General features: G+C 37.4%; 2 protein-coding genes and 1 long non-coding RNA gene across 3 annotated transcripts; all 3 read right to left on the bottom strand.

Moving 5' to 3' along the window:
• Positions 1 to 12,697: 12,697 nt before the first annotated feature.
• LOC125833496 (phosphatidylinositol:ceramide inositolphosphotransferase 2-like) lies at positions 12,698 to 13,641 on the bottom strand. The gene is made up of 5 exons (XM_049512657.1): positions 13,629 to 13,641; positions 13,385 to 13,476; positions 13,082 to 13,155; positions 12,949 to 12,995; positions 12,698 to 12,813 (listed from the first exon to the last, which is right to left on the bottom strand). The coding sequence occupies exons 1-5, from the start codon at positions 13,639 to 13,641 to the stop codon at positions 12,698 to 12,700; spliced, it is 342 nt and encodes a 113-aa protein (XP_049368614.1).
• A 792-nt stretch (positions 13,642 to 14,433) lies between these two features.
• On the bottom strand, positions 14,434 to 14,829 carry LOC125833502 (uncharacterized). Its single transcript, XR_007443304.1, has 3 exons — positions 14,751 to 14,829; positions 14,565 to 14,622; positions 14,434 to 14,469 (listed from the first exon to the last, which is right to left on the bottom strand). It is a non-coding gene; the product is annotated as an uncharacterized LOC125833502 (long non-coding RNA).
• Positions 14,830 to 35,964: 21,135 nt separating this feature from the next.
• Positions 35,965 to 37,574, bottom strand: LOC125833495 (uncharacterized). The gene is made up of 3 exons (XM_049512656.1): positions 36,938 to 37,574; positions 36,502 to 36,814; positions 35,965 to 36,418 (listed from the first exon to the last, which is right to left on the bottom strand). Exons 1-3 carry the CDS (start codon positions 37,572 to 37,574, stop codon positions 35,965 to 35,967), a joined length of 1,404 nt encoding a protein of 467 aa, XP_049368613.1.
• Between the last annotated feature and the right edge of the window lie 27,312 nt (positions 37,575 to 64,886).

Here is a 64,886-nt window from a genome sequence, read left to right as displayed (position 1 = left end):
TTGGAAAACACTCCATGACCAGCTTTAGGGCATCTTTCTAATAAATTTTCTAGGTAACATGTCAATGGGAAGCTTCTTTGGATTGGCATCAACTAGTTTTTTTGTAATTTCAATGTGCGCAAGATCATTTCTTTTGATGTAGCAAACGAGACACGGAGTAGTGAGCTTCCCATTTGTGGAGAAGTCATTTCTAATTTCAAATTGGGAGTTGTGGGAAGTGACCTTTCCCTGATTAATACTTGTCATCTAGGTGATGCAACTTCTGATGTCTGTGATTTTGGCAATCTTTCAAAAATCTAGATATAGTAGTATCACCTAGACAACAAGTATAAATCACAGGAAGGCCACTTTCGACAACTCCACATTTCGAAATTAGATTAGAATTGACTCTCCACAAAATGGGCAACTCCAAGCTTCCCCATGTTTCATTTGCTACATAAAAGAATGATGATGCACACATTGTGATTATGAGACTAGTATGCAATCTAATAAATCTTCTCGTGACAAATTTGCCCTAAATTTACTAGATAGAATGCCCTGAAGTTGGTCATGATTCGTTGTCCACGAATTGTCCTCAACTCTAAAATGTTGACCACAAATCTTCAGTTGGATACATTATCATGGTAAGAATTACCACAATAATCGATAGATAGAGCTTATAACTGTCATCTGAGTTTCGTATCCCAAAACCATAATTGGAATAGAAAGAAGTACCCCAAGTGGAATAAGTAGTTCCTTTGACTTCCTAATGGTGAGTTCCATATATATGTCTCCCCTGAGTCGATGCACAGGCAAAAATCATTGCAAACCTACATCGAAATTGATAATGTTGGAGATGTAATAGTAACATCGTTGTTTGTTAAACACAGAGGAGGGAGTGAACAAACTTGAAATTTTATTGGTGCTGGAAATAAACTCTATGATGAGTATTTAATTTGAGATGTGTGTTCACCAAATGAGGATAGAGATTTTTGATTCATGAATTTTGAAACGAGCGACATTTCAAGTGAGACTTTGGGAAATAAGTGAATATCTCTATTATCATTTCTTTTGGGATTATGGGAATCAATTTGTAAATTGGAGTGAAGAAGAAACCATTCCCCGAGAGAATTTTAGTAGAATGACTTGAATCCAATTCTGAAAGCAAAAAAATATCACTGACTTTTTTGTCAAGTGGGAAAGTAACAGAGCAGATAGTGAATTGACAAAGCAGAAGGAGCGGTGGAGTAGGTTGAAATACAGGGACATAATGAAGAGGAATGCTACGTCATCCATCCGATTATACCCAAAAAATTAGTCAAAAGAGAAGGGAAAAGAGAAGGGGAGAAAAGGGAGAAATAAGGAGAGGGAGTAGACACATCAATCCCAAGATAGTGGAACAACAAAAGAATAATAAATATCAGGAAATTCAAAAAGAAGAAGAACAAGAAGAGAGGGGGAGTCGCAAGGAGAGCAACAAAAAAGGGAGGGAACCAATACAAAAAAATGGATAGAGAACATTTTTAAAAACAACTTGACAAGGGGGAGTAGGTCGAAAAATAAAAAGGGAAGCAGTAAGAAAGAGAGAACATTGCTACCGAGTGAATTGAATTCTATAGAAAAGAACAAGGTAATGGGGGAGAAAATAACATGAAGGGGAAGAAATCAGTTTCCAAATATGGGAAAGAGATGGTTACCGGATCAATAACATCTAATTTAGAGGATATCATAGCCGAAGAGAAACAAAGGAGGAGAGAGAGGGAGGAGGAAGAAATTGAAAAATATAGACAAAGCGGCAAGGTATGAAGATTATTGCCAAAGTGGATCGGGCTTTAGGAGAGTGGAGCCAAGTCAATTGTCACTTCCTTTGCAATGAATACAAGATTAGATAGTGGCATAATTTTAGCAGCTATCAGTGGAGTGCAAAAGTATTTTGAACGCAGATAAGTCAAATATTACAAATAATAACTATCAAGGCAAGAAAGATCAAATTTCAAGAGCTATAGACATGAGCATACATTACTTCAGAATCATTTTCAACAACAGACCTCACGATTATGATATTTACAGAAAATGATTTGTCATTATAGGGCTTACATAGTGTGGCCATTAAGCTACCTAGTTTAGACTACAACAACTACATAAATTTCATCAGCAAAAAGTGATGTCTTGGATCGGATGGGGAGTTAGAGATCCGAGTTGGAAGGAACTCCACAATGAAAAGAGTCAAGAGCAAGTTGATGTCTCCACTTATACTTCAACTAGATAAAGGAAATCAAAGAGGAAAAATGGGGAAAAAAAGGTAGAAAGAAGAAGCCACAGAGTTGCGAGCTCAACCACAAGACTATACGCCCTATCAAAAGTCAAAAATCACTTCTGGATCCAATGTTCACAGATTATATATCTCCAAGAGAAAAAGAGGAAGTTAGAAAACAGATAAGAGAAAGAGCAAGCTAAAAAAATCATACCTCTGCGAGCTGAGAAGGAGGGTTAACATGGCAAACAAGAGGAACGTGTTGATGATCTACGACAAAAGAAGAGGAAGGTTGGATACCATATAGCTCCTAACGGCAACAAGGGGAGAAAGAAAAGGAACTCAAATTTGAAAACCCTATCTTCTAGGGTTTTGATATAGAAGTGTAGTCCCATTTCATGGACTAGGCTAAAAAAATCATTTTTTGGGCTGATCTAATTTTTGAATTGGTCTTGTTTTGTACAAATTTATTTGAAATGAATAAAAGGAACTACAAACTCCAATATTTAATTAAAAAAATAAATATTTAACAATATACATGTTTCAAAGAATTTTTTGAATTATTAATTGCTCAAAAATGTACAAAGATGAGTTTTCATCGGAGATAGATCCAAATTTTGAAATAAGTCGATATAGTCTACTACACCTTTCACCAATTTTGTGTGAGTGTGTGTATATAGCAAACCACCAAAATTCTGGTTTTTAAGAGTTAATGACATACTTAACACGGAAGCAAGCATTTCACAAACAACGAATACGTTGGAAATGCTTCTTCAAAAAGAGGGAGAAAATACTTACCCAAAAAAGTATTTTCCTGGAGAAAAGGCCCAAAATAGTCCCTCATCTTTGGGTTAAGACTCAAAGTCATCCTTGAGTTTTCACATGGGGCATTAATAGTTCCTCATGTTTGCAATATTAGTGCACTTCTGGTCCTCCTTCAAAATTTTGCCTATTTTTAACATTGATTTTATTCATAATTTATGTATGGAATGTTTAATCGTCATTTTATATATTTAGTAGAAATAATGTGAGAGATTGTGAGAAGAAAAAACACCTTTTTTGTTTAGTAGAAATTGTATGCTGGTAAAATCGAGAGGTTCATCACGACGATTTCGTGCAATAGTACAATTTTTCTTTCCTTGCAATGTCATATGTTTAAATGTTCTTAGTTTAGCTGCAGTAATTTTTATACCGAACAGAACAATGTGTTCTTCTTCTCACCTTCTCTCACATAGAGTTATTATTTCTACTAAATATATAAAAAAATAGAGGATGGGACATTTTTATGAACAAAATTAATGTTAAAAAATAGGCAAAAGTTTAGGAGAGGACCAAAAAGTACACCAATATTGCAAACATGAGGAACTATTAGTGCTGCATGTGAAAAACTCAAGTATGACTTTAAATCTTAATCCAAAGATAAGGGACTATTTGGGGCCTTCTCTCTATTTTGCTTCTGACCTTCCTTCAGGTAATCTTCTCCTCGTACGTTTAGGGTCTATTTTGCTTCTGACCCAAAGATCTTTGATAGAATTAAGAAGGGTCACAGCAAATCCTGTTGGCACAAACATGAATGTCTCCCTAGTATTTTAACTATTGAAGTTCAATATTTGCAAATAACTCGAGTATTTATATATGCTGAAATATTATTTATGACTAGGGATAACAAAGGGACGGGGACAAGTTAAAACAAATTGCTGAAATTTCACCATTGATGTCGTTGCTGCCATCTGAGCTAGCAAAATTATTAGACTAACTTTGTGATTCATCAGTCAAAATTTACTAACACAGGAACTACTGCTCAGTGCTAAAAAGCATAATATGAACTATGCTGAGAAGAGAGATAAAACTCAAATCACATACATATTAGTACTTAGCTGTACAGATGTTTCTAAGAGTACTGCATATATGTTACAGGTTCATGCAGTTTTGAATACAAAAGGTTGTTAACAACGCATAGCATTTTCTTATGATCACACCCTATTACATTTATATATATATATATATATCAGCTTAACGCTTGACTGAAATCTCATTTCAACACTAATTTGGACTCAGCTGAGCCCTGAGAGATGACAAATTGAGAAGCCTGTTACGTGCTTTCTCCTTCTTAATCTGGATTAGCTGGTCATAAACACCAGGGAAAGCTAATGAAATGATCTCTTTTCAACCCCTGATTGTAGCAACCCCAATATGTAGGATGATATGTAACGTGGTACCAAGCCGAAGCCTTTGGTAACATATCATCTATATCATTACGCCTCTTGAACCAGGTCCTTGCTTCCTTCCTCAAGGCCCTCACAGCAACACTAATGGCCTCAGCATCTTTTCTGCGGTCAAAAGTTTTTGATGCCTTCATGATGCCACCACTAAGTATTTCAGCCTCCGTTTTTATGCCATAGTAGTCCATTAAATTACCCAGCTTGTTGTCATATTCAGTTTTGTAGTCAAAAGCTTCGTCAATGTAATCTTCAAATCCATCAACTTCCAAATCAGCATCATATGATCTCCTTGCAACATCCCTTGTGAAGATCGCAATAGAGCTAGCCTGAGGTGCTTTGTCCTTCACTTTCCTGAAAAGCTTTCCAATAACTCTTTCTGAGATATAGGTTGTCTTGTCTGGCTTATCCATGAAGTCTGGGTATTCTTTAGGGCGCAACTGAGATGGTATTTCAGCAGGAACACCAGTCTTTGGAAAGTCCACTGCAATTAAAAGAGCTCAGCAAGTTTTTTGCATGGATCACTCATGGCCATATCAGGTTCTCTGTCTGCAAATACGACATGGGCATTTGCTATGATTCCCAAACTGTCATTCACAATATAGTTGGTGAAGTACTCTTCAACTTCCTGCAGTAGGCAGACAGGTGAAAAGGAGTTCCTCAGTACTTGCACTGTTGTTGCACATACTGGCCAATCCCCCTCCCCCACAACAAACAAAAATAATAAAGAGTTCCTCAGTACTTGTATTGCATTACACATCTTATAAGTATGATTTCAAGAGTTCATTCCCTACTACAAATTCAAGAGTGTAAGTGCTCTTTCATCAGAGATGTAACTCCTATGGCACATATTGATATGCAAATCGGCGATTTGAAGTAAAAAAACCAAGAATGAGCACACTTCCACTAACTTTAGGGACTCTCAGGATTGATCCCCCTCATGAACGAGACAATAATAAACTTAGAAGATGAATCTCACATGTACAGTTGATAAGGTAAATAAGAAAGTGGAAAGAAGAAACTATTTCAGGTTTGACACAACAGAAATTTTTATTTATGGCTTTGGTCACTTACAAGTTGTTTATCTTCAGGGTTTATTTTCCTTCATTAATTTTTTTATGGGTAGAGAATTTTATTGATGTAAAAAACAAAGAAAACAGCATAAAGGCAATGCTGTTAGCTGTACATCCAAAATAAGGAAATTGGACAATAATGAAATATAGTGAAAATAAACAATTAAGGCATTCAGCTCTTACTGCAATACTCGTGTTGATCTCTTCCTTTTTTGTCTCATTAATAGAAAGATCTTAGAGAAGGAGAAGAAGGGGGTGAAAGAATGAAGTCTGGTCAGCAGTTCTGGTTTTATGTGCCTATCCAGTCACGAAGCTGTGCAGAAGGAGATCTCAGCAATAGAAAAGTACAGTAACCAGTTGTAGTTGATGCACCTAACACTCATACACTAAACTAGATTCGACTGAATCAAAGTCTTGGAGAAGGTAATCTCAGCAATAGAATAAGGACTAATATGAAGCGTTGATAAAAAAAAAAAGATTAAAAGGAAAAAAAAATATCAAGACCATGCCAATTCTCCGTAAGAAAGGTTGAACATAGTGATGCATCAGAAGCATGATAATTTTGGAAGTAAAACTAGTTGTTCGAAACTAAGGGTACACTACAAAAGGAACCCCAATTACCAACAAAAAAATTTGTTGGTAAATTGATCAAATTGGTTGGCAAATTGAGTTACCAACCAAATCCCAACTTATATTAATCCGTTGCTAAAAGGCTCGTCGGTAAATATTACCAACCGATTTTAATTTGTTGGTAAACTTACCAACCAAAAATCAGTTGGTAAACACCCAAAGATGTTGTTACAAAACTTTGAAACATGGCCCTAAAATTTTCGTTGGTAAATTCACCAACTAATTTTTGGTTAGTATATCGTTAGTACCTTTATTAACGAATTGAAAAGGAGTTAGTAAATTTTTTTCTTTATTATTCGATTCCGTTGGTAATACAATTTTTTTCTTTACTATTCGATTCCGTTTTATAGTAACAAATGTTGATAGTAAACTTTTCAAGATACATTGGTAATTGGTTTTCAATTTTAGTAACAGAAAATTTATGTTGGTAATTTACCAATAAATTTTAAATACTTTTTTCTTTTTTTTTTGGTTTCCCATCTGGTGTCCGGTACCCACATTGGAGCCTGACTAAATCCGGATTCACGCTGGGAAAGTCCCCTGGTTTCCCATCCGGTGTCCGGTACCCACATTGGAGCTCGACTAAATCCGGATTCACTCCGAAAAGTCCCACATTGGGGGATAAAACGCTCCCTAACAAAGGCGACTCTGTACCCAAGGGGAATCGAACCCGAGACCTCTTGGTTAAGGATGAATGAGTACTTACCACTCCACCACAACCCTTGTTGGTAATAAATTTTAAATACGTTCGTATGATTATTTGTTTTTCTAATAAATTTACTAATTGATTGTTAGTTTGTTGGTAATATATCATTCAAGTTCAATGTTACGTTACTAATTGATTGACAATATGTTCAAAATATTATTAACTGAATGATTATTCAATAGCAAAATATTTATTAATTTATTGCATTTAAAAATCTAAGAGCACGAATATAAATCCAAAAATATTAATATCAATTTTATAAATCATATTTGAATGAAACAATGCAAAATCTATGATAACAAGTTAAATTAATCTAAATATGACACATATCATTATATCATGATGTGTTTCTAAATGTAGGTAGTGTACAAGTTGACAGTGTTAAGCAAAGTCAAATTTTGGCCAAAAGTTAAAAGTTAAAACGCCTAACGGTACAAACTGAATCTGAAAACCTCAAAATCCAAACCAACCATCCTATTAGACGAAAAATGACCTTCCAGAGCTAACCGCGCTGATGAAATTCAAATTTGAGCATGTTTCCCAAAAAAATTGACCTAATTCAAATTTTAGCCAAACGTTAAAATTTAAAACGCTTAACGACACAAACTGAAAATAAGTCTCAAAACCCGAACCAACCATCCTATGAGACCAAAACTGAACTTATATGGCTAATCGCGGTGACAAAATTTCAATTCGAGCACGATTACCAAAAATATTGACTAAAGTGAAATTTTGGCCAAAACGTAAAAGTTAAAATGCCTAATGGCACAAACTAAAAACGGAAGCCTCAAAATCCGAACCCTCCATCTTATTACATAAAAAATGACCTTCCGCATCTAACTGCACTGACGAAATTCTTATTTGAGCATGCTTATCAAATATATTGACCGAAGTTAAATTTTGGCCAAAATTTTTAAGTTAAAACACCTAACGGCACACACTAAAAATGAATGCCTCAAAACCCGAACCAACCATCATAATAGATAAAAAATGACCTTTGGAGTTAATTACGCTGATGGAATTCTCATCTGAGCATGTTCACAAAAATATTGACCAAAGTCAAATTTTGGCCAAAAACATAAGATTTAAAACACCTAACGGCACAAACAAAAAACGGAAGCCTCAAAACTTGAACCAACCTTCCTGTTAGATCAAAAATGACCTTTCGAAGCTAATGACACTGACAGAGTTCTAATCTGAGCATGTTTACATAAAATATTGACCAAAGTCAAGTTTTGGCTAAAATTTAAAAGTTAAAACGTCTAACAACACAAACTGAATATGAAAGCCTCAAACATTAGACGTTGATTTACCAAAAAATTTAACTTCAATTGGTAAATTTACCAACTATTCAAATATAAGTTAGTAATTAATAATTTATCTATAAATTTTATCACAATTGGTAATAGTTACTATTCAACTAAACATCCATATGTAATATTACCAACTAATAATTAATATGCTGGTAAATTTTACCAATGGATTAATGATCGGTTGGTATATTACCAACTATTATAATGATGTTAGTAATTTACTAACTACAATCTTTATTCGTCGGCAAAATTTCCAACTAATTGGATATTGGTTGGCAAGTTTACCAACAAATTACATTGCGTTACTAATTTACCAATACATTTATATTTGGTTGGTAAATTTAGCAACACAATCTTGCCGTTGGTAAATGTTTGGTTAGTAATTCATTGGTAATATGTTAATAAATTATATAAACAATTTTTTTGTCATAATTACCAACCGATATATGCTTCGTTGGTAATATTACCAACAAAAGGTGTGCGTTAGTAATATTTCAGTTGGTAATCCATTGATAGAATGTTGCTAAATTTGGCGCCATTTTTTCCCGCCGTATTTACCAACTAAAATACTTAGTTAGTAAGATTTTGGTTGGTAATCTGTTAGAATTTCATTGTTAAGTTTTAAAATATAATTCGGTTAGAAATATGTTGGTAATTTGTTAGTAGAATACTAACCAACTTAAGTTGTTAGTAAAATTTGTTGGCAATTTGGGGTTTTTTTGTAGTGATATTTGTTTTGTAGGATATTAGGTTTAGCCAAAAAAAAACACCATGTGAGCAATAACATAGAATCTGGTGTATCCTTATATCAAAAGAATGGGAATCAACTTGCCGAGGTAGAATCCGTACAGTTCATGTTTTTCTAAAGTGGATCAACTAGTTAGGTTATTTAAGACAATTCTATCGGGGAACATAATTAGGGACTAGAGGTTGCTATTAAAGACTAACCTATTTGGGTCTTCTCGCTGCTAAGTCTAAATCCAAATGGAATAGATAAAAGTCAAATATCATTATAACATAGGAAAGACAACGATTAATACCAATCCACATCTTTAAAATCAAAACATAGAATAGCTCCTTAAAACACAATAGAAGCATAGGTGTGAAAACCTTTCACCAACGTGAATCCATATGTGAGAAATACCATTCACAATCATGATCATATTCGTATGTGAGAAAAACTTTCAAAATAACATTGATACTTTCATAGAAAATCACCCTATCATCATAAACATCATTCTCATCGGACATGCATCACTTTTCTCAAAGCCCAAGATGAACCTTAAAAATTTGTAACATAGTCCTGAAATGATAGACATTCTCATCCTCACTACGAGAGTAAATCAAGATATCATCGGTAAACACTATCACAACATATCAAGATATTGTTTAAACACTTTATTCATCAAATTCATGAATACGACCAGAGTATTAGTAGAACCAAAAGACAATATAATGATTAATAATGACCGTACTGAGTTCAAAAACCCATCTTTAGAATGTCACTCTCTTTCATCCTGAATTGATGAAAACCCGACCGGAGGTCAATCTAAGAGAAATAACTTGTTCCTTAGAATTGATCATATAAATCATCAATCCTTGGAAGAGGATACTTACAAAAAAAAAAAAACTAGAGCACCCCATGTAGACATACTCGATCGAATGAAACCCTTATCCAACAAATCCTTTAATTGATCCTTTAACTCCTTGGAGCCATACAGTAAGGAGGGATAAAGATAGGTTGCATATCTATGAGAAGGTCAATACCGATGTGTATTTCCCTTTCGGGAGGAATACAGGGTAGACCATCGAGAAATACTTCTAGAAATTAATTTATAATGGGGAACGGCTCAAGAGTAGGAGTTTCAGAATGTGTATCCCTAACCCAAATAAGATGGTATATGCTACTCTTACAAATCATTTTCCTAGCTTTTAGACAAGAAACAAACTGACCCTTTAGCATAGAATTTTCCCTTTTCCACCTAAGGACATGCTCATTAGGAAATTGAAATTTAACCGCTCGGGTTCTACAATCATAGGAGCATAACAATAATTAATCTAGTCCATACGAAGAATAAAATCAAAATCAAACATATCAAGCTCTACAATATCAACATGAATGACTCTATGGGTTATGGAGATGGGAAAAAAATCTATAGACTTTCTTTGCCACAATAGATTCACCAATAGGAGTAGAGACAAAAAAAGGTTCTAAGAACACATCCAGAGAAATATCAAATCTTGTAGCCACATATGACATCATTAAAGACAATGTAGAACCAGGATCAATAAACACATACAAATCAAGATGAAAAGAACTTTAACATACCAGTAACAATATCAGGAGAAACTTTTGATCATGTCGAGCTTGAAGTGCATAAAATGAGTTTTTCTTTAGAGCACTGGAACCTAAACCACTAGGCGGAGCTTACCTACCATATTTTCCCTTATCAATTGTAGATGGGTAATCTCCCAAGTGGTGACCACTTGTACCACAACTAAAATATTTATCCATACCCATCAAGCATTTTCTCGAATGACTTTCGCCACACTTTTGGCATGTAAGAACAAAAGACCCTTTCCACCACCATTTCCTCCTTGAGGCTTAGAGTTAGACACCATTTCTTTTTTGAACTTAGGAGCTGAATCATGAGAGAACCTTGACTGAAAACCTTTGTCGGAACCTAGAACAACCATCTCTATCGGACTGCAAATGGAAAAGTCACCATCACTTGTCTTTGCCCTCTTTACCTCCCCAGACCTTTCCTTATGTTTTTCCTCTTCAATTTGTTGGGCATGTTTCGTCAAATGAGAAATAACTATTTTTCTAATGAGCATGGCAATATGACCTTCCTTAACAACAATTTTGGATGCACCAGAAATAAACTTACTCATCCTTGCCCTAGATTCAGCGCCCATAGTTGGCGCATACCTAGCCAATTGAGTGAACTTCAACGCATACTCCTTCACACTCATATTTCCTTGACAAAGGTTGATGAATTCAAGTGATTTTGCCTACCTCATCTCAAGGGAAAATAACCTATCAAGAAAGCACACTTAGAGTTCTCCCAATCAAGAGGACCCGCATCAACCGCCCTTTCTTGATTCCATTAGTAGAACCAAACTTGAGCAACTCCTTAAGTTGATAAAGGGCCAATTCTACCATTTCCACCAGCGTCACTCCTATGATTATCAAGAACTTATACACCTCATCAATGAACTCTTAAGGATCATCCTAAAATTTAGAACCATAAAACTATAGTGGATTCATTATAGTGAAGTTCCTCACTATAGTTCTCATCATACCTCCCATTTGGGTTCACGGGAGAATTAGCCTCTCTTTTGTCTTGAGTCATCATAGCTTGAGCCAACACTTGAAATTTAGCTTGGAACTCCACATTAGTCACTTGTTCAGCCAAAGGATCATCCGTAAATTGAGGAGCTTCTTGTTTCACATTCTCATTCGCATTCCTTCTAATGTATGCTCTTCGAGGGGCCATATCCTGAAAAACATCGATTAAGGATTAGGAGATAGACATATAGAGTTAGACTCTATTGCATGAATTTAGAATGATGAAAGAAGTGGGATTTTCTAAACATCTTATAGCCTTTTATTCATAAGTGTGATGCATTTCACACTCATGAACAAAATTCTACTCGACGTGGCTTGTGAGACCTCCTAGGATCTTTCTAAACCTTGTGTTCTGAAAAACCAAGTTTGTCATGACAAAAAGTATACCCTAGGTGTAACATGGCATATAGAACCCCGAAATATCCTACACAAGCCACTTTGTATACATCATACAAGATAATAGAAATAAGATTATAAAAGTGACAATCTCATATAAAAAAAGTGTTTGACATAGAGGAAGTCTCACATAATCTTAACAAGCCATCTATATATCAAAAGGAGTGGTTGAGATATAACCCGTACACCACATACATCATCTAAAAAAATAAAAGACATAAAATAAGTAAGTGTGTCACTACAAATTTTTATGTCTACAACCACCCTATAAAAGTGTGGCCTAAACTATGAAAAAGTGTGGCCTTTGCTTCCTTATTGCCCACACTTTTAAAGTGTTGCCTTTTCTATCTTATGTATGACAACACTTTGAAGTGTAGTCCTTGCCCATGTGCATACAAAAATTTACAATCCTTTGGCTACACTTTTAAGCGTGGTAATATTATTTTGGCTATAAAATATTTATATGCCACAATTTCTAATTAAAAAACACCAATATTGTTTTGCAATAAATAATCTCAAGCATTAAATTAACTAATAAGTAATTCAAATATATATATTTAGAATAAACTTCAAAAGATAGTATGTTTTATGTACATACACATACTTATAAAGCAATATTCTAAATATGTGTACACAATAGTTCAAAAAGTACTCTTACAATAGTTCAATATATTCTAGCAATGAATATATTTCACAAAATCAAATATAATGTATAAATTTTTTTACAATAGTGACAGAAAAGCTATAATCCCTAGGATGGAAAATGCATAAATCTCTATATCCATTCGGCAGGATCTCCCGAATTTCCATTCAGCAGTTTGTGATTCTCTTCTTTGGACTTTCTATCCTTAGTCACTGGAAGCAACAAGGCACTAGTGCGATCAGGCAGTTCTGCAAGGAAGACCTCAGTGCTTCAGCTATTTAACATTCCTCTTGCGTGATAACCAAATTTTGAAGGAGAGAGTGGAGGGACTAAAAATAGATGAAATGATTCTTCTGAAGATAAATTTAGAATTGATAACTAACCTGGTAATGTTTTATCAATGAAGAAGACTACAAGATTGACGGTGTACCTGTACCAAAGTAACATGGCTCAATCAAGTGGTCACAATAACAATAATCTGCTGAGGAGTGCATCAAGCAAAAAAACATCACTCACCATGCTACAACAACGTCAACAATGTAATGCTTGCGTGATGCAATAATCAAAAAGCTTTGTGCAATAACAGATAACTAAGCAAACTTTTTCATAAACCTGCAGAATAAAATCAAGCAATCAGTGACAAATACAAGTTGTGCCACTTGATAAAATATATATATATGCAACCTAAGTGAAGGAATCAGAAAGTTCTAATCACTCAACTAACACATAAGATATAGGTACCCCACAAAGCAGCTTTTTGTCGTGGTACCATGAAATTATGAAAAAGTTGAAAAGAAACCCTTCCCAACGATAACTCACAGAACCCAAGGAAGACATATCTTCCAGGTAAATGATTGAAAGAAGAGGAGAAAATGCAGCAAAAGGAAGGATGAAAGTGTTGGTGTGCCATCCTGCTTAATTAGGCTAAGCACTTTCAGTACAATTCACACTGAACTCCTCTCCCCACCAAGTAATGCATGATTTGCGTAGTTCCATTACCATCCTAAGATTCAAATGATTATGAGATGTCAAAAGTCAATTCAAATCATTATTACTGTAGTACCTTCGTGTTCCATATTTCTGGTATGTCCGCACAAAGACATATATTATGAGTTAATTTTGTCATAATATATTTTTTCTAAAGGTATTAATCTTATGAGTTCTTTTATATTTTCTAATATATATTCTATGTATTGTATGTCGTGAGTTTGTTGGAATGCTTCTATGTTTTCTTTGATTAAATTACTCAATAAAGTAATATCTATTATAGTTTGTTGCCAATATTGTAAGTATTCTTGTTTTATCATTAATCTGAATATTGAATTTCTAAATCACTTAAGTTAAATTCTGGAATTTCATCTTCATACCATAGTTGGTTCATTAATTCTTCTTCTTCTTCTTCAAAAATCAGCTGCCATATCATTTGTTTTAGTTCCGTAATTTCTATGTTTCTTAATACATACAAGATTAGTATTTTGTAATTTAATATCATTTCATCATGTAAAAAGATATTCATGATTATTTAATCATAATTCCCTTATACCATATGCATAACAAATGATCTATGGTATGAAGATGAAATTCCAGAATTTAACTTAAGTGATTTAGAAATTTAATATTCAGATTAATGATAAAACAAAAATACTTACAATATTGGCAACAAACTATAATAGATATTACTTTATTAAGTAATTTAATCAAAGAAAACATAGAAGCATTCCAACAAACTCACGACATACAGTACATAGAATATATATTAGAAAATATAAAAGAACTCATAAGATTAATACCTTTAGAAAAAATATATTATGACAAAATTAACTCATAATATATATATGAATCGGAGCCCCCCCCCCCCCCAATTTGGTATAGATCACCACAACCATAAAGCACACCACGAGGAACTGCAGAGTCATAAAACTCACATGAGTTTCTAAATTGAAGAATGTGATGCTTTAGATGTTAGGAGGAGCAATCAGTGAAGGAAAATGCAACTTACCAATCAATAGTGATTGTAAAATGTTGTCAGGAGGAGGAAGCGTGGCAAGCTTTGAACCCTGGTAATTTGCAGGGGAAAAAAGTTAGTTCAGGTTTTTCCAAAAGAGATATTAAGTAAGCTGAGGCACAACTAACAGATAGCAGAACAAAAAAGTTAAAAAAAACTATTAATGAGCATAGCTTTTACCTCACGACAGTGATAGTTTGGACCAGGAAGCTGTGTAGAATAGAACGTTATGATCCAAAGGAATTGACAACCCAGTAAGTACCAGAAAGAGGTCAGGTAAAGCACAACATTCTTTGACACACACAATTGCAGCAACCAAACAGGACATAATGTTGTCGTTCTAAGAAAAAACATCAAGGTTTAGTCACCTAAATATATAAATTTCTTGAGCAAAATCTCTTTGCAGATCTTCATTTAGGCACTGAGACTTTAGAGCCTTAATAGCCACTTCCTAATTATGGAATGAACCTTTATACCTACAAATACGATTAATCTAGGATACTATTAGTGACTATATTGTATTCTTGATTCAAAGTTGACATTTTTACTGACAAATCACCAGTTGAGCCAGTTGCAATTTTATATTCATAATTCAGTAGTGCATTGGCGATTTCCCGTGCTTCACTCCGGTTGCTTGGTATATCTACATGGTTCCTGGTGATGTTGATTCCAGTTTGTACAAACTTCATTTTGGGGAACAAAAGGTCTTGATTTAACCCTGGCTGTTTCAGCATTTCATTGAGTCTGTCAATGAATTTCACCTCCATATATGAAATTTCCTTAACAGGACACTTCTTAGCTGATCAGTTTCCTAACAATGACAAAGCAGACAGAATGTCGATACTAATATGAAGATATATCAAGATGAAGTAGCTCAATTTATATATCATCTAAATAAGTACCTCATTATCCCAACCATCAACCACAAAGACATCCAAGGAGTAACCGGCTTTTGTTGAGAAAGCATGAGCTTCTTCATGTTCAATCCAATCTCCGAAAGTAAAGAAGCCAACTGAAATAAATGTGCATTAACCTTCATCGATATATCCTATAAAGAACTTAATAGAGAATGTTAGGAGAGGGGAAATATCTGAACAAGACGTCTACATTCAGAACAAGTGACTATAAGTGACAGTTTGGCAACACGGTGGTAAACTACTTACCAAGACACAGAACTACTAATAGTCATTTCAGTTCCAAATCCTGTTCTGAATAACATAATACTTTCTCGACCCAAGAATCCTTGTGCTCCACGATATATGGATGACTTAACTTAGCTATCAGATCCATCTGCCATAGAATAATACATACACAGATATCATCATATATCAATCAGCATAACATTATGCAGACCTATCTACTCAACATAATATCACTCCAAGCCAAAGTGAAATTTACTCAATAACGTGCAGACACAATGTTCTAAAACAAGACAATGGCTTGCACGACGATTCTTCTTTGCTTACAAATACTAATGACTTTTTAGAGTGAAATTGAAATGGTTCTATTAACAAGACCATATAGCTATTCAGTTTAATTTCCAAGTTCTTAACACGATCTAAAGTAGGCAAGTTGAATCAGATCTAGAACAGGCAAGTTGGAACAACATCATTTAACTTTAACATGTAGAACAGAAAGGGCAAAGAATCAGTTGATGAAGCTAACATATGAGCTACACTCCCAAATATCAATTGATGAAGCTAAAATACGAGCTAGACCCCCAAAAATCGTATACAAAATACAAGAATATCAAAACCGTAAAGCTAAAATTTAGACTTTCAAAGATAGAATTTCTTACCTGATAAACCCTATTCTAACAAAATCATCTTCTTCAGCGAGAACTATGACGGAAATCGTGTTCTTCATCGAGAAGCTCTTCAGCTAGAAATCTGTGAGAAAATGTGTTCTTCAGCGAGAAATCTGAGAGAAAAGCGTGACGGAGAGACTTAGCTTACGTTTATCTATGACGAAGAGACTTAGCGTCAGCTCTTTAGTTCATCAGAGAAAAGCGTGTTCTTCAGTTCAACAGAGTAACGAGTGTTCTTCAGTTCAGTAGAGAAAAGCGTGTTTTTCTGATTTGGGGAAAACAAAGTTTTAATATTTTATGAATTATTTTGCCCAATAAAAATGGGAGGGAGAGTTAAAAATGTTGGAGGAAATATAATATTTAAGTGAAAATTTTAAGGCCACACTTGTAATGTGTTCTTTTTACAATTATAAAAATAGGACACTTTAAAAGTGTGTCCATAAATGTAAATAGTTATTGCCAATTATATCATATTGTAACAACGCTTATAAAGTGTAGCTTATACCATTAAAGAGTACACTTTGCAAGTGTTGCCAATATTATTGAAACTAAAAGTTAAAAATATGGGCTACGCTTTAAAAGTGTCCCCAAAAGTATTTTAGGCAACACTTTACAAGCGTTGTCCAGAATTAGTTTGCCCGTAGGCCTAAAATGTTGTAGTGTGTCTCGGTCTTCAGAATATGAAGACACTCAAACTCTTGAATCAGGTAGAATGATCAACTAGCCACGAGTGTAAGAGGTAAGAGAGTTGGACACTACATTAAAGAGACAATGTAGGCACAAGTATTAATTAGTACATGGAAAATACTAATTATGAGGCAATATGCATAAAATAGATATGATAGCATGACTTAAACATGTAATGCATGACCAACATTTGAATTCAATAGCTTAAAGAAGCGACATTGTATGAATTATAGGATATGGTCAATATATTTAAAATAAGAGACATGGGAAAGATTTTAAGGAAAAAAATTCATTCTGTGGGATATTACCCTTAACCGATAATAAGACAATATGAGCTATAACATGGAATTTAGTCTATCCCTCATATCGAAAGAAAGGGAATCTACTTGCCAAGGTAGAATCCGTAAAAATTATCTTTTGATAAAGTGGATCCAATAGCTAGATCATTTAAGAAAATCCTACGGGGACATGTAGTAAGGCACTAGAGGTTGCAACTAGAGACTACTCTATCTGAGCCTCCACCTCAAGCCCTCTCAATGCTAAGTTAAAATCCCAACGAAATATAAAAAGTAAAATATCATTATAACGTGATGATCAATACTAATGAACATCTTTAAAACCAAAACATAGAATAGCTCTTTAAAATAAGAAATTAAAGCATAGGTAAGAAAACAACCTGACTTTTTACAATCATGATCATATTCCTATATGAGAAAATATTTCACAATAACATTGATACTTCCATAAAAAATCACCCTATCATCATAAACATCATTCTCATAAGACCGGCATGCCGTTTCAAAACCATAGTTCATAAGTTCATGTGTTCTTCACAAGTTCATAGTTTTAAAAAATCACAGATCACGCATGGGTTCATATGACTTTAACTCAATATCAAGTAATTTCATTAAATCATGAAATAGAAGATCAAAAAACAACAATCTAATTAGAATTGAATAGAACCCATGGAGAATTATGGAGAACCTTAATATTATCAATTAGAATTGAATTGAGAAACCTAAAAATCTTGGGGTCCCATGAAGGAATGGACTCCATGAGTGAATACCCACATCCTTGCTACTGAAAGTACAAGATGAACCCTAGCTTCTTCTTCTTCCTTAGGTTGAGAGGGAATTTTGGGAGACTGAATTTGGTTGGATTTTGGGCAAATAGGAGAATGGGTTTTAGTGGGCAAGTTTAGGACTTAAAATCTTTATATAGGGCTTAGGATAGACGCCAACATGACATACTATAGGCCTAAAATATTTAGGATAAGATCCGAAAAAACACCTTTAAAAAATAACAGTCGAACCCTCATACAGTTTGGACCAATGATATGTCTTCTTGGTATATCGTAGAAACGTTCAAAAACCTGAATTTTGTCCATATTTTGATGAGACCTGAACCAGTTAACAAAAAATCCTGCAACTTTTTTTCTCTCTGAAATCCAAGGTGTTACAACATAGATACATGTTCTCCATTCCAGAAGCTTTATTTGAATTCTATCTTGTTCATTCACATTTTGTATGAATTTTATAACAACCATTGACCCGCTAAATACATATACCATAATCTAGTATATCTTAGTGTGATATATATATATATATATATATATATATATATATATATATATATAATATGATAGTAGTTAAATTTACTGTTGTTTGTGTTGATTATGTGGGAGTATGGAAGGAGAAACCTAAAAGAAGAAATTTAAACTCTTTTAGTAAGATGATTGTGCCCATTATGTTTTATTGCAATTGCTCATAAGACGATATGATTGAAAGCGTTATTGAGGCTGGTGAGTTTTCCTATGATCCAAGTAACTTTGTGATTAGCTATCAAATGAATGAGAGGGAAAAAAATACATCCCACATTAATAAAGAATGATAGACATATGGGTTTGTACATGTTTTATATTGCTGGTTGTGGCTCTAGATCTATATTGAAGATAAATGTCTTTCCAAGGTCTTGATGAGTCAGAGATTTCGACTCATTTAGGGCTTAGTATTCAAGGATTTAGTGTCCTCAATGTCTATTTTATACTCATAACTGATGTTAAAATGTTAATATGCAACAATGAAGGTGAAAGAGTAAGGAAATGACATTACGAGGAAAATAGGCGAAAAAACTGAAAAAGTTGAAGGAAAGCAAAGGTGTTCCTCACTAAAGCCACTCGACAACTCGCCGAGTGCACCTTTAGCTCGCCGAAAGTTCCAGCATGTCAGTCCATGGATGGCGAGCAGACAAGTGATTCAGTGAAACACCGAAAGAGATCGGTGATGCCGGCCTAGCTCACTGAATATTATAGAAATATTGGTGAAAAACCATGCCAATAAGGTGATAAGAGGAGCACTCGGTGCATCGTCGACCTGTTTGGCGAGTCTGACTTACTTCACCGAGTTGACTCCGTACTGAAATGTTAAATGCAGTTTTATAAAGAAGAGAGAGTTCCCACGAGTTCCTACATTGTTCACTTTTGGGTTTTTGAGTTTTTACATTCTATAACATTGTTTTTACATATTTGAGTAGAGATTTAGGGATCTTGAGACTTTAAGCTTGATTTATAGCAGTTGGAGACTTGTGGTTCGTTGTCAAATCTGATGGAAAACTTTGTTGGTAACGATTTCTTGTCGTTTACTATATTTGACTAAAATCCCCATTCTTAGGGTGTGATTATGTAGTTTAATACGTTAATTAGCTAATGAGTGTTGTTAGTGACTGATTTTATTGTTGTTTTGAAGAAGGTTCAATTAATTGTTCATGTTTTAACTGAGGAATTGTAGTTGCAAATGCAATTCTAGCTTAGTACTCGATACTTTCCTGACAAAGAAGTGTTAGAGTCGAATTATTAGTTAATGATTGTATTGATTTCATTGTTACAAATCTCTCTTGATAAAGTGTATTTGATTGCAATCTTGCAAATTTAGCTTGAAATAGTTGATTGATTAAGCTAATGGGTTGTTCGATTGTGTTTTGCACATTGAGGTTTGAAAAAACTAATTTGAATCGGGATAGTTGATTGAGAAATTGTTGTTGCACTTAAAACCTAGGCTACCCACCGAGATTAAAGATCTTTGAGTAATTAGTAATCACCCATTACGCGAAATAAGTATTGAACTTATCACACTCCCAAGAAACCTTCTCTACTTGTTTACTTCCGATTTTAGTAGTTATAAATTGGTTACCCGAATCCCCCCATTTGATATTAACCGTTAAACCTTTGTGATTCACTTTAATGTTGCAAAACTTCTACATCTACAAATGATTAGGACACAACTTTACTTCTTGATCAAATTCCCTATTGTATCACTCCCTATGGGATCAACCCAAATCTTAGTTGGGTTTATACTTTTTAGCAACCGTCTACAGTTAGAATTTGATGAAGTATAGTTGCGCATTAAAAAAATGGCACCGCTGCCGGGGAATGGTGTTTAGAATTCTTTTATTGAAGTTTAGTCGTGAACTGATTTCAATGTAGGTGAATTATCTTATTTGTGTTCTTTGTTGGCTTTTCTAAAACAGGTGAAGGATGAATGTAAATGGGATCAATGCCAGCCAACTTGGGAACAATGATGACATCAGGAACTTGCATGATGTCAATGAGGAATAGTTGAGAAGTGTGGGTGTTATCGGATTGCCCCCAACTATGGGCAATGCGGTGTTTCACGTGACCAGCACCATGTTGCAGCTATTGCAAATGAAAGGCCTATTTTGAGGACTAGCTCATGAGGATCCCCATTACCACATCTGAAACTTCGTGGATGTGTGTGGGACATTTTCATTCAAGTATATCACGCAAGAGTCAGTCCAACTATGTTTATTTCCCTTTTATCTAATAGGGGAGACAACAGAGTAGTAGACTTCATTGCTCGAATTGCCAAGAGAGTTGATTACTTCTTGGGAGAAGATCACTGATGCATTTTAGAAAGGTTTTTACCTCCTTCGAAGATGGTTAAGTTGAGGAATAATATTCAGAACTTCAAGCGTGTTGTTGGCGAGCCTATCCATGAGACATGGTTAAGGTTCCAAAAGTAGTTGTTTCAATGTCAAACTCATGGGCTACCGAACAATGTGTTATCACAATATTTTTACCAGAGCCTTGACACGGTTAACAAAGGTGTTGCAAACCAGCTCAATTACAGTGGGATCATTAGACAACAGTTTGACATAGCATTAGCCCTTTTTGATGAGATGATGAAAATTAACCGTGCATGGTATACTAGAGAAGACCAGGTATACTTGAGAAGACCATGTGCCTCAATTTGAACTTTGGGTTGACAAAAGAACAATTGGAAAAGAATCAGGTGCAGGCGCGAGATGAAAACATGGCTAAAATGATGACCCAGATGGACCTTTTGACGAAACATGTCATGGGAAGTGGCTGCAAGGCTGCGAATACGGTTGGAATTATAGCAGAGTAAAATCTTGATGAAGCACACTTTGAGGCCATGTACAATGAAAATGTGCATTTCTTGACAAACTAGTCAGGGGTTCTCATCCTAACTATACAATGTTGGGTGGGAATTAATGTTTTAACAAGGATCGCGATGATGGTCGGAGAGACTGAGATAGGGAATGGCGTGACTGTGGTACGAATCGGAGGGAGAGGGATGGCGACAAAGATCGATATGTGCCTTCCCATGAGCGTCAAAAGCCAAAAGAGCCAAGGGCTGATCTTGAAAATTTCCGCACAAAAGAGAGGCAACATCTCAATTGATTACTTGCGAAGTGAGAAGTGTTTCTCTGCAACAGACATTTATCATGACAATGATTTATGCCTATAATACAAAGGAAGGCAGGAAAGAGTTATAGGATTCTCTTATGGCTTACAATGTTGTTTGTCAATTACCTTGGATGATCCTAGGTGTATCGGAACCCTTGTTTGTTAATGGTATTTTACAGTTTACCAAAAAACATAAATGTTACAGCAGTCCAACAGACATTAAAATGCTACAACGAGAAAAAAAGGGGAGATCTCCTAAAATAGTGGTATATAGAATGATGTTAGCTGATACTTAATAACTCATAGCCACGAGGCTGATCCTACAACATACTCAGCTAACCAAATGGCCGACAAGGCCACAATCAGAAGAAATAGGCAATAACAAAATTGACAAGACTTTACTCAGTAGTCCCTTATAACATAAATGTTACAGCAGTCCATCAGACATTAAAATGCTACAACAAGAAAAAAAAGGGAGATCTCCTAAAACAATGGTATATAGAATGATGTTAGCTGATACTTAATAACTCATAGTCGATGAGGTTGATCCTAGAAAATACTCAGCTAACCAAATGGCCGACAAGGCCACAATCAGAATAAATAGCCGACAAGGCCACAATCAGAATAAATAGCTGACAAGGCCACAATCAGAATAAATAGCGACACTAACCTTGCTCGGCTGTTTGAGTAGAAGTAGCTTCTCTTGGGGAAGGAACAGACAATGCTGCTAGTATGTTAGGATCAATTAATCCTGCATGTTGAAGTTGTGCAACTACATCTGCAATAACTTCTTGTTGCATAGTTCTCCTTTGTTCTTCCATTTGTTTCTCCATTTTTTGCATCCTTTCTTGCATTTGTTGCACTACATCATTTGTTACATTCAAAGTTGGTTCAGAATTGTCAACTTTCTTTTTCAAAGTTGTCTTTGTAACACCCACTCCATATAGTCTTAGACGTCCCGGATGTTCTAGACCCATGACAACTGAAAATGCATCAATAGACTGACCATTTGTGCTCATTTGCTTTTCAATTTCCTCTATTTCAGCCTAACAAAGCATATCCAACAAGCAGTCTTGTAAGTTAAAATTTAGAATAAATAATTGGTCTCAGTAAAAAAAATATATTGACAGTATTCGTACAATTTTACTAGTTGTGTTCTCATTTGATGCCTTGTACAAACGATCAAGTTTTCTTGTTCTTGTGACCACAAAGAGCTCCTTAGCGGATACAGATTCCTTTTCTTTTTCCTAGTCACATAAAAATAGATATCAAGAGTTGCTTAATTGATAGGTTAAAACTAGATAATAAATAAGAGAACACACCAATTTACTACGGATTAAAGCAAAACTCTTTTTGCCTGCTGTGTGTGGATTCATCAACTTTTTCCGATTCTTAGTATTTGTTTTAGACATTTTCTGCAAATAAATGAATTAATAATGTTAACCAAAGGCATATGGTTGCTACTTAATGTACTAGACGAGGTCAATGTCTCAATATTTCTTTTTAACAAATCCAAGTAAAGAATATGCTTTGTAAGTATGAATGTTATGAAGCTAAAACCAATCTACAGACCTTAGTTATGTAAGTTTCAAACCTTGATTCATAACATCATCAAACATAAATAGAATCTGAGTCAAACAAGTGAAAACTTACAACCCTATCACCTAAAAAAAGTTTATCCAAAAGGGCACTTAGTTTAGTGAAACCTTGATGCAAATTTCAGCGATCAAACTTAACTAATAAATAAGTTCTTAGGATTTTTTCTTTTTGAGTAAAGAGTTGAACAAGTGACTTTTTATCCTGTTACATTTGTATCTTATCAACTTCTAACTGAAATTATTGAGTTTGAACTATAATAAATAAGAAAAACAGTCAGAAACATAAAACATGTGGTTGTTAATCTTACCTATACAGTGAGACAAGCATAAAAATCTCACTCAATGAACCTTCTCTAAGATTGGAGCAAAATCCTCCGTTTTAGTTGTGACTACCACATTGGAAGAAGTAACAAGCTACAACAATATTGCAACAGAGAAGAGAATAGCAGAAGAGAAAGTTAAAGAAATATAAAGTTGCAGCAACACCTATATCACAAAAGAGATCAGGAGAAGAATAAGCTGGATGTTTCAATTTCTGAACTACATTTTACCTTGAGTTTCTCAGACTTCCAATATTTAAGGAGCTCTCTAAACTGACATTCTGGAATATGACCAGGCTTTTTTGCCATTCGAATTTCATCATTGTCATATGGATCATAATAATTTATCTTCAAGTCACTTCTATGCCTTCTCCAAGCCTCTCGAATTGTTACCAAAGCCCAATCTTTTGCAGCTTCAAGAATAATGTATTTCTCCTACAATTTGGTGTCATTCAGTTCGCCAATTGAAGTAAAATAATTCCACAAGAAATTAAATATTGAAAACTCCAAACCTTAGTATAATCCCATAAATCCTTTTTAGTATCCATGCTCCTCCAATCAAATATATCAAATGGGCAAAGAGTCGCATTTCTTGCCAATGTACCTAGGAAGCTACTTAACTCTGCAACGCCATCAGTAGGACCAACTAGATGATTTAGCCTATTCAATAAGATCAATTTACGCTCTTTTCGTGCATGTACATTATGCATTTGCGTTTGACCTCTTTTGTTTTTACTGGAAACACCTTCTGCTATAAGAAAATATAAGAAATTAGAATTCATAGATGAATTTAGTTAGTTTCTAAGTTTATATGTTACCTTGTTCTTCAGGTTGTTCACCAGTTGGAGGAGTGACAAAGTTCATTTGCACTTGATCCTCTATAGGTTGCTGCTCCAGAGGCTGCTCCTCTACAGATTGTCCACTAGCTTCAGATTGTGGTGCTGCTGGCTGTTGTTCAATTAATTTAAGCAATTGTGCTTTCTCTGACTCTATAGCTTGAAAAATTTCATTTGTTGTCAATAACCGTCGTTTTTATTTGCCAAGAATGATAATGATCCAGGTTTAGCATATGTCTTATTTTTTGCTCTTTTGTTTCTTTTTGAAGACTCTTGTTGACTCATGACTATCCAAATTTGTGTAAAAATAAGACAGAAGAAGCCTCTTAGTGCAGAATTTTCAAATGTGAATAACAAAAACAATGAAAGTGAGAAGAACAAACAACAAACAATAGGATCTGTACTAATATATCTATAGTACCAACATTAGCAAGAAAATATTTCAGAATAAATAAGATGAAATCAAGCAACTAGCAGTAGCAAATAAGCATAAATCCAAATAGAGTCCAATCGACATTCATACTTTATATGATGCAACTCAAAAAGGTATTTATTACTCACTACAAAAAATTGAAGAAGAGAATGTATTGAACAAGTTCGGAAGATCCTTTGCCAATCATCAGCCTCCATCCAATCCCAATTAGTATCATCAAAGTCATCCTCCTCTTTTGATGTTTCCATAGTTACATCTTCTGAATGTTGTGCAAGGGAAGGCAAATCAATGATATCAACAGGGAGATCTTCTCTCGACCATCTAACATCTACATCGAGTACTCTTTTGATGAACCAATGTCATCGTTAGTCTCTCTCCAAAATGTTTCTTCAATATTAGGACAATTCTCTTCCTCCAAATCATACAAATCCACTGGAACTTTATGTCTTGCATAATATACATTTTTCTCAATTGGGTCTTCCATATAAAAAACTTGATGCACTTGAGATGCTAGTACAAAAGGATCATTCGTGCTGCATTTTTTATTGAAGTATACTCGAGTCAATCCATATTCATCAACTTCGTTATGAAACCAATCACATCTAAAAAGTACAACACTAAAGCAACCCCAATAATCAATCTCAATGATATCCTGAATAATTCCATAATAGATAACCATTCCATCGATAGGATTTTGGTCCCTAGCGCTAGCAAAACTATCTGTTGTTGTTGACAAAGTAACTCCACTATTCTAAGTCTTGCAAGGGACATCCCTTGTCTTTGTATGAAATCTATATCCATTAATGAAATATCCAGTATATCTTTTAGCCACAAAATTAGGCCCTTTAGCTAGCCATCTTAAATGATTGGACACTTCAATATTTTTAACTTTATCCCTTAACCAATCACTGAAATCTCTACTATGGATTTGTGCTTTTACCCATGCATTTCCTTTGGTATGATTATCAATTAAATTTTATGTTCCCTGCAAGAATGATATGCAATTTAATCAATGTAACCTTATTAATGGAATTTAAATTTAAAAACAAATGACTATTTTATCTTACTTGATTAATGTCTCTACTTTTTTATCTCCAGTATTGAACAAAGCATATCGATGAGCTTCAAACCACTAATGATGCTCCATGTTAAAAGTCTTGCCTTTCCTTTTATTCATACTTCCGATTGGATGACCTGTCTTAGAAAATAAAGGTGAAGCATCACCTTCCCCTGTTTGATTGTCCTCATCATTCTCGGTTTGATACCTACTAAATGTTGTCTTCACCATATCAGGTAGGTATATCGAAATAAAGGTCAAACACTCTATAGCTGAAAAACCCCTGTCACGACCCAAGCCTAGGGCCTAGACATGACATGGCGAATGAGGAACCCGAAGGAACCCCAAACAAGCCTCTCAAACTTGTCATCACACTTCATCGGTCGCGGAAGCACATTCAACATTAATTAACGGGAAATAGGGACTAAAGGCAAACCATTTCAAAATGACATCATAGAACAAGAGTCAAGCTCATTTACAAAATACTTGTCCAACGCACACCTTTACATACATAGATAGGACGGGGCCATGACATACTACCGGCTCCCTTCATAGTCAAAATACAATTGCAAGCTAAAGTCTCAAAACATAGGAGTAGGAAACATAACATAGCCCTCGAATCATTGAGGACTCACCAACAACTCGGATAAGCACCGTACTAGCCACGTGAATGGAGAGAAGGATCAAGAGTAGCTCCGGTCCCTACATGGTGACATCATGTAGGCAAAATATGCGTTAGTACTTAGAATGTACTAAGTATGCGGGGTGCAACACAACAATAGACAAGGACACAATCGAAATACAAGAAATAGTTTCATAGGCATTATGAATAACAATATGAGGATGCATGATCAAAGTGAAGTCAAAACATGTTTAAGTAAATCTATACTAATAGTAGATATCATATGTGTATGCATGATCCAACTGATCTATAACCCCAACTTAGGATGGGGGATGCCGTTCACACCCGGACACCCTGGTGGCAAGGTATAAACCCCTCACATGGTTGATGTTGGTCACACCCCAAGCATCCTAGGTGGTGAGATATAAACCTCTCACATGGTTGATGTTGGTCACACCCCAAGCATCCTAGGTGGTGAGATATAAACCTCTCACATGGTTGTCCGGTTCTTTTCCCCCGGACCGGGCATGGTCATGCAACACTTTATATAGGAAATTCCCATTAGGCTCTAATGCAATCTCACGTATGGAATGAACATATACACAAGCTTAGTTTGTCATCAACACATCTCTGGATTTCCATACATCTCATAGCTCAAGCTTTAAAGCATCGATTCATCAATTCTCCATAGTTGGACATTTTGTCAAACACCTTGAAGGCATGTAATGGAATCAAAGAGCATGGAAAATAGGGTAGTAATTATGCAGCCAAACCAGTGAACAACCTACAACAACACCTTTTTAACACCCACAATACCACATGAAAATCTCCACATCCATTCCAAATTTAGGTTCAAGTTCTAGAGTCACAACATGCTCAAAACAATCACTTTTCATGTTTAAAATTCAATGTGCAGGAAATTATTACAAAAAACAAGACTAATTTATGAATCTTAACTTAAATAATGAATTAGTGAGTAGAATAGAGTCTAGGCACTATGGGTGGAAGGACTCATGAGTTCAACACCACATACCTTGAGCTTTTATGAAGGTCTTGAGAGTGTCTTCAATGGAAGCTTGGAACTTGGAGCAAGAGTCTCTTCAATCTTGAGGAAGGTTTTGGATTAGGGTCCTTGAGAGAACTTGAGAGAAAATGTGTCTAAGTATGGGAGAGGTGTTTTGGGAAATGTTTTAGAGATGAGAATTGAACTAATGGTATATAGGAAATAACATATGCCCTTTGGAAAAATGGTCCAACACTTAGAAAAAAAATGAGGCGGGTGAACAGTAAAAAAGCTCACTGGAAATTGCCTTTCCTGCCGGACAGATTTTACGAAAATGGGCATAACTTCTTCGTCCGAACTCCGAATGAGGTGAAACGAAGTGCGTTAGGTAGCTAACTCAAAGGGCTTTCCATGGATATGTTATTGGCCACCCAATAATTTGTGTGCTAGGAGATATGACCCTCCAAAGTAGACCCTCGAAAAAGGCTTCACTTGGAAATTTCGGATTTTGATACGGTTGCTCTAAAATTTGGGTTAGACCCATTTGCCACTCAATTTGACCCCCTAAACAAGAATATGAATTCGGATTTTCGAAAAATGAAACAATTTTTTTCTTATATAGCTAAACAAGTTTCCGGTAACTTCCGAAGCACATTTTTAACAACTTTTTGGGTTATTTCAATATCTCCCCCTTGGGAACATTCGTCCCCGAATGTGGAAGAGACGTACAAGGCAAGACTTAGTAAGAACATATCAGCCCCAAGATGAATGCAAAATTTTTATTTAAACATCACTTCAAGATTTCAAAACTTAGTGTAAAGCATTCATAACTCATCAATTTAAACATATATGCACATTAATGATTCAGGGGCTGAAATGTAAGACTCAATGAAGTACAAAGGACTTGATTTAATACCTTAGGCTTGAGTGGAGTTGAATAGATAAGGATAACGTCTTTGCATGTCCGCTTCGGCCTCCCAAGTAGCACTCTCCACTTGTTGATTTCTCCAAAGCACCTTAACGGACGCCACTTCTTTGTTCCTCAACCTTTTAACTTGTCTATCTAAGATCTGAACCGGGACTTCTTCATACGTCAAATTATCTTCTACAACACCCACAACCTCAAGAGGTACAATAGCGTTAGGATCATCAACACATTTCCTCAACATCGATACATGGAATACCGGATGAACTAATTCCATCTCCTTGGGCAACCCCAACTCATAGGCTACTTTACCAACCCTTCTTATTATCTCATAAGGACCGACATACCTAGGACTTAATTTCCCCTTCTTACCAAAACGAACCACACCTTTCATTGGAGAAACTTTCAAATAAACCCAATCACCCACTTTGAATTCAAGATCCCGTCTCCTCACATCGGCATAAGACTTTTGACGACTTTGGGCTGTTTTCAACCTCTCCCTAATCATCCTTACCTTCTCAAGAGCATCCATGACCAGATCCGGACCCAACAAGGCCACCTCTCCAACTTCAAACCACCCAACCGGTGACCTACACCGTCTACCATAAAGTGCCTCAAAAGGAGCCATACCGATACTAGAATGATAACTATTGTTGTATGCAAATTCAATCAAAGAAAGATGATCATCCCAACTACCTTTCAACTCCAATACACAAGCTCTAAGCATATCCTCCAAGGTTTGAATTGTTCTTTCGGCTTGGCCATCCGTTTGAGGGTGGAAGGCCGTGCTAAGCTTTACCTTTGTACCAAGACCCCTTTGGAATGACTTCCAAAAGTGAGAAGTGAATTGGGCACCACGATCCGAGATGATAGACAAAGGAATCCCATGCAACCTTACCAAATCATGAATGTACAACTTGGCATACTCTTAAGCCCCGTAAGTAGTTTTAACCGGTAGGAAATGAGCCGACTTTGTCATCCGATCAACCACCACCCAAACCGAATCAAAGCCTCTTCTAGCCTTGGGTAAGCCCACTACAAAATTCATGTTGATTTCTTCCCACTTCCAAGTAGGTATCTCAATGTCTTGAGTTAGGCCACCCGGCCTTTGATGTTCGGCCTTGACTTGTTGACAACTATGGCAACCCGAAACAAATTTTGCAATGTCCTTCTTCATACCGCCCCACCAATACACATCCCTCAAGTCTCTATACATCTTTGTTGTCCCCGGATGAATAGAATAAAAAGAATTATGAGCCTCATCAAGGATTCTTTCCCCACACCATCCACACAAGGAACACATAATCTACCTTGGTACCTAAGGGCACTATCTCCCCCTTGGGAGAAAACCTCCACCTTACCACTACTCACCGAAGCCTTTAATTCTACCAAAGAAGGATCAAGATCTTGCTTGACTATCACCTCATCAACCAAGGAAGACCTTGAACCATCAACAACAACTACTCTTCCACTATCCACCCCTTCTAACCTAACTCCCAATTTGGCCAACCGATGGACCTCCTTAGCCAACTCTTTACTACCTTCCTCCACATGAGCCAAGCTACCCATGGACACTCTACTCAATGCATCCGCCACCACATTAGCTTTCCCCGGATGATAGTGAACACTCATATCATAATCCTTAAGGAATGCTAACCACCTCCTTTGTCTCAAGTTAAGATCTTTTTGTGTGAACACATATTGGAGATTCTTATGGTCGGTGAAGATATCAACATGCACCCCATACAAATAATGACGCCAAATCTTTAAAGCAAAAACCACGGCGGCCAATTCAAGATCATGGGTTGGGTAATTTTTTTCATGAACCTTAAGTTGCCTAGAAGCATAGGCTATAACCTTACCACTTTGCATCAACACACAACCCAAACCAATACGGGAAGCATCACAATAAACAACAAAACCTTCTAACCCATCCGGAAGTGACAAAATAGGAGCGGACACAAGCCTTTCTTTCAAAGTTTGGAAGCTTTCCTCACACTCATCCGACCACACAAATTTAGCCTTCTTTTGAGTCAACTTAGTCATAGGAGAAGCAAGAAAAGAAAACCCTTCCACAAATCTCCTATAATAACCCGCTAAACCCAAGAAACTCCTTATATCCGACGGGGTCAAAGGTCTAGGCCAATTCCTAATAACATCGGTCTTCTTAGGATCCACCTTAATACCATCCCCCGACACTACATGGCCTAGGAAAGCAACTTCCTTCAACCAAAACTCACACTTTTCATATTTAGCGTACAACTTCTCTTCCCTCAATCTTTGGAGTACAACCCTCAAGTGACCCTTGTGCTCTTCCTCACCCCGAGAATAGATCAAGATGTCATCTATAAACACCACCACAAAAGAATCAAGGTAGGGTTTGAAAACCCTATTCATCAAATCCATAAAGAGAGCCGGAGCATTAGTCAACCCGAAAGACATCACCACAAACTCATAGTGCCCATACCTAGTACGAAAGGCCGTCTTGAAAATATCACACTCCCTCACCTTCACTTGATGATACCCTGACCGAAGATCAATCTTAGAGAAGTGACTAGCCCCATGCAATTGGTCAAATAAATCGTCAATCCTTGGAAGAGGATACCTATTCTTGACGGTGACCCTATTAAGTTGTCGATAATCAATACACATTCTAAGAGACCCATCTTTCTTCTTCACAAACAAAACCGGAGCACCCCAGGGAGAATGACTAGGTCTAATAAACCCCTTCTCTAACAAATCTTTTAATTTCTCTTTCAACTCTTTCAACTCCGCCGGGGCCATACGGTAAGGGGGGATAGAAATAGGTTGAGTATCGAGAAGGAGGTCTATACCAAGATCTATCTCCCTTTCGGGAGGGACACCGGGAAGGTCTTCTGGGAAGACATCTAGAAACTCATTAACAACCGGAATAGACTCAATAGGAGGGACTTTAGACTCCACATCAATGACTCTCACAATATGGTACAAGTACCCTTTGGAAATCAACCTATGGGCTTTAATGCAAGAAATGAATTTCCCCTTCACCACAACATCCCGGCTCTCCCACTCAAGGACGGGTTCATTAGGAAATCGAAACTTGACTTTACGAGTCCTACAATCAATAGAAGCATAATATGCATGCAACCAATCCATCCCAAGAATAACATCAAAATCCACCATATTCAACTCAACAAGATCGCAAGGCAACAACTTATTCAATATGCAAACCGGACAATTTCTATACACTTTTCTAGCAACAATAGAGACACCAATGGGAGTAGATACTTCATATGACTCATGCAACAATTCCGACTCGACGTGAAATTTTCTAGCAACTAAGGGGTAAGAAAGGAAAGGGTGGCACCCGGATCAATCAAAGTATAAACATCAAGATCAAAGATTTGCAACATACCGGTCACCACATCCGGGGTCTCATTAACACCTTGTCTACCATGCAAAGCATAAAATCGATTGTCCCTTGGGGCACCACTTTGAGAAGCACCTCTACCCAAAGGAGTAGTGTTAGCACTTCGGACCTTGTTGCGGATCTTGGGACACTCAAACCTCTTATGACCCACTTCTCCACATTCAAAGCAAGCACCCGAACCCTTCATGCAAGGACCACCATGCTTCCTCCCACACTTAGGGCATACATCCATAGAACCCACTTCACCTCCCCCTTGAGGTCTAGGAACATTGATAGCAAATCCCCGGTTGACATGAGGGTTTCCTCGGCCTTGATGAAATCTAGCACCCTTAGGGAACCTATTCTCCAATTGGGTCCTCTTGGCCTCGTGCCCCCTTTTCTTCCTCAATTTCTCCTCCTCCATTTGCTCGGCATAAGTCATCAACCGAGACAAATCCATTCCAATGAGCATAGCGGACCGACACTCCTCACTAACCAAGTCGGATACACCCATCACAAATTTGTTCATCTTCGACCTAGAGTCGGCCACCAAGTGAGGTGCATACTTGGAGAGTTGGACAAATTTGAGGGCATACTCCCTCATACTCATAGCTCCTTGCTTCAAGTTCATGAACTCCACCAACTTTGCCTCCCTAAGCTCAAGAGGGAAGAACCTATTAAGGAAAGCAAGTTTAAACTCCTCCCACAACACCGCATAGCCATTACCTTTCTCACCCTTCCATTGATCAAACCAAATTTGAGCAACCCCCTTGAGTTGGTAGGCCGCCAATTCCGCCTTCTCACAAGCACCAATATCCATAATGGTCAAGATTTTGCATACCTCATCGATGAACTCTTGCGGGTCCTCATCCACCTTTGAACCATGGAAGATCGGAGGGTTCATCCTCATGAAATCTCTCACCCTTTCCCCCGGGGTGGTAGTTCGAGGAGCTTGGGGTCCTTGTTGCACTTGGTTAGCTACCACTTGTGCAAGCATGGTGAGTGCATCACGGAGCTCACCATTGGTGGGTGGCTCTTCCGGTGATCGGGCCCGTCTTCCCCTCATGTTTTGCATGATGATCTAGCAATCCAAAGAACAAGCGTTAGGGAGGAATCACCTTATCGCACTCTAAGCACGACATAGAACATGAAGAAGGGAAACCTTTCCTAAAACGTTTTGTAGCCTCCCATTCATAGTCGTGGCGCGCTTCACAACCATGATTAGGACTCTACTCAACGCAGTGTGTTGGACTCCGAGGATTTAACAACCTGGCTCTGATACCAAGCTTGTCACGACCCAAGCCTAGGGGCTAGACGTGACATGGCGAATGAGGAACCCGAAGGAACCCCAAACAAGCCTCTCAAACTTGTCATCACACTTCATCGGTCGCGGAAGTACATTCAACATTAATTAACGGGAAATAGGGACTAAGGGCAAACCATTTCAAAATGACATCATAAAACAAGAGTCAAGCTCATTTACAAAATACTTGTCCAACGCACACCTCTACATACATAGATAGGACGGGGCCATGACATACTACCGGCTCCCCTCATAGTCAAAATACAATTGCAAGCTAAAGTCTCAAACCATAGGAGTAGGAAACATAACATAGCCCTTGAATCATTGAGGACTCACCAACAACTCGGATAAGCACCGTACTAGCCACGTGAATGGAGAGAAGGATCAAGAGTAGCTCCGGTCCCTACATGGTGACATAATGTAGGCAAAATATGCGTTAGTACTTAGAATGTACTAAGTATGCGGGGTGCAACACAACAATAGACAAGGACACAATCGAAATACAAGAAATAGTTTCATAGGCATTATGAATAACAATATGAGGATGCATAATCAAAGTGAAGTCAAAACATGTTTAAGTAAATCTATACTAATAGTAGATATCATATGTGTATGAATGATCCAACCAATTATAACCCCAACTTAGGATGGGGGATGCCGTTCACACCCGGACACCCTGGTGGCAAGGTATAAACCCCTCACATGGTTGATGTTGGTCACACCCCAAGCATCCTAGGTGGTGAGATATAAACCTCTCACATGGTTGATGTTGGTCACACCCCAAGCATCCTAGGTGGTGAGATATAAACCTCTCACATGGTTGTCCGGTTCTTTTCCCCCGGACCGGGCATGGTCATGCAACACTTTATATAGGAAATTCCCATTAGGCTCTAATGCAATCTCACGTATGGAATGAACATATACACAAGCTTAGTTTGTCATCAACACATCTCTGGATTTCCATACATCTCATAGCTCAAGCTTTAAAGCATCGATTCATCAATTCTCCATAGTTGGACATTTTGTCAAACACCTTGAAGGCATGTAATGGAATCAAAGAGCATGGAAAATAGGGTAGTAATTATGCAGCCAAACCAGTGAACAACCTACAACAACACCTTTTTAACACCCACAATACCACATGAAAATCTCCACATCCATTCCAAATTTAGGTTCAAGTTCTAGAGTCACAACATGCTCAAAACAATCACTTTTCATGTTTAAAATTCAATGTGCAGGAAATTATTACAAAAAACAAGACTAATTTATGAATCTTAACTTAAATAATGAATTAGTGAGTAGAATAGAGTCTAGGCACTATGGGTGGAAGGACCCATGAGTTCAACACCACATATCTTGAGTTTTTATGAAGGTCTTGAGAGTGTCTTCAATGGAAGCTTGGAACTTGGAGCAAGAGTCTCTTCAATCTTGAGGAAGGTTTTGGATTAGGGTCCTTGAGAGAACTTGAGAGAAAATGTGTCTAAGTATGGGAGAGGTGTTTTGGGAAATGTTTTAGAGATGGGAATTGAACTAATGGTATATAGGAAATAACATATGCCCTTTGGAAAAATGGTCCAACACTTAGAAAAAAAATGAGGCGGGTGAACAGTAAAAACGCTCACTGGAAATTGCCTTTCCTGTCGGACAGATTTTACGAAAATGGGCATAACTTCTTCGTCCGAACGAGGTGAAACGAAGTGCGTTAGGTAGCTAACTCAAAGGGCTTTCCATGGATATGTTATTGGCCACCCAATAATTTGTGTGCTAGGAGATATGACCCTCCAAAGTAGACCCTCGAAAAAGGCTTCACTTGGAAATTTCGGATTTTGATACGGTTGCTCTAAAATTTGGGTTAGACCCATTTCCCACTCAATTTGACCCCCGAAACAAGAATATGAAGTCGGATTTCCGAAAAACAAAACGGATTTTTTTTTATATAGCTAATCAAGTTTCCGGTAACTTCCGAAGCACATTTTTAAGAACTTTTTGGGTCATTTCAACCCTCTACTATTGCCCCTTTTGCATTTTTTCGATTACGATCAAGCCCCTTGAAGTCACACATAGTTATTTCAGTAGAATACATCCAACACAAATGAGTCGGGCCTCCAAGCTTAATTTCATCCACTAAATGGATAGGCAAATGTGTCATTATATCAAAAAAGGATGGAGGAAAAATCTTTTCAAGGTCACATTCTATATCTATGATTTCAGCCTTCAGCTTATCAAGATCGCTTCTTCTTATAGCCTTACTAACATATGGCTCTAAAATAATTCCCCAACCTTATTAAGACCGAAGACACATTCTTGGGCAACACTTTTCTGACAGCAACCTGGATCAAGTAATGTAATATGAAATGAGCATCATGGCTTTTGTATCCTGATACTTTCATATCTTCAATTTGCACACGACTTGATATATTAGAGGCAAATCCTTTTGGTAATTTGGCATCTTTTAAAACAGAGCAAAATAACCTTTTCTCCTCTAGTTTCATAGAGAAATAAGCTTTAGCCAAATGGATATTTCCAATATCACAATCTTTTACCGGTTGAAGCTCTTTGCGTATCCCCATCTCATGTAAGTCATAGCGAGAATTTATATGATCTTTGGACTTTCCAAGTATATCCAATAAAGTCCCAAGCAAACTGTCACAAATATTTTTCTCTATGTGTATCACATCAAGATTATGCCTCAATTTGTTTGTTGCCCAATACGGCAACTCAAAAAATATGGATTTTTTTTCCATGGACTATCATTCTTTCGTTTTCTTTTCTTTTGGCCCTTTCCAAAAACATTATTGAATTCACGAAGTTCTTCAAGAACTTGTACGCCTGATAAGGGAGTAGGTGCAACTTTATGCTCCTCTTTACCATTAAAGGATTTTTTATCTCTTCTATATGGATGATCATGAGGAAAAAATGCTCGATGACCCAAATAACACATCTTATGACTATGTTTGAGATATTGGGAATAACTATTATGATTACAAGTGGGGCGTGCCCATTTCCCTTTGGTACTCCATCTGGAAAGCATTGCCAATGCTGGAAAATCACTAATTGTCCACAATAAAGCTGCACGCATCATAAATGCTTGATTAGTTACAATATCATATGTTTCCACTCCACTTCCCATAGTTCCTTCAACTCTGCAATCAGTGGTTGTAATTATACATCAATATCATTTCCAGGAGATGATGAACTTGGAATAATCTTTGACAACATTATATACTCCGGTTTCATGCAAATCCATAGTGATAAGCTATAATTCATCAACATAACTGGCCATGTGCTATGAGAAATGCTCATAGTTCGAAATGGATTAAAACCATCACTTGAAAGACCCAATCTAACATTATGAGCATCACTAGCAAAGTCAGGGTGCAATGAATCAAAATCCTTCCAAGCTTCCCCATCAGCAGGATGTCTTAAATTTCCATCTTTGGGTCGTTCAGTATCATGCCATCTCATAGCAATAGATGTTTCAGAACACATGCATATCCTCTGAAGCCTAGGCTTTAAAGAAAAGTACCTTAAAACCTTTGCTGCAATTTTAGTGACCTTATTAGTCAAGTCATCACGAACATTCTTTCATCTAGAAGATTCACACACTGAGCACTTGTCTAACTTTGCAGTGTCATTCCATAATAACATGCAATCGTTAGTACTTGCATGAATTTTTTCATAATGAAGACCTAAATCTTTTATCACCTTTTTTTCCTTGTAGAAAGACTCATGTATCTGAGCAAAGGGAAATGCCTCTTTTATCAAGTCTAACAAATCTGAAAAGGCTACATTACTCAACTTGTGAATACATTTAAACAAGTATAACCGAATGGTGAAATTCAACTTAGAAACGTTCTTACACCCCGGATATAACTCTTGCTTCCCTTCTTCCACTAACTTAAAGAATCTCTTTGCATCTTCAGATAGTCCCTTTCTTACTCCTTCATGCCTCAAGTCATCTGTGACATTTCTAAAAGTATCTTGAAGTAGTTTATCAATACCGTCTTGCCTGTCGAAATTTTCATTATCATTGGTTGGATGTGGAATATTTCTTGAGGAAAACCCTTCTCCATGGAAAACCCATTTGGTGTATCCATGAACCAATCCATGACAAATCAAGTGATCCTCCACCACATTTCGACAATGCCAATAACAGTTAAAGCACTTCTTACAAGGACATAATATTTCATCTTCTTGGGAAGCTCGTTCAAATGCCTTATCTAGGAAATCATTAACTCCATGGGTATACTCATCGGTGGATCTTCGGAGATCCATCCAACTTTTATCTCCAACATCCATTAAATATCCTATGTTACATGAGCAAAACATTAAAGAAAACAATTCATTAGTACAAGCAGTATCAAGAGAACTTTACCTTTCAAAGTTTCAAGATATTCTTTACCTTTTTGTTTCTAACAAAATCACGATTGTAAATGATCTAATTTAGGTCATTACGTAATTGAAATTTAGTTACATAACCTATATTTTACTTGATAGTTTAATTCCTCAATTTATTCTATAGTACATTGCAGGTATTTCTTTACTACACAGAAGAAGAATGATTATAGATAATAAGGTAAAAGCCATTCACAAAAATGGTAGAAAATGTCCTGATGAGATCATTTTAGATCACTTTAAACTATTAACCAAACAACAACACATATAAAAGTATCCCAAGGTAGTATTGATCCTAGATCTAATGAACAATAATAGAATAAATCTAGTGACTTGTCTATTGAGTGGTTTTTAACAATTAGAGTCTTATCTTTTATCATCTTTTAAAGATTTTATTTATTAGATGTTATGTTACCTTTTCAAAAGTATATATATTATTTAAAATAAGCACCCAATTCTAGATATTATTTGAAATGTGAGGTATCTTATTTTCCTGAAATAAAATTTTGAATGCCATCAAATTATAAATGGCAGATTGATATCACAGGGGACACAACATCTTGACTGCATCTGCTACATATTCAGTCACAACAACTACAATAATAATCGGTGAACTCACTAGATTGAGGAAAGGAGAAATGATCTGGAACACTAGTATGCTCGATAGACAAAGAGTTATATTATGCTTGGCCTTTTCAGAACAAGCTGCTAGCAAAGTTTCCACAACAAAATAAAATGTTCCAATTAAAGGGGATGTGAAGTTTCTATCCCTTGGAGGACAGAGATGTCGAAAACGTACTTCTCATCATTCATAAACCTAGAGAAATAACTAGAGTCATAAAGTGATTAAACAAATGCACACATTGCCGTTTGCCAGAACATGAAAGCTTAGGATCATGAAATTTTTCCAGCACATAAACAAACATACTAGAACAGTCATTAAGTAGATACTATAAAAAAGTAAAAGAGATAACATGAGTAATAGGTTTCAACATCCAAAATCCAATAGAATGGAGTTTTCACCAACTATTTTATATATATTCCCCATCAGTTAAAAAAAATGTTTTGTTCAACTTAACTTATCATCTATGACAGTAGCTATATCAGTAAACTTTGGAAACATTCATAATGATATGAAAATTAATAATACCTTCAAACTTTCGACCAATGGGAAATTTTAGTTCACATAGATAGACCAAACTCAAAATGCAAATCAAAATACTAAAAGCGCTAGGACAAAATCAACTACAAAACAACAGTTGTTTCATAAAAACGAAACCCAGCTTTTCAATGATTTTTTCACAGAGTTATCAAATCTTCACAAAATTTGAGTTACAAAGTCTAAACTACAAATGGATTATATCAAATAGACCTAAATCAGAACAAATAACAAACATTTCAACAAACCCATTTGTTATTCTTTAAGATTTTTTTGGAAGCCCTTCAATGAAATTTCTGATTTTGGAAAATAGTACATGTATAACAAAATAGAGTCAATGAGGACTTAGAAATCACCTTAAGAATAGTACACCTTTATATGCAGAAGCTTAATATTGAAGAAGACTACTTTTGGAGAAGAAGACCACTGAAGATGAACACTTCACACCGGAGAAGAAGACAACTGTAGGAGAAGGAACTGATTCTTAATCGAAGCTCCAAGTTTACTGTCGAAGAAGACCACTGTAGGAGTCACCGGAGTTATAGAATTTTAGGGCAAACTCGTGCTTTTGCTGTCAACGAAGACCACTGTTGGAGTCACCAGAGTTCTGGAATTTTAGGGAAAACTCGTGCTTTTGCTGTCGAAGAAGACCAGTGTAAGAGTCACCGGAGTTCTGGAATTTTAGGGCTAACTCATGCTTTGATTTTGATTATTAGAGAAATGAAATGGGTATTTGGGAATGTATTTTGAGCTCTTATTTCACTGAAATAAGAAAAGTGCGGGTCAACTAAATTTGTGGAGAGAAATTAATTTTTTACACATAAAATTCGTGGATTTGGCAAAATTTTTTTACTTTTCACTTAAACGAACCGTTGCCACAAAAGGTTTTTTTTCCACGGTTAATAAGTATGTGGCCATAGATAACCTATAGAGACGATTATATAGATGATGCCATGGTTTATATTAAAAAATTTTCTATTAGATCTAAGCATATATCCCAACGGTCATAATTGTTGCAACACATACTCTATTGCCACGGTTGTGAAATTTTTGTTGAATAAGCGTTGCATTAGGTCAAATTTCTAGTAGTTAATGGAGGTTCTTAGTGAGAGAATTTTTGGGGGTCAAGTTAGTTATGGTTTGGGGTCTTGGGGATTATGAAGTTAATAGGTAAGTGAATGGTTTAAAACACCTTATATAAGTATATTAAAATGAATTAAAACGAATCCACAATAAATTAATTAAAATAGGAATTTACCTTAAGACCCCTAAACTTAACAGATTTGGATAGCTTGCAGGGGTGACCTACGGCCACCACCTATGGGGTGTAGGTCAGCTCACGCCCGGTACTGGTGGTGCGTAGGTTGAACCTGCATGTCATAAGTTGCCCCCTTGATCCACGATCCACTCCTACAGAGCATGGGCCACCCTACGGGGCATAGGTCCCTCTGTGGGTCATACATTTTTGGGCAGATTTTTTGGAACTTGGCAGCCTTGGGGTCTAGACTTTAGGGTCCTCCTCAAGGACCCTTGGTTGGTCCTTGGGGGGTCATACCTTGACGTTTAAACCCTAAACACCTCAACCTAAGATCGGGAACTCGTTTTACAACCTTAACCCTCACATCAAACTCAAAAACCCTCACGTAAGGCTCTAGTGGCACATACTAAGTTTAGGGGGCATAACACCCTTTGCAGCTGCATTTGTTTGATTTGTGTTGTTTTGTGGATATGTCTACACCTAAGGTTCTTGGAAAGGGTCTAGCACCTTGAAAAAAAATGGGTTGGTCATTTCTACGGAGGTTACCCCCAAGATCAACGCGACCAAAACTTTTTCTGATAGGGAGGAAGGGTACAGACATGGGAAAAACATTTGTGGAGCTGAGTTCGAGCAGTTCCAGCTGCGACAACATGGGTGTCTAGTTCACCCACCTCACTACATCATAGTCTGACAGTGAGGAAGAGGTTGGGTCTAGAACTCTGGACTATGAGTCCGGACCAATAGATGATCAGACCCTTAGGAGGAGAGGGTCTGAATCGCGCTCCAAAGCACTTCAGGATCCTGTAAGACTCCTGGTACTCCCAACTCCTCCACGACCACCAGCATAGGCAACAGTCCAGGCACCACAAGTTCCCCAAACCCATGCACCTCCGCCACACTCTATGAATAGGTTAAAGGCTTCTAGTTTGAGAGCAATTCTTGAGGAAAAGAGGTTGTCAACTGATGGCATAGTGGATAGGTACCCAACTATGTGGGACACAATTTGTTTCCAAAAATTTGAGCAGTTTACACAACCCTGAAGTCCATATGTACCATCTTAAGTTAGAATGTTTTATGAGGGGTACATGCAATTGTTCGCAAAAAGCCAGAAGAATGCGAGTCTTTCACACCAATTGGTTATGTTGAGGTGCGGGGTAATAAGGTGAAGTTTGACTACTCTTAACATAAATGAAGTGTTGGGTTGCACATTTGAAACAATCTATTTCATGGCTGACAAAATCCAAATGAAGACTCTTGATAATCTTAAGGATGGGTGTATCCCTTGATCTCCGATACTATAACTCTGTGGATTGAGCCTGGGGTCCAGGTTGAGAAGAAGGTCTTGTACATCACTACTAGATACTAGTTTGGGTTCATCAGCAACACACACATGTCCTCGCAAAATGAGTCTATGCTCCATCACCCAAAGAAAGCTTTGTTTGGGTGTATTATTGACCGGAATAGCCTGAATCTCATGTTGATTATTGAGAAGAAGATGCCCATGAGGGCCAAGTAGAGAAAAACCTCTCTACTATTCTCGATGCTTTTCACACAGTTATGCCGAAGAGTTAGTGTGTCATTAGTGGCAAAGACTGATGTGGAAGTGACTCCCACTTCCTATAATGACATCAAGAGGATTGAGGCAAAATACACTACAGATGAGGCTGAGCGAAGGAAGACAACCCCGATGGATACATCCCCGGCTGTAGATGTCGACACTATCGAGAAGGACACTACCCCTTATATTTCGGCCAGTGAGCCGTCAGGTATGCCTAGTTCCTCCTCTGTGCTACTCCTACTGCACTGCTACCTCCCTCCCCTTATTGACTCAGGACATGATATATAATATGGGCCACCTTGCCCATTCAGCCAACGTACGAGCTTTGAGGGTTTAGGTAGCTTTTTTGGTTGGATAGAGTGAGCTATAGCTGCAACTTTAGTTCCTATTCGGGAGGATCTAAGGGAACAATGTGATTTTATTATGTTGCATGGCTTAGCATTGGATGCACACACCATGCGGGTTGATGTTGGTGAGAAAGGTGGTCGACAGTCAAAAGATGTGACAACCTTGAAGGCTGATGTGCTGGGTTGAGGCATGAGGTGAACAAGTTTACGTCCACTTACATATCTATGCTCTAGGAAAATGTGAAGATTCATCAGGGCTCTAGTTCAGATGTTCTAGTTATTTCTGAAATCCTTCTACTATTGTGACCGGAGATGCTGCCTTAGCTAATGATGGTGAGGAGTAGGATGCGCCGGAGAGTGATGAGGAGGAGTTAAAAACTTGAGAGGAGGTATTATATGAGTACTTGGTGGATATTGAGGGTGATCTAGTCCAAGAAGCTACATAGGCCTCACTTTGAGACACCTCGATGATTGGCCTCAACAGAGAGTCGGGTACTGATACCTAGACTGAGAAGGCCCGAGACACACAACATTCTCCTCAGGCTTAGCCTGATAGGGAGATGTTGACTCTCTTAATGTTTTGTTTTTATTTACTTTTGAGACATTTATGATATTTTTACATTGAGGATATTATCTCATTTTTTGGTGGGGTGAGGGTATCTTTATACCTACCTCCTTGGGTTGTATTTGATTTGATTTGGATGATTGCTTGTTTTATTACTATTGGCTATGTCCAAAACTTCTCATTTGTTGTGGTCAAATTTGTGAAGGTTGGTTTTTAATCCCATTGATCCACCTCCTTGTTTCTTAATTTGTGATTGTTGTGGTTGTTCTCTTTCATATTTAGGTATCGATTGCGATCCTGATGACTTGAATAAAGCTCTTGATTGAACGATATGTTTGTGCAAGTCCAATGAGCCAAATTTGAGTTGCTTAAGTCCTGTGTGGACTCTAAGCATCTCATTGTGACTAGTCGCTTGTCGAGATGAGTCTTGTGATAATTGTTGCACGTAAGCTTAAGTTGTAGAGTCATGATAGATGATTGTGTTGAAGGGCATGTGTGGTGAGGTTTTCTTGAAATATATGCTTGGTGATACCTCTAACTTGCCTTGTTGGTCAAATCGACTAGTATTGGTGAATGAAAGAAATGATCTTAGGCACAATTTATTTTTTGAGAGTGAACCAAATTGGTATTATAACCCTTCGTGACCACCTTGTGCATGTGTGAACCTAGATTGGCACCATTAGATCTTACCCTTTTCTTTGGTTGAAACATGAACACATATAGCCTCTTTCCTCCACACCTGAAACCTTCATGAAGCCTTGGTCCATTTGAATAGCCAACTTAAGCCAAAAGCCTAAGTTGGGGGTGTGGTGAAAAATGAGAAAAGAAATTGAGCAAGAAGTTTGTGAAATTCACCCATGAAGAATTGTGTTGAAAAAGAAGGAACACCTCTATATAAAAAAAGAAACAAAGAAAAATATTGAAAAAGAAGTATGCAATATGTGCATTGGTGGAAAGAAAAGGGGTATCCAATGAGACATACAAGATGTTTTTTTCTTGAAATTTGCTTGAAAATACTTGGGGTGGATTGTGAAAGTGAAAAGAGTGAAATAAAAGGAGAAAGAGTGAAATGCAAACAATGTTTTGTGAATGTAGAAGATACTAAGCCAAAATTATTATACCTTTATCCTCAACCTTATTACAAGCCTTGAAAGACCTTAGTGATCTTTTATAAGCCGAATGATATGTAGATTGGAAAATACGGGTAAGCCTATGGGTAAAACAATGTATGTGTTTATCATTGAGAGTGTAAGAGTTGCTTTTGATTCCTTATGATATAATCTTTAATGAATTTTGGTGAGAGCATGGAATCATTCTTGATGTGAGGGCACTCTAATACTCTTGTTGAACTTGAATTTGCATTTGAAATGAGCATTGTGATCTTGACCTTTATTTGATGGTGGCAGTCATGGTTTGAAACTTCTAGTCCACAATTGAGCATTGCATGTGTAGATTAAACCTCATATGCATTCATGTTGAGTCTCATATAACGACTTGGAAAATGATATGTTAAACTAGAGCCTCATCATGTGAGTTAGTGTGACTTTAGGTTGATGTCTTGACTGTTTTAGAACTTAATTGAGTAAGGAAGAAGCCTAGGGTGCAAGCAAGGGCCAAAGCTAGAGAGATAGAGTGAAAGAAACCTTGTTCTTTGGTGGACCTTTTGGCGATGGGACTACTTGATCGCCCAAAGGGTTTGTTGAGTTTCCCTTATGCCCCTGTGATCTCCAGTAGGCTGTCCCATTGGCCTAGGGTCTGAACCAAAGGGCGAGCTAAGTCCTAGCTCACCAACCAGCCTGGCGTGTCGCCCATTGACCCCCTCTAGATCGCCTAATGGACTGCCTAATTTGGGAGCTCACTGGAAAATTGGGCGAGCCAAGGGTGCACTTGGTGAGTCACCTAGTGCCCTTGGCAAGCCAAGATGGGCAAATGGGCGAGGTAAGTCGTAAAGGACGGGGAAATTTTAAGTTGAAACTTTAAGGGTCCTTAGTTCTTTTCCAAAGTTGAGTCCTCATTATTCTTTTCCTTTCCTAGCAACTATAAAACCTTTTTAGACTTGGATTCCTTCAATTAAGTCATTCCAAATAGAATTAAAAGAAAACCCATCTCCTCTCAAATATTTCTCTCACTAGAAATCCTCCATTAGAGAAGAATAAAAAGGGAGCCATTGAAGCTAGGGTTTGGTGATTCCAAGGTTGTTCTTCCTCAAATTGTTTGGGGATTCTTAGTAAAGATATGGTAGTCTTCATCCTTGTCTAACTTTTCATTCAAGTAGCCAATTCAAAGGTGATTTCAAGTTATGAAAAATCTAGGGTTTTACTCAATCTCATGTGTTCTTTCGTCAAACGTTTTCAAATGGTTTCTAATGACAAATTATGATTGTATTAGTGTTTAATTGATGATTTATGATGAAAATACTCTATGAACCCATGAATTCTCTCAATTTCCTAAATTGTGCCCTTATGAAGTGGGTTTGAGGATTATGAAAGCTTATGAATGGAATATGTCTAAATTGCTTTGGGTTATTGAATCGTATCATTATCTATGCCTTAATTATGGAGAATTGTTGGTGAGTTAGGGTGTGTTTGTTATGAAGGAAAACATTTTCCAATTTTGTCATGTTTGGTTGGGTTAAATGTTTTCTAAATCAATTCATTTTCCTCAAATTTAAGGAAAATGACATTCCTTCAAAACTTAAGGAAAACATTTTCAAAACTTTCTTCCAACTTCAAGTTACAATTATTTTTTTGTTGAAATTTTTTTGTCCCTACCCTCAAACCCCCCCCCCCCCCAACCACCCCCCCAAAAAAAATAGTTTTAAAGCTTGTTTTAAAATTCAATTTTTTTACCCCACCCTCACCCCTACCTTCACCCCCTACCACCACCCCCTCCCAAAAAAAAATATTAAAAGTTATTTTTTAAAAGATATTTCTAATTTCAATTTTTAATTTTTTACCTCCCACCCCTACCCTCGCCCCCCCCCCCCAATCAGCCCCTGTCACCCCCAACCTCTTCAAAAATAAAAAAAATTAAGTTTGTTTTTAAAAAATATTTTGAACTTCAAATTTTTATTTTTTCATCCCGATCCTCGATCACCCCTCACCCCCCAAAAAAATTGAGTTTGTTTGTAAAAAATAGGGATAAGGGTCTAAAAAATACCCCAACTTTGGTCGAATTTGCTGTTGCGATACTAAACTTTCATGAGGACCTATTACCTCCCTAGACTATTTAATACCGTATTTTAAACATATATATTTGCCCACGTGGACATAAAAGATAATACAAAATTATAAAAAGTAATGTGTTCACGTGGGCACATATATACCTTTAAAATACACTATTAAATAGTTCAGGGGGTAAAAAATACACTATTAAATAGTCTAGGGAGGTAATAGGTCCTCATGAAAGTTTAGTATCGCAACAACAAATTCGACCAAAGTTGGGGTATTTTTCAGACCCTTATCCCTAAAAAATATTTTCAACTTCGAAATTTTATTTTTTCACCCCTACACTCGACTGCCCCTCCCCCTCCCCACCCTCAAAAAAAAATTTCAGTATGCTTTTAAAAAATATTTTCAACTCCAAAATTTCATTTTTTCATCCCTACCATCAACCCCCCCAACCCACCCCATACCCAGCCCCACCCACCCACCCCCTACCACCTCCTTACCCCCCAAAAAAAATTTTAAGTTTGTTTTTAAAAAATATTTTCAACTTCAAAATTTCATTTTTCACCCCCCAAATTTTTTTTTAAGTTTTTATTCATAAATCGAACACTAAAAATCTTTTCCGGAAAATATTTTCTAGTCACCAACCAAACATGAGAAAATAAGTCAAAAATCAACTTGTTTTCCAGGAAAACATTTTCCATGGAAAACATTTTCCTTCATACCAAACACACACTTGATGACTTGTGATCATGGCCTTGAAAATGGCACGTTATGACCTAATTACTTGTTGAACTAGAATTGTGCTTGAATTATTGATCCACTTGAAAGGTGGAATTGTTTAATTACTATGTATGATTATGAAGTGAAGTATATGTGTGTTATTACTAAGGATGTATTATGATCATGTTTAGTAGGCAATTGTATGAATGATGATGATTATGTGAAAGGTTATTCTCACATTCTCACACACACTCATGAATGTATAAGGAATGAAGTTCTATGATTATGCTAATGATGATGTACTATTTGAAAGGCTATTCTCAATTGTACTATAATGAATGATAATTACATGTTGTGAAAGGACTTTCTCACGATATGGGATTCCTAGGTGAAAGGCTATTCTCATCTTTGAATCCATGAGCTTTCCAATGAATGAATGTTGGGTTTGAGATGGATACTTGATGCTTATCGTGACCAACGACACTAACGTAACCTACGGTTCGAGTGTCTATGATCGTCGTCGATAATATAGTAACCCAACCAAGGGTTGGGATCGTGTCACAAGGGAGTGGTTTCGTGAATTAATAGAGAAATAAAATCTAGTTCTAACTAGTCGTAGCTAAAGACATTAACGATTAAAAACATTGTAAATTAAAGGGGGACAAAAAGTGTCAAATATCAATTTGGGGGTTTTGTCACAAGTATAACAAAAACAACAAAAATAACAAGAAAGTCAAGTATGGGGAATAGTTCTTGGGGTGTGACCGCAATACAAGTTGAGATAAATAGTTGGGTATCTGCTTTCGATAGGAAATTTGCAAGATAACAGTGACTAGGCAAAGCTTTGGATGGAAATAAGTTCCCTCTCAAGCAACTTACCCCGTTTCAAATGCGTTCCTCTCGGACACCCATTTGCCGCATGAAGACTAGCCTACGCCTTACCCCACTCACTCTCTCGAGCTGAGTGTTAGGATGGGACTAGGGCTCACCCTCTCGGGCTGAACCTCATGTCAATCGACTCCTTAGGCCATCAGTCTAGTGGTCTTGGTTTCGCGACCTCCCTCTCGGGCAAGCCGAAAACACATGGGTGGATTTGTATTTGAAACTACAAACCCATTAAATTAAACCACAACCACTAGGTGAAATCACCATTAAAATACATCTAACCTATCAGCAAGCAAGAGTCAACAATAATATCAACACATATTTGCTTATAAATCACACCTCAAGAATGCGGGTTTTTAACCACACATCAAGAAATAAAAAAAATACACCTAAAATGATAGTGAAATCAAATGGGTATAAGAAATTAAACCTTGATTTAAGCAAAGGAAGAAGAATAGAGAAGACCCACTTCCAACTTGGGGAAGATGAACTCCTTTCTTCAAGTTTTCCAAAACCCTCTCCAAACTTGAGAGTAAAGTTAAAAAGTACTAAAATTATATTGTCTAATGATACTACTAAAATTGATACCAAAAACACTTTTACAAAAACTGATGCTAAGCTATAACTCTCAACGAGTATTTATAGTTTTCAAAATTCTATGCTACGACGGATTGTTCGGCGACATTAGTTGGAATCGCCAATCAACTTGGTGATTCATCCTTTGGTATACTTCATCGTCGCCTTGCACCATCCTTCGGCATTATCGTGCTCTGGATCATTGGGCGACATAGTACTACTTCGCGGAACTCCTTAGCAATGCGCCGACTACTCCCTTTTTCCGCCGACTTGATCCTCTCCTTCAGGCTCAGAACACTGGAACAAAAGGCGAAGTGAGACCCTTCGGTGATTTGCCAAGTGGACTCGACGATCCTCAGGCCTTCATTTTCTCGTTCTTTTCAGCTTTTTCGTTCCTTTTTGTGAAGTAGTGTCCATGATTTCCTTTAAACTTCAAATTCCTGAAACTTAAAGGTTTTCATCAGATATTGAGATAAAATAAGTATTTGAGGACACAGTTTCTATTAAAATATAGCCCTAAATGAGTCCAATTTGTGGACTCATCAACACCCAAACTTAAACGTTTGCTTGTCCTCAAGAAAACTCAAGTTCAGTTGTTCAAAAAGGGTGTTTCAAATAGTGCTACACAACACTCAATCATGAATGTACACAACAAGACTTCAAACTACTTATGCAAAGATTTAACTGTGTACTCAAAGATTCAAGTTGTGACACACCATTAGCAAAGATTCTCATGTTCACAATACTTTCTACTAATGTATGTTCAAGCTCAACGAAAGTATCTAAATTCCCTCACACAAAGAATGATTCCATATTCACACATAGAGGCTACTCAATTTAAGATCAGAAATCATATGCAACGCTCACACTCAAAAAGAGGAACACAATGCATGTTTTCACCCATAGGTTTGCCCTTATTTTCCAATCGACTTTCGGTTCGGCATACTCAAGATCACAAAGGTCTTTTCAAGGCTTGTAATGGGGATGAGTGCATAGGTATGGTCATTTAGGTCCAATAACTTCTTCATCCTCATGTGATGTGGTGTTCTCAAAACGTCCTTTTCCTTTCCTCTGTCACTTTTTCTTCTAGTGCTTCTAAGTCATCCTTTTATTCATTCTCTATGTATTGCTTAGAAACCCAATTCCTTTTGCACTTTTTATTCCAGAAATAATAATTTTTTTTCCGGAGGGTTTCCATTTTGTTTTGCAATACCATAGCTTAGAGACTTTTTCTTGCACTTCTTGACTTCTCCTTTTCCTTTTCACCACACCCCTAACTTAGGGTTTTGGCCTAAGTTGGCTATTCACTAAATCACAACTCAAGAGGGTTATAGGTAGTGGGTTAAGTAAGGTCTAGGGTTCATCAAGGTTCTTCCAAGCAAAGGTAAGGCTCAATGGGTGTTCAAAAGAGTTTCACACGCTCACGGGTAGGCCACAAAAGAGGTATATGTCAAGTTTGGCTCACACTCTTTAAAGTTGCCTAAGATCATATCAAGAAGACACCTTTCTAAATCAATCAGACTAACAGGGCAAATTTTGGGTTTATTCATGCATGGCCCAAAGTAAGCTAATCACATAAGGCATAGGCACTTAAGTCAAACAAGACTACACACTTTCACTATTGTGCAATAGTTATTACAAGAGAATCTATTCGATAAATGGCCAATCACAACAAGATGCAAAGAGTTCACATATTGTCTGTGCAACTTCATTTGGTCTCGTTGTAGCCGCACATTCATGCTTGTTCAATTGAGAGCACTATTCAAGTCATCAGTATTGATCGGAACTGAGAATTAAATTTTGCAAAAGAACAACCACTTTCAACGCACGAGAGGTGGCAAATTTTTTTCGGAAGGGTTATAATCATTTTCATAATTTAAAAACCAAAAGGGAGCCATGAGCTCAGTCATCCATAGAAAGCAGTGTAAAAATATTTTTAAACAGAACAACCCAAATACACACAAAACACAAAATTGTCAACACAAAAGGTGTGGGCCTCACCCTACCACAAATAAAAGTTATTTGTACTCAAATGCAAATAAAAGTGTTCAAAAGTAAAAACATAATAAGATAGAGAGGGAGGTAAATAAAGGTCCTGTCTATGCAGTCTCTCCATCTGTTGGGCCCTCAGTGCCTGGTGTAGCAGTCTGTGAATGGGCATCAGTACCCGGAGTAGCCTCAGACTAAATAGCAATGCCAGATCCACTGGGAACTGCTGTGGACGTCTCAGTCGACAATGTCTGGATCATCGGCTGCACAACCACTCCTATAAGATCTGGCAAGTCTCTGAATATGCCCTCCTCTTTGCTCTCCTGTGTCTCCTCAGAATTCACAGATATCAACTGATCCTCAGTCTCTGCATCCGACTCTACATGCCCTGCATAGTCCCTCTGTACATCTCAGGTAGTAGCCAGAGAAATCCCTGAAGTCTCAGGGGCATCCTCGTCATCTTCTCTCTGCATCAGTATAGTGAAGTCGGTGGCCTTCAAATAGGCTACATCCTTCTTCAACTCTGCTATTTCAGTTTTTAATGTTGAAACCTTGGGTGTCTCCCCCTGTCTGTTCTCGCAAGTAGTGACTCTGGCAGTTAGGTCATCAATCGTGGTCCTAAGAGGGGATAATGCAGTCAAGATGGCACTGCCAATCATCCCTGGGATGGATCTCTCCAATCGCGTCACCATCATACGCTGAATAGGCTAGCTGCCCCATCTTCAGGATCATGGCATGAGTGACCCTGGTAGGTTGAGATGAAGAGAAGGCACCTGGGGTCTGAGAAGAAGGAAACGGTATATCTGAAGACTCCGAGGCCGGAGTAGATGAAGGTTCTGCTGGTAATGAGTCAACATCAACCTCTGGAGAAGTGTCTGTTAGAGCAACTCTTCTACCATCAACCTCCTTTCGTGTGAAATTAGCCTCTATAAGCCGGATATCGATGGAGGAAGACGGGGTGACCTCTATATCTTTAGCAGGATTCCGGGGTACTCCGGCACGCCGACATAACTTAGTAATCAGAACAGGAAAAGGCAAAGACGTTTGTGTCTGTTTGGCTCTCATAGCTATCTCTTGTGAAACCAACAGTCCCAGGTCGATCCACCTACTGGCCATGATAGAACCAATGCAGGTCACCTTAGGATGATGCAAGATAGACTCGTTCTGTGATGGCATGATAATGCTGCTGATGAAGCCAAACTAGTACCGGGAGGCGATGTTCATATCCCTTTTCTCAATGGGAGCTCCTACATCCATCCACCTCGGGGTGATGTCAGAAATCATCGGAGGTAACCAACCCTTCAAGTCATCCAGGGACGGAATACACCATAAACCATTAATATGCTCCCTGTGACACTCCACCTCCTTGCCTCTGACCATGATCGACTTAACCGGTCGGAATTCACTAGCCGTTTTCTTATTTTTTGGGACCAACTCCCCATAGGCTAAGTAGAATTCCTGAACCTAGGAAGGAATGTAAGGGCTCCGTGGTCTAGTGAACTGCTCGAACTCATGATACCTGAGCGTGTCAAGCACCTCAACATGCTTACCTTCCAAACCCTCCATATATAGTAAATTTTCTTCTATAATGGTTCGTAAACCATCGCCTTTCAATCTATTCACCAATCTGGGTGGAGGTGGAGCTACGGGGAGTGCAAGGGCCACTAGAGGTGGTGCCGGAGCTGGCACTGATTCAGTAGCAAGAGGAGTTACGGCTGATGGAACTCTGCTGTGTGTGGATTGATGTCTATATCTAAGCCTATTATGTCGGTGAATCAAGGGTTGTTCATCATCCGGCTCAGAGAAATCTGGCTCAATAGCTGATCCTTTTTCTAGCGATATGCTTCTTTTGTTTGCCTTTATCTCTTGGTGGGAGATTTTGCTTTCTTTTATGTGAAAGGTGCAATCCTCCTTCATTTATCGTAATTCCTTTTACCTTTTTTTGAGGTGGCTCATTTAAGTTTGTGCATACCATATCTGCAAAAGATCAAGAGATTAGGAAAAACTCAACACAACCACAGAGAATATTTTTGCAAAAAGACTCACCGATCCAGTCTGTGAGTCGCCAAACCTTTTTGGTGAGCTAGGTCGAGCTCGCCGAAAGGATTTGCTTGAACTTTAGGTAAATTGGTGCTGAAATAGCCTATTCGGCGAGTCGCTGACTACTTTCAGTGTTGACAAGGTTATCTGCCAAAAGAAACAGTGAAAGATAGTGTAATGGATATACAAAGGGCGATCTAAAATCCTATCGGCGAATCGCCGACAACTTTCGGCCATCACGAATGTGTCTGCTAAAAGATAAAGATTTTTCATCACTAAGGACATGAATTAAGGGTGGTCTATAACCCATAGGCGAACCACCGAATCATTCGGTGAGCTCGACCCAGCTCGCTGAATGACACAACGTGCCTATTTCTCAACCTAACTCTCAAAACCGACCTTATGAGCTTCAAAAGCAAAATCAAAGCATGCATACATGAAATTCACACAGGACCCATACTTTCCATCATACCAGAGTACTCAGACTTTTTTTAAATTTCGCCAAATTTGACCTTTTAACTACGAGTACCCTTAAGAATGTAGTCACCCATTACAAGTTCATTCAAATCAAAGCACAAACACTAAGGCATTCGACTATTAAAGCATTTCAGGCAAAATTTTCGAATTCACAATAGCATCACAACACCCTATTTCTATCAGGGAGGCCCAACACATGTCATCCTAATACTATGATTGCAAAAGAGTGCAAAATTATCAAAAATAAGTTCAGAGTTTTAGAGACTAACCTTCGATGCTGATCAATTTGTTTTCTTTTTGAAATATGCTAGGCAGCCAAGAAATCCAACTTCAAGCACTAATCACTGACTAAAATACTAATTTAAAGTAAAAATCTATGAAAAAGTACCTTTGGTGTGATTTTGAGGAGTTTAAAATGAGGGAAAGTGAGAGATTCAAAAATTTGACCTTTGGCCTTTATATAACCATTCAGTTCTCGGCCATTCGGCGACGTTAGTATTGTCACCGATCAACTCGGTGATGCGCCGAAGCATACTCATCTCGCTGAGTTTTACAGGATATCCCTTATGTTGTGGCCATAACGGCGGATTAAATTGGAATCGCCGATACGTTCGGCGAGTCGCCAATTGAATCCTTGGCTCGCCAACTTGCAGTTCTCAACACCTTTCTCACTTTAACCTACAAAACCAACACACCATTATTCTAACATAGTAATTAAAATCAGTAAAACCTTGGGTTGCCTCCCAAGAAGCGCCTTATTTTACGTCGTGGCACGACGCAAATCCTGTTTGATTCTCCGTTATTGGGGTTAGCCCCAGTGTCACTAGGTGACCCCAATATGTCATTTGGGTGGAGATGAGGCACTGCAAAACTCTGGAGTGACTTGTTTAGCTGGATTGATCTAGAGTGAGATCCGATCATTTGATTCAACACTTCGATATTCTCCTTCATTTCTTCCAACACCCGATCTTGATCAGCGATCTTTTGGAGAATGATTTGAAGTGTGTCCTCGACACAATTTCCCCCCCCCCCCCATCTCTAGACTTCCCCCGCTCATGAGGGGGTATGTACCTCCCTTTTCTATTGCATTCGGTTTCCACCTCTGAGATTTTGGTGGCTAAGTCGTTTAGCTGAGATGCCAGTGCGGTCAGCGTGGGGTCCTTTTGGACTTCTTGGCTCATTTCAACCAATTCGCCACTTCTCTGCTCAGCCATGCTCACCTAAATGGACAACTCAATGAAAAACAAAACTAAAAGTAAATTTAACGAACTACAACTAAGAAGAAAAAAAATTCTACTAATCTAAAAATTCTCAAGTAACACCACTCCCCGGTAGCGGCGCCATTTTGATGCTTATCGTGACCAACGACACTAACGAACGGTTCGAGTGTCTACGATCGTCGATAATATAGTAACCCAACCAAGGGTTAGGGTTGTGTCCCAAGGGAGTGGTTTCGAGAATTAATAGAGAAATAAAATCTAGTTTGAACTAGTCGTAGCTAAAGACATTAACGATTAAAAACATTGTAAATTAAAGGGGGACACAAAAGTGTCAAATATCAATTTTGGGGGTTTTGTCACAAGTATAGAAAAAACAATAAAAATAACACGAAAGTCAAGTATGGGGAAAAGTTCTTGGGGTGTGACCGCAATATAAGATGAGATAAATAGTTGGGTATGTGCTTTCGATAGGAAACTTTCAAGATAATAGTGACTACGCTAAGCTTTAGATGGAAATAAGTTCCCTCTCAGGCAACTTACCCCATTTCAAATGGGTTCCTTTCGGACACCCATTTGCTGCATGAAAACCAGCCTACGCCTTGCCCCACTCACTCTCTCGAGCTAAGTGTTAGTATATGGGAATAGGGCTCACCCTCTCGGGCTGAACCTTATGTCGACCCACTCCTTAGGCCATTAGTTTAGTGGTCTTGGTTTCGCAACTTCCCTCTCGGGCAAGCCAAAAACATACGGGTGGCATTGTATTTGAAACTACAAACCCATTAAATTAAACCACAACCACTAGGTGAAATCACCATTAAAATACATCTAACCTATCAGCAAGCAAGACCCCAACAATAATATCAACACATATTTGCTAAATCACACCCTAAGAATGGGGGTTTTTAGCCACACATCAAGAAATAACAAAATACACCTAAAATGATAGTGAAATCAAATAGGTATAAGAAATTAAACCTTGATTTAAGCAAAGGAAGAAGAATAGAGAAGACCCACTTCCAACTTGGGGAAAATGATCTCCTTTCTTCAAGTTTTCCAAAATCCTCTCAAAACTTGATAGTAAAGTTAAAAAGTACTAAAATTATATTGTCTAATGATACTACTAAAGCTGATACAAAAAAAACTCTTACAAAATATGATGCTAAGCTATAACTCTCAACGAGTATTTATAGTTTTCAAAAATCTGTGCTACGGCGGATTGTTTGGCGACATCAGTTGAAATCGCCGATCAACTCGGCGATTCACCCTTTGGTGTACTTCATCTCCGTCTTGCACAATCCTTCGGCATCATCGTGCTCTGGATCATTAGGCGACATAGTACTGCTTCACGGAACTCCTCGGCGATGTGATGACTGCTCCCTTTTTCCGCTGACTTGATCCTCTCCTTCAGGGCTGAGCACACTGGAACAAAAGGCGAAGTGAGACCTTTTGGCGATTCTCCAAGTGAACTCAGCGATCCTTAAGCCTTTATTTTCTCATTCTCTTCAGCCTTTTCGTTCTTTTTTGCGATGGAGTGTCTATGATTTCGTTCAAACTTCAAATTCCTGAAACCTAAAGGTTTTTGTCAGATATTGAGATAAAATAATCATTTGAGGACACCATTTCTATTAAAATATAGCCCTAAATGAGTCCAATTAGTGGACTCATCAATACTCATCCATGAGTTGCGGTGGGGTATCTAGCAATAATCTCTCATCCCATAATAATGAATGTTAAATACTCCGTGGGGAATAATTCTAAGCACCGAGTGGATATGGCTTGAGATGGATGCTCATTTCTAAGTTGAGGCGAGGTACTTAGTTGTAATCTCTTGAGATGGATGCTCATCCGTGAGTTGAGGCGGGGTATCTAGTAGCAATATCCTTATCTCATAAACTATGTGCCCACATAGGTCTAGCTAGTGGATCCACTTAAGCTATAAAAATGATGGTCCTACCTTAGGCAAGTAGGAATCCCTTTATTAGTTGAGGGTGACACTCGGATTCCATGTCAAGCTCTCATGGTCTATGTCGGTTAAGCCTTACCCCCACAAAGTATGTTAATGAACTATGGCTTCTCAAGGATGCACTACTTAGTGTGGGTGGTGGAATGGGACGCTACCTATGCATTGCACAAGTAGGCTTTGACAAGGGTCATGGTGTGTTCCTTTATAATGTTAATGTAACGAATGGGCTCTTATGATGAAGTTAATGAAAAATGGGCGACTTGAATGCTAATATGTCTAATGTTAAGATGCATGCTTTACTTGTATTGTATTATGGGTTACTTCCTTGTTATGACTTGTTGAGTATGAATGTGCCATGTCTATGGTGACTTGAAAGGAGTACTTAGTGTGAGTAGTAGTATGGGATGCTACTCATACATTGCACAAGTATGACTTAGAGTTATCTTTGATGTTGGTCCTAAGGTGTTGTTATGACTTATGTGTTGTTGATGTTTCTTTTGTATGGGATTGGTATGAAGGTGCAAAGGATGAATGGTAAGTTCACTTTTGGGTAACCTTAAGGTGGTACTTTGGTGTGGATGGTCGTATGAGACGCTATCCATACATTGCACAAAGTATAGCTTGAGGGTTACTTGAGGTGAAGGGTTAAGGAGAACGTAAGGGTTTATATGTTTGATTATGTTATAATGTGAATAATGACTTGTATGTTGGTTATGTTTAATTATTATGCCTCTTATACTTGTACTCATGAAGTTTTATCAAAATGGCATAAAAGAATGACTTTCAAAGAAATGTCCATTTTAAGCATGTTTTTGTATGGCTATCATACTTAGTACTTAATTGTGCTAATCCATATATCCTTTCATGTTTACTACAGGTGTAGGTTCCGACTTTTAATGGTTTCATTTCCTCTCATGTAATAGACTATTTTAGCTTTCTATTGTAAAGGGGCTGTGTCCCTACTCTTGTTCATGTTTTGTCTAAGATGGCCATGTGAGACTTTAGTATTCCGCCGCTTTATAAATGACTATTGTTGGTTTTATAAAAGAATGTTTTTAATTCCGCACTATTTTCAAGTATCTTATGTTATGAATGCTAAGAGGCTTGTATAAGACCCCTTCGGGGTCGAGTACGCCGTGTCGCATCTAGGGGGTACCCTTTGGTCATGACATCTCAAGTTGCACTATTTGTAGACATCACTGGTGGCTTGATTGTTCTTGTGTTTTACTTGAGCACAAGCAAACGTTTAAGTTGGGGGTGTTGATGAGTCGGGGATTTTTACTCATTTAGGGCTTATTATTCTAAGATTTAGTTTCCTCAATGTCTATTTTATCCTCATAACTGATGTTAAAATATTTAATATGTAGAAATGAAGACAAAAGAGTAAGGCAAGGACATTATGAGGCAAATATGAGCGGAAAATCTGAAAAATTGAAGGAGAGCAAAGCTGGTCGTCACCAAAGCCACTCAGTGACTCAACGAGTGGACCTTCATCTCATAGAAAGTTCCAGCATGCCAGCCCATGGATAAAACCAACTTGGTGAGTAGACAATTGGTTCGGTGAAACTTCGAAAAAGATCAGCGATGCCGACCCAGCTTGCCGAATATTACAGTAAGTTTGGTAAAAAAGTCACGCCAAAAATGTGAGAAAAGGAGCACTCGACGCATCGCCAACCCATTTGGCGAGCCTGATTTACTTCACCGAGTTGACTCCGTGCTGAAATTCTAGGAATGCATAAATGTAATTTTCAAAAGAAGAGAGAGTTCCCACATTGTCCACTTCTAGATTTTTAAGTTTTTACATTCTAGAACATTGTTTTTACATTTTCTGAGTAGATATTTAGGGATTTTGATACTTTTAGCCTAATTTCCAACATTTGGTGACTTATGGATCGTTGTCATATGTGATGGAAAACTTCGTTGGTAATGATTACATGCAATTTACTATGTTTGGCTAAAACCCCCATTCTTAGGGGTGTGATTAGTTGACTGCGTTAATTAGCTAATGGGTGTTGTTAGTTACTGATTTTATTGTTGTTTTGAAGTGAGTGATAAACGCTCAACTACACCTTATCCTGTACTAGGTGTAGACAATTGTAATTCAGTACAAAACCCAATAAGTGAGTTGGGGTCGAACCCATAGGGAGCGGTACAAGTTTGAATTCAATTATGAAGTTATAAATGCGATTTAATCGGTTGTAGGAATGGAAATTATTAGGAATGCTTAAATAAATTGAAGGGGTGACATAAATGTTAGATACAACAATTGATTGTTAAGTAGAAACTAAATAAATCACAAACAACAGGGGGAAATCAAGAAATTAAGAGATACCCAGGGGCATGACCGACTAACTATCGATTTTGCTAAATGAGTGCTTGCTAATTACTAACAGTTTCTAAATCTTTGAGGGTAGGCTTGACCTTAGATGTAATAGCTTTCCCCCGAACAATTATTACGATTCGAGTAAGTTCTCTCAAACCTCAACAAGATTAACATTATAAAAAACCAAAAACCTCACTTTATCTACTCTCTCGAGCTAGATAGGTAGAATTAAGCTTAAAATTCACTCTCTCGAGCATAACTCACAACAACCCAATAACTACAAATGCTAATTTATAACCTTGGTTTTACACATCTCTCTCAAGCAAACATAAAACACTAAGTCAAATAAAAGCAAACATTCTGATTCATCAATTTAACACCAACTATAAATCAAACCCACTTCAAAATAGCAATAAGATCAATAATCCCTAACACGCATAAGCTAAATCAGACAATTAGCCACATAGTCACACCCCCAAATATGGGGTTTTTAGCTATTCATCATAAAAAATAAGAATTCAATACCTATTACATTTTTCATGGCTCGGTATTGATCTCCAAACCATTAAAATGATTCAATGTAGCTTCAATTACAAAATCTAATTCAAAATATACTTGAAAAATGCTTCAAAACTAAACAAGAACAATGTTTTTGTTCAAAGTATGAGTTTTCCCAATGTTTGGATGCCATCTTCCTTTTCAAAAAATCAATTTATACTGATTTAAAATCTGGCCTTTTGGGAAAATCAGCAAGGTAAGTCGTGCTTCGCCGACAGTTCGACGATTCACCAGTTTCCCATGTCCATTGCCTTCGTGTATCGAGTTTTCATCTAATGCACTTTGACTTTAGGCGATCTATGTCGGGATCGCCGATGGATTCTGTGATGCGCCATTTTCTCCTTTAGATCACCTACTTGCTTGCATCCTTATTGAATATATTGTAAATTTCGGCGGACTAACTCCTCTTCGCCGATCCAATCGGCACTTCGCCGATTAGGCTTATCCCTTGCACAATTTTTCTTATCTCTAGCTTGGCAAATTGTAACTTTTGAGAGGTGATGAGGCTACTCAGCGGATCGCCGAGGGAAGTCGGTGTTCTTCAACTTTGTTTCTCTTTAATTCCTCTTTTGTTTTCCTAGCAACAAATCAATACATTAATATCATTTTGGAGCATAAATCCAACATTGAGGATACTTAAACTATGACAACAAAGCCCTAAATGAGTCGAAATCACAGACTCATCATCACCCCCAACTTAAACTTTTGCTTGTCCTCAAGTAAAACCCAAGATCAATCAAAAATGCACACAAATGGTTCAAACTACATATACAATGTTTAATTGTGCACTTAAAGTTTCAAATTGTGACTCACCATTATGAAATATACTCAAGCTCACAATGCTTGCTTCAAATGCAAGTTCAATCTCAACAAAAGCATTTAAATGCCCTCACAACAAGGATGATTCCATATTTCAAATAAAATTTCTCAACAATTTAATATTTCAGAATCAAATACAACTATCACGCTCACAAAGATGAACACATGCATGACTCCAAACATAGGCTTGCTCTTATTTTCGAATCAACATTTGTTTCGGCTCACTCAAGATCACAAAGGTCTTTTTAAGGCTTGTAATGGGACTGAGTGTAAAGGTATGGTCATTTAGGTTTATAGGCTTCTACCTGCATGAAGTTTGGCCTGAAAATCACTTTTTCTCCTTTTCTTTTGCATTCAAACATGTTCGTAATTCACCTCATTATTCAACTAAACATGACTCACCGGATATCCCATTTCTTTTGCTTCTTTTAAACACTTTATTTCACACTCTTCTTTTCATTCCTTTTTTTATGGAGAGGTTCCATCATTCTCAAAACAATCCATTACGGGGGAATTTATCACACTTCGTGAATTTCCTTCATATACTTCAAACACCCCCAACTTGTTCAAGTTTCTTTCAAAGAAAAGGCTAGGCTCAAAAGGTACCACACAGGGTTCACACTTCTCACAAGGATGGCCACATAGAGGTATATTGTGAAATTGGTTCACTCTTCAAAACTTTTGCCTAAGATCATTTCAATTGCTTGCTTCATTCAATCAATCAGACCAACAGGGCAAATTCTAGGTGTCATCAAACACAATGTTCAAGAAAGCCTCACCACACAAGGCATTGATACAATTATCAAAAATGACTCCACACTTTCTAGCTAGCGTGCAATGTTTATCACAAGATACTTAATCGACAATCAGCTAGTCACAACAAGATGCAAAAAGTTCACATATTGCTTATATAACTTAGTTTGCCTCATCGTAGCCGGACATCCATTTTGTTAAATTAAGAGCACTATTCAAGTCATCTATATTGACCACAACTGACACTCAAATTTGCACAAGAACAACCATAATCATATACAAAAGAGGTGGCATTCCTAGCAAGGTTCCATCCTACTGAAAACGTCCAACATTATCTTCAATGTAAAAGGAATAAGAGAACATGAAATAAAGATATGAATGCAATAACACTGAATGAAAAGATCAGGGTAAGGAAGATTCTTCACTGGGTGGCCATTTGCCGATGTAGTGTGGACTGCATTGAACGATTCGGCGGATTGCCTAACCATATGTAGTTCACTGAAGTATCGAGAATACTGGCTCACCTTTTGGAACCAAAAGGAAATTGAAATCGGGCTCACCGAACAACATCAGCGCATCACCCAGTGTCTTTAGCTCGTCGCCTAATTTTCCAGAACACCGACCCTTCTGGGTAGGTCAAAAGGCGATGAAAGTGGGGCTCGCCTAACCTCTTCAGTGCATCACTAGGTGAGCATGATGCCTTACCAAATGTGCCAGAATTACACCGCCGTCCCTGTGGAAAAGAAGGCGAGCCAAGTCGCGATCGCCGTTGCACTTGGAAGCTCACTTAAATGGCCATACCCTCACATAATCACTTATACTTGCACAAACAACAAACATTATTCAAGAAACAACTAAATCCTGGGTTACCTCCAAAGAAGCGCCTTATTTAACGTCTTGGCATGACGTGCAAATGCCTTCAAGCATCTTTTAAATACACAACTTCAATGACTAAAATCTCATGACACTCGCCAAACTAAAGCTTCAGATGCTGCCCATTCACCTTGAAAGTTGGATCCTCCTTTCCTTCAACTTCAAGAGCCCCATTCGTGAACAGTTGCGTCTTTTTAAGTGGACAAGACCACTTCGACTTGTGCTTACCTGGGAAGAGTCTCAATCGAGAATTGTAAAGAAATACAAAATGTCATGACCCGAGCCTACACCCAGAACGTGACATGGCGTACAAGACTCCGAAGAGCCCCATAGAAGCCTTATAACATTCATAACATAAGACAATAGAATATGGTGCGGAAATTTAAAACATTTCTTTTACAATCGAAGTCTTTTATAAACATGAGCTGAAGTCTATACTTTGTCTCAAACCATCTAGAACCATAAGACTAAAACATTGGGATGCAACCCATACAAAAGCTCTAAACATAATTATCAAAAGTAAAGAACATGATGGTAAAGCCCTCAGATACTATGAGGACTCATAAGAAATTCTATTCTTGATCTAATATGAACCTATCCATGAGGATGGAAGCTGATATCACCTAACCCTACACTTTGTAGAAAAATGTAGAAGAAATATGGGTTTGCACAAAAATGCACTAAGTATCATAGCCATGCAAAAACCATGCTAAAAAGGGCATTTTAGTTGAGACCATGCATTTGAAAAGTTTGAGAATTATCATGAACTTTAGTATAAACACGTAATACATAAGGATATTCATCATATAAGTCATTATAACACATTAGAACCATCATCTTAAGTAACCCTAAGTTATACTTGTGCAATGTAGGAATGACATCCCATAATACCATTCATACTAAGTACCACTTTGAGGCCACCATAACATACTTACCATTCTTCATTCTCATATTTAGGCAATACTCATAGACAAGGAACATTCACCTTTAATAAGTCATGACAAGGAAAGAAACTCATATAACAATCCAAGTTAAGCGTTCAACTTTACATTAAGCCTTTAGGTCAACATTCTCATTAGAATCATTATGAGCACATTCATTTCATTAGACATTATGACATTTGAGAAACAAACCATAGCCACCCTCAAAGCCTACTTGTGAAATGCATGAATGACATCCCATACTACCACCCACACTTTATAGAACTTCATTAGTAACCCTAGTACATAACTCACATGATGGGAATAAGCCCTAATCGACATAGACCATGTGAGGAAATCATGGAATCCGGTGTCTATCCACACCGTAAAGGGTTGGTCTACTATCCTAAGGTAGGACCGATAACATTTTAGCTTAGGTGGATCCACTAGCTAATAACCTATGTGGGCACATAGTTACGGGATAAGGAAGGTGTTCATAGAAACTCGGCCTAACGTGGGGAGAGCTTCCAACTTACAATATCCACTGGGTGCTAAGCTTTAAATTCCCATAGAGTAGTTCATTCTCATTAACATTATTACACATAAGAGGGTGACATTGGCCTATCGACCCAAGGTACATTGTTTAACACATGAAATGGTGCCATTAGCCTACCGATTCAAGGTACATTATTTCACACATGAAAGAGTGCCATAAGCCTACCGATTCATGGGACATTATTAGGATAACTCATTGAATCCTCATGAAAGGGTGCCATATGCCTACTGATTCAAGGTTCATCATTGTCATTAATGGAAGGGTGCCATTGGCCTACCGAACCAAGGTACATCAATAAAATACATCGTTAATCATTTTTGAAAGGGATGCCACTTAGCCTACCGATTAAAAGTTCATTAAGTAAAGATACTTTAGTTACAGAATAAAAGGATTCCCTAAGCCTACCAATTCAAGGTATATCATTACATTGAAGAAACCTTTCACAACATATCATCATCAATCACTGTAACGACCCGAGAGAACCCCCTAGTTGTTACCGGCGTATTCGACCTCTCGAAAGTCTTATACAAGCCCTTAGCATTCGTCATAATATTTATCATAGAAAAATAGCGAAAAATTTAAAAATTTTTTCATAATATAACACAAGGCATAAAAGTCACCTCATTAAACCTTTAATACAAAAATCGGAATACTACGTCTCAAGGTAGCCATCTTAAAACATGACTACAACACAAAAGGGACACAACCCTTACAATACAAAAGAAACTACTATCTAGTACATAGAACTTAAGGAAACTCTTTAACATAAAGGTCCTTGAATCTTTAAGGACACACCCGATTTTGGGAATAGTAAGCCAAGCTCATCACTTCTAGGAAAGACCCTTTTGTCACCATCACCTACACTTGGTGTAAAAGATGAAGAAGAATGGTGTTAATACAAGAATGCACTAAGTATGATAACCATGCAAAAACATGCTTATAAAAGGACATTTTGTTGGAAACTATGCATCATGCCTTTTTAGAGAAACTTCATGAACATTTAGTACAATAGGCACCATATAAACCACATACACTATCATACACATGCAAACCATTCATAATATCACATAGAGGCACTTATAACATTTTAGGCACATTCAATGCATACAATACATTACCTTCCTCTTTTATCTTAACTTCTTTCCTCAAGCAACCCTTAGGGAATACTTGGTGCAATGTATCACCTTAAGGTTACCAAAGGTGAACTTACATATAGCCTTCATCAATCCAACAACATATATTCATAGAGTCATAAGCACACCATAAGAAATAGTCTTCACATATGAACCATCACCTAACACAACCCCCAAGTCACACTAGTGCAATGTGCAAGTAGCATCCCATAATACTACTCACAACAAGTGTTCCTAAGAAGCCACCATAGACTAGGCACATCATATTCAACAAGTCATAACATCTTTATTTAACATTAAACATAAGACCAACATACTTCATAACATCATATAAGGACTCATTTCTTTACTACATCATTAGTCATAACCCATTTGGTTCATATCATAGGTAAACCACCCTCACAACCCCTTCACAAGCTTACTTGTGCAATGTAAGCATGGAATCCCATACCCCCACATATACTAAGCAAACCCATTAAGAAGTCATAAGTGTAATTCACATGTATAATCATACTTCATGTCTTGACATAAGTAAAGTCAACCTTAACATACTTTCATATTAACATACATAGACCATAGTCTTCACTACATAAAGAGCCTAATCATAACCTCCCTTAGAGTATACTTGTGCAATGCATAAGTAGGGTCCATAGTCCTACTTACACTAAGTAACGCTTCAAGAAATCAGGAGTAGAGTTCATATTCTATCTTAGTTTATTTTTTAACTTTCGGGAGACATTGCCATAATCGACATAAAGCATGTGAGCTACATGGAATCCGGTGTTCTACTCCCACACTAAAAAGAGAGGGTACTACATGCCAAAGTAGGACCTACATACATAATATCTATCTAGTGGATCCACTAAGCTAATACCTACGGGGGCACGTAGTTATGGAACAAGGAGATTGCTACTAGAAAACCTTGACTTACTAAGCGTGGAGGTTTCCATCTCATGAGACAACATCTATGTTGGGAACCAGACTTGCTAAACGTGAAGGTTCTCTTATGGGAAGCCGCACTTGCTAAACCTGAATCCCCCACTCTCATATTTCATGTTCACTCGGTGTTAAGCTCCAACTCCCTTTTAAAACATCTTTAAGCCTTTATTTAACATTAGTTCATAAAATAGATTTTAGTGACTTAATCCCTCATATCATATAGCTCAAAGATTTCTAAGATGAGAATGACCTTTCACATAATCATACCATATTCATAACATAGTCTAGTTTAGAGTACAATTGAGGAAACCTTTCAAGAGACTCACTTTCACTTGATTATCGTAAACCTTATTCATTCATTCATGTGTGTGTACATATGTGAGAAAGACTTTCACATAAACACCTTTATACAACA

This window comes from Solanum verrucosum, unplaced genomic scaffold, assembly GCF_900185275.1.
Source record: "Solanum verrucosum unplaced genomic scaffold, falcon-dt-bn FXZP01000186.1, whole genome shotgun sequence".
In the NCBI taxonomy this organism is placed as follows: Eukaryota; Viridiplantae; Streptophyta; class Magnoliopsida; order Solanales; family Solanaceae; genus Solanum; species Solanum verrucosum.
Note: the sequence above shows the minus strand (reverse complement) of the source record. Positions and strands in the feature narration are given on the sequence as shown.

Bases quoted from the DNA above. Each gene is read 5' to 3' on its own strand.
- LOC125833496 (XM_049512657.1), bottom strand. The intron at 13,156-13,384 runs GTGAGTTATCGT...AAGTTTGCTTAG, and splicing joins ATATGTCTTCCTTGGGTTCT to TTATCTGTTATTGCACAAAG. The intron at 12,996-13,081 runs GTGAGTGATGTT...ACTTTGGTACAG, and splicing joins GTTGACGTTGTTGTAGCATG to GTACACCGTCAATCTTGTAG.
- LOC125833495 (XM_049512656.1), bottom strand. From the start codon at position 37,574: ATGGATGTTGGAGATAAAAGTTGGATGGATCTCCGAAGATCCACCGAT. The intron at 36,815-36,937 runs GTACTAACGATT...CTAAAATTGCAG, and splicing joins TTATGAAAAAATTCATGCAA to CAAAGGTTTTAAGGTACTTT. The intron at 36,419-36,501 runs GTATATAATGTT...CACTGATTGCAG, and splicing joins TGGATTTGCATGAAACCGGA to AGTTGAAGGAACTATGGGAA.